At 48.3% G+C, this 62041-nt stretch overlaps 1 protein-coding gene across 1 annotated transcript; it reads right to left on the reverse strand.

The window, feature by feature from the left end:
* Window positions 1–17825: 17825 nt before the first annotated feature.
* On the reverse strand, window positions 17826–45927 carry LOC309572621 (sodium- and chloride-dependent betaine transporter-like; the record flags this gene model as incomplete). The annotated part of the gene is made up of 14 exons (XM_082280995.1): window positions 17826–17969; window positions 21070–21240; window positions 22318–22418; window positions 28602–28704; window positions 29997–30134; window positions 30871–30983; window positions 31244–31368; window positions 32808–32911; window positions 34396–34530; window positions 37365–37497; window positions 39027–39114; window positions 40525–40665; window positions 41993–42127; window positions 45735–45927. 14 exons carry the CDS (start codon window positions 45925–45927, stop codon window positions 17826–17828), a joined length of 1824 nt encoding a protein of 607 aa, XP_082137121.1.
* Between the last annotated feature and the right edge of the window lie 16114 nt (window positions 45928–62041).

Here is a 62041-nt window from a genome sequence, read left to right on the forward strand (position 1 = left end):
CCACATGGAGCCCACTCAGGGCTGGAGCATTGCTGTCCTGTCCAGCTGGCTCACAGCCCTTGCTGTGTGCTGCCCAAGAGGTGCCCCTGCAGTCACCCAACCTTTCATCTCCCTTCCCCTGAAGACAGGTGATTGCTTGGTTGGAGAAGTCAGCACTCACAAAGGGTGTAAAAGAAAAGTAAATCAGTTCTCCTGGGTGATGGAACTGCTGGGTGGCCTGCAGCTCCACCCCCTTTTCCTCCCTCTTGCATAAGATCTGGGTTGCTGACACCCAGCTCTGACCTGCAGCTGCCTCAAATGTGCTTCATCCTCCAGCAGCCCATGTCACTCTTAATAATGTGGCAGGTGAGGTTGGCACGATGCCACAACCTTATCCAGATGAGAAAGGGCAATCGGGGCATGAGCCACATTTCATAAACCATCAAATAAATGGGACTTTCACATGAGGCCAGGACACATCTTGCAGCCCCCAGCCATGATCACAGGAGGGCTATGGCAGTACCTCACAGCCCAAAAAAGTTTTTGGAGCTGCCGAGACTGGCTGCATCCTGCCATGCAATCGCTTTGCCAAGGGGCACCTTCATTTTTGTGTTATACATGCAGGAGGAATGGGGCCAGCTATGGCAACAACCTCCCCATCTCCAGGTGCCCATTTGAATTTCCTCTGGCTCCTCACCCCATGGGGGAAAGCAGGATCAGATCCTGCTCCTGGCCGCAGGCTGTGCTTCACCCACCACTGCTGCTGTCCCCTTGGTGTCTGTGGCCACCTTACACTGTCCCTAAGGAGAGCAGGGGGTTGTGCCTTTTTTGGAAGATGCAAATGATGCAGCATCTGAATCATTTTAATGTTATCACTTAAAACTCATCCTGGTCCCTGAGAAGCTTCCCCAGGAAGCAGAGAGAGGGCAGGACTCTTTTTGGGCCCCAAGAGACTGTCCTGACCCAGTCTGAGCCACCACAGCAGCATGAGGATCAAGGCCAGGCCATATCCCACTCCCTCATGGCCTCGTCTGAGCAGACTGCACGTTCCCAGATTGGGAAAGACAGACAAGTTGCTTAAAGGCATCCCTGTCTGCATCCTCCTCAGTGAAAGTACCGCGTTAAAAAGATTAAAGGCCGATTTCTGCTTATTTTAAATGTGCTGATTAAATTTAACAGCCTTTTCCTTTTCTTATATAGTGCAACCTGTCACGCTGGGATGCCAGTTTCATGATGTTGGTAGTTTATGTGGTTTTGCTGTGTTATTCTTTTGCCCTGCCTGAAGCAACATGGACATTTTTAGCCCAGCTTTATTCTGCAAAGACCCATCTGTCTGATCCCAACCCCAGTTACTTTTTGAGTTAACTGGCAAGTTTGACCCATGCTTGAAAAAAGAGCACAGCTCTCAAAGAAGTTCCTCGAGAAGCAGAGAATGGAGGGAGAGAAGAGCTTCAGGTTAGTGCTTCTCCAGAAGAGGGGTGGTGGGGTGACCTGCTTGTCCAGGGAGGCTAATGGAAAAACCTTCCCAGTGCCTTCAATGAGAACATCAGTGTGGCAGAAGTGCCTAGAATGAGCACAGAGAGGGCAGTTTCAGATGGAATTTCTCACTTGCTTCATAGCTCCTGTGCCTGTTCGTGACAGCCCAGTGTGATGTCCAGGCACTGCCACCAGGATGTGGACAGCCATCCACACTGGCCCCTTCTCTCTTTTCCCCAGACAGGCTGCACTGTCACAGCTCAGTCAGTGCAGCCTGAATTGCTGCTCACTGGCCACTACCTCACCGAAACTATGCCTCTGAACCAAGATTTTAGCTTAAATCCTGATGTGAAGCAACATCCTGGGGGAGACTTTGGCCTTCCCAGGGGTAAACTGCCCTGTCTTGCCAGGACTCACCAGTGCTGTGCAAAAGCCATGGCTGTGCAGTGCATGAGGGCGAAGAAATCATAACTTCATACACATAAAGCCGGATTTGATGCAGCTCCAGAGATGTTGCTAGTGATGTCAGTGGTTATTTGCTGTATTTGTCTTGGTATGCTTTGGTGGGTTTTTTTTTTGGTTTTGTTGGGTTGTTTTGTTTTGTTTTAGTTTTTGCTCCTTTTTTTTTTTTTTTTTTAAATGAAGTCATTGAACTGAGCACATTGGGCAAAATTTGTGTTACAAAGGAAAGTGATGACATGCACTTGAGAAAGTCACCTTGGACTTTGTTCCTATAATTTAAAAATGATAAAAATGAATAAGGAATAAAAACTGTGAAGGAAAGAGCAGAAACAAGCATGGGAATGATCTAGCATCTGCTCTGAGCTGTCCAGCATTGCCAGGGAGCAATTTCTGCTCACCTTGTGTAGCAGAGGAGCAAAGGACTGGCTGTCTCCTGAGGCTGGGAAGCTCAGATTAGGAAATGACCCATCCACAGGGCACAGACAAGTTCAGCCTGCTCCACACCAGCCAGCACCTGCTGCCCTTGGAGTAAGATGAGCAGGTAAAAACCCTACACTGCCTCAACAAATCTCTGCTGCTGCATTCAGATGAAAGCACAAAGAGGAAGGTAGATGGGAGAAGGATGAGAGAATCACAGACTTTCCCCCTGCTCCTTCTGCGCAGGGTCACAGCAGCTACCCAGCACCTCATTCAGAACACAGCGCCTCTGAATGTTCCTGTCACCATTCTGGCACACGTATCCAGCTCCAAAAAAAGACTAGAGCCTCACCAAGCACAGCACAACATTGTTTTCCTGCTGCAGCACGGCCAAGCTGAAGAGAAAATCTGTGTTCGTTCTCAGATGCCAAACTCTTTGTTCTTCTTCTCCACGAACCCAGAGAGATAATCATGTTCCAGAGCCCTCAGGCTGCCACACAGCTCCCTTTGTTAATATGCTTTTTTTGGGGTGGAAAATAGAGAACAGCAGAGCCAGCTGCCTCTGCAGGAATCTTGCAAGAGCATTGGTAGCCTCCAGCCCCTTGGCTGAGGTTTTCCTCAAAAGAGCTTGGAAAGCGTGCTCATTACCCAGAGCACCATTCCCTGCTGTCCAGGATCAACCCGCAACTAGCTGGGCATTATTATCTCCTATCCTCACTTCTTGTGCTAAGCTCGATAGAGCAGTGCAGAAGGAGCAGCTCTTCCCCCAGGACTTGTGATCAGGAGATAAGGCAGAAGAAGGAAAGGTTGTTGTCCCTGTTGCCTTGGCTGAAGACTCGAGTCACATCCCACACAGCCCATACCAAGGTGCAGGCCCTGGCCCTCTGGCACCAGGAACAGCCTTTACCACATGAGCATCTCCACAGGGGCCAGACAGAACACCCCCTTGCTCTATCCCCAGCAAACACGACTCAGTGTCATGGGCATGTCCACCCACAGTATAATGACATTAGTTGCTTGTTCCTTCAGAGGAAAATGCATTTCCAGCTGCGTGTCTTCAGCCTGATTTTTGTTCTCCACACAACAAAATCCTGAACTGTTGCAGAGCTTTTCTTGGAAATGTGCTGGAGGTCTCTACCAGGTGCTGGCAGAATCACAGCAAGGTTGCCAGCAAATTGAGGAGCTTTGGTATCCAGACTGCAGCTCCAAGAAGCACTCATGGGAGATAGAGAGCAGGGAGATGGTAGGAGGGGAGGGAGGAAGGGGATGGGTGAGTTTGTCCAGGTCTCCAGTGCTGGGGAGACAGAGAAGGGATGGGGAGGGCTTCACCAAAGGAGAGAGTCACCTCCTTTAGGGTCTGAGTCTCTTGCAGATAGATAGGAAGGAAGGGCACAGACACAGACCCCAGAAACATCCCCGCAGCTGTACAGGTGAGGAAGCTGAGTTCACTGCCACAGACCACCAGAGCTTGCAAGACCTTTGTGAAGGGGCACCAAGAACCTGGAACACTGTGTGTCAAGTTGATCCTTGGGGCTGAAACATATAGGGCTGGGGAGGGCTATCCCAGCCCCAGGGAGGGGCAGCTGAGCCTATGCCTCTTCTGTGGGTATCACCTAACCCACTCCCTGAGCCCTACTCACTGCAGACCCTCCCCAGGGAAGCTTGCCCCAGGTTTTCACATAAGTGCTGAGACAGCCTCTTTACTGAGCCATCATTTGCACTCACTACACTTTTCCCCAGCTCATAGGCACTGTGAGAAGCTTTCCAGTATTTGGGACCCCAGTACCATTTGCGGGTCTGCTCTGGGACAGTCATCTCCCCTCTTGCTCTGCCTGGTAGTGCCAGCTCCCTGGATGGAAGCAGGAGGTTGCTCACGCAGCAGGGCAGGGAGCAGTGCCTGCAGATCCTTCCCAGCCACCCCCACTGCAGCATGGGGGAGAGATGGTTCATGCCCCTCTTTTCCACCCTCTCCAGCCCAGGATTTGCTCAGTGAGCAAGTTTTGGAAGCTGGTTGCTGTACCTGCCTGTTAACATCAAGGGGAATCCAGTTAGCTCTGCATGGGAGTGATAGAGGGAAAGTTGCTGCTGTCCCAGCAACTGGTGTCTTTCTTGACCAAGAGGACATTGCCATGGCAATGGCAACCAACAGAAGACATTTAGGCATTGCGGTGGTGCAGCTGTGGGTAAAGCTGTGCTAAACCTGCTCTGCTTCACACTGCTCCAACTGAGCACCAGGCAGGGCTGTCCTTGTTTGCTCAGCTCTCCATCACCTTTTGGAAGACAAAAACAATCCTGCATCCTGCCTTGTCCTCAGGGTGCTGCGCCACTCAGCCCTACATCCAACCCAGCATGGATGAGGAGAGCTCAGCACCTGCACTGCTCTTGCCCAGGGATGCTCGTGCAGGCAGGTGGCTCTTTGCCACCACTGCTTCGACATTCCCTTCTCTGCCCCCAGTGCTCACACCCCAGACCACACACTGCAGTCCCAGTGGACTCACCTGCCTCACAGTGCCAGCCGGTGGCGGGTCCTTGGGGCGCACAGAGCTGCTCACGGACACACCAGCCCAGGGATGTACATACAGACCTGCTCCCACAGGCAGAGGGGAGCTGTGAGCCCCTCCTGCCACAGGGCCCTTCTCTCCCTGCCTCACCCCACACTGCTTCTCATTGCAGTATCGACAAGTCCTTAATGAGCTTTGAGCTCATGTCCAGTCAAATCAACACCCTGCATGTCGTGGGTGTGGGGCGGGGGGGTCCCACAGCCCCTGGAAAATCACGTTTGCTGGGAGAGAAGAGGCTCCAAGGGCATGGGCACGAGGGAGGACAAAGTGAAAGGGCCTGATGCCAAAGAAGGGGGAGACAAAGGCAAGTGGGCTGTGAGGGGTTGGTTGAACCCATATTGCTGCAGCAGTTCCTGCAAGGATTTGTTAGTTCCTGCAAGGATCAAGTGCATTACTGGCTCTGGGTCAGACTTATGGGGTGGAGGGGGCAGCCACAGGAAAGTGCATACTTCTTGTTTGAAGCGGCAGGTACCAACCATCAGCCAAGGAAAGGAGCCACATGTGAATAAGCAGTTGCTTAGTGTGTAAATCTTGTCATTGACTCTAAAACAGTTTGTGCGTAACCTTTATTTCTCTTTCCTTTTCCTTTCTGGGGCCCAAGATAATTTCAATCCACTGGGATTAGAGAGAAGTCACTCTCAAAAGCAGCATGGGGGAGCTGCCGATGCCGTGAGCATCACCTCGTTAGAGGCAGCATTGACAGAGAGGCAGGGGAAGGAGCCCAAGTGAGTTAAAACAAAGTTCTCCCCAGAGATGACACCTTAGCACTTCACCAGCTCCTCTCTTTGTGTTAAAGCAGAGCTAGGGGTGCTCAAAATAGTGACAAAAGTACATTTAGTGGCTTTCACTGCTGAGGAGACAACACAGTGCCCTGACTCCCCTCCTGCCCCCACACACAAGCAAGGGCTGGCTTCACCCCATTCATGACATTGCAGCAGCTGCGTGGAGGCTCAGGTGCGCTGAGGGTACCAAGGTAACACCACATTTTTATTCCTTGCTATCAAAACTCACCTTCTTTAAAGGTTCCCCTGTGCCTTAGAGCAGGCAATCACACTGTAACCCACCACAGCTAACCCTGACACAGCTCATGAGCCAAAGCCCTTGCCCCATACAGATGGGAGGGAAAACAGCCTCAGAGCTTTGTTGAGGTTGCTGCTTGTGGTGCCACCTACATCTGTGCTATTATCCTGCCAACAGGCTGTGTTTAAAGATCACATTTCAGACTAAGTAGTCACTAGAGGAGATTGGAGGAGGCAGTAAGACCTCCATCAGGCTTTTTTGGCCATTAAAGGAGAAAGACAGTTGTGCCAGAGAGGCTGGAAAGAAGGAAAATGGAGAAAGAACATTATTTCTACTGGGTAAACCCAGGGGGCTTTGAGAGCTGAGTGGCTCTCCAGCACACAGGCTGGAGGCATCCTGACAAAAAGGCATCCTCTCCAAGCTGAAGCAAATGCAGTGAGTGGCAATCCCTTCTAGAAGAAAGCTATGGGTCTGACAGAGCACCCTCATCCCTCTCAGGGAGTCTGTGTCCTCCACACCACTCTGGGAGTTTGAGTACCTCGTATTTAGCAGTTAATGAAGTTAAAAGAGAAGTAAACTACATCTGTCTCAGGAATCTTTCCTTTAGGCTCTTAGCTGGGATAAAAAATCAGCCAGTGAAAATGTGCTGCCTTTGCTCCCTAGGAAACCCATCCTGTACCTCTGCAATTGAGCACAGCCTGCACTGCCCAGGCCTGCAAGCACAGGGAGCATGCAGTGCACAGCAGGGAAATCATTATCACCCACCACGCCATGCAGCACTGCTGGAATTGCTGCCAGCTGAGTCCTGCAGGAGCAAGATCAAATCCCTGCCTGATGAACTAAGGCTCACAGTGTCTTGCAGAGCTTTTCTTGTAGCAGTAGGGTTGGAGCTAGAAGATCTTTAAGGTCCTTTCCAGCCCAAACCATTCTATGATCCTGTGATGCAAGTCTTGGTGAAAGCAGAGCTGGCAGAGGCACGCTTCCCTGTCTCCTGGGAATTGTGCAGACACTGCCCTGGATGTGCTGGAGCCTGTAGGAGGATCAGCTCTCCCTTGTCTGCCGAGCTTGCTTTGCAGTTGCCACGGAGCCCAAGCCAGGTGAGGGCTTTTTGAAGGTAATGTTGTGTTACTGGGTCAGATTTGCTTTGGCCAAACCAACCAAATTAAAGGAGGTACCTGCAGGTAGTTTCAGAGGGGAGCCAGCAGCAAAGCCTCTGGCCTCCTTTTGTCAAAAAGAGTGGAACTTCAGCTATCAAGATATCGTAGCTCACCCTTTTCTGAGTCTGGCGTTGGCCCATCCATCACTGTTCTCTCTCAGTCTTCAATCTCTCCTCAAGCCCAGTTGCTGATGTGACACCTCCTAAAATAAAAAGACAGAGAGAGACATTAGCAATTTGCTTGCAGGGCAGGTGGAGATCTCAGGCCTGAGGGAAGCAGCCTGTTAAATGTGTTTTCACAGCTCTCCACAGAGTCCTGGCTGAGGAACACCTGAGAACTGCAGTGGGTCCGCTGGAAACACCAGGTGCCATAGGCAGACTCCTTTCACTAGAAGCACAGCAAACCATCTCCCCACCTTATGCACTTCTGGTCTGGAAAGAAAACAGGCCAGAAAGTGACCATTTCCACTGAAAGGATAAAAACTGAATTTGAAAGCCACAAGTGTTTTCGTATCACATTTGTTGTGGTAGTTAGAGGCAGAAGCAGGCTGTGAGTATCAAAGGTGCTGGAGAGAAAGGTCTCTTACCATCAGTCTGAGCAATGCCTGCTTTTCCAGAAAAAAGGGAAGTAGGACGAAGAAAAGGAGAGAGTACATAGATATTTCATACTTGGCAAGAACTAGACATGGACTGGTAAGCCCAAATGAATTTGGGAACATGCCTTAGAAGAGAAGCAGAATTCATTTGAAAAGATCGGATTTGGAGCTGCTCTCTTGGTTGTTTTCCATGGACGTTCATGAGACTAAATTTTGATTCACCAGTGTGTTCTCAGAAAATGAGAGCTTGGCTGATAGACAAATACTCGCTGGCTTCAGTATTTGCATTCAAAGCATTTGGGCTGCCACCTCCAAAGCTTTTGGTGGCTTGGGAAATATCCAGCAAAAGAGCCCAACCCCACCATATAATCTGTGTGAGTAAACACAAGTGCAAAGAGTGTTTTCTGAATAACAGCTACTGGATGTGATGACAGTGGTGAAAGCAGCCAAATAATCAGGCTAGACATCTCTTAGTTTAAAATCCATTTGCAGAAATCATTAACACAATCATTGCAAAATAAGCAGAAGTATAATCACTCAGGGATAATTTGCAAAGAGGAATAGGGCTGCACTCACTGAAAAGAGCTGTTACGAGGTATGAGGCTGCCTGGCTCTGACTAACCCACCACGTCCACCACCTCCAAAGAGAAGCAAAGCTGGCCAGCACAGCAGGGCTGGCAGGCACTGCTTTTTTGAGCCCAGTCTAAGGCATGGCCTCCTCCTCTGCAACCTCAGCAATCCTGCCAACCTGCAGTGGGGGCCAAGCTGGCTGGCCTCTTTCCTCTCTGAGCAGGCTCAGAGCTCAGGTCTGGTCTGACTCCTGACACCCAGGCCATCCTATCCTAAAGGGTGGCCGGTAGGGAATAGACAGGGAAAATGTGTGAGAGCAGGGTAGGTAAGGTAGGACAATTCCTGTGCTCATTCCTCCCAGCGTTCACTCACAGGTGCTGTATGTGACTCCCAGCCCAGGTGGCCTGTTGAAAACCCCCCTTGTGGTGTCCAGAGTTTCTTTGTCACCAGTGGCTGGACTGTTAATACCATAATCACCTGCCAGCCTCACTGACCTCTTCTCCCCAGGAAAACTGCCAGAATCTCTGCTACTCCTCATCTTGGGCATTCCTGGTCAAGTTGGGATGAGCCAGTCCTATGGCATGGGGAAAGGTCTTGCCCCCCACACTTACAGCTCTCCACAGGCTGCCAGCCATGTTTCCAGGGCACACAGCTTCTTTGAAATATCCTTTCCCTGGAAACCCATCAAATACTTTTCACAGATAGTACTTTTATTTACAATTACCTTCAGCCACTGGTATTAAATCTGCATTTATGCCACTTGTCCCTGCAGCTGCTAGGAGCCCTTAGGAACAATTTCATCTGGAGATGACTTGTTTCAAAGACTGGGCGTTTTTAAATCTCTCCTGCTGTCAACAGCACAAACAAAACAGAACATGGTGAAGGAATAAAAATGTAAAAGAAATATGGCAAGAACAAAACTGAAAATAAAAACAAGAAAAGAAAAGGAATTTCCACCACTGGAGGAGATGAAAAGTGACCTGCCAAAGAAAAACAGATTGGGTTGGAGTGCTTTTGTTCAGTGCATGCCTATTCATTTTCCTTCCCCTGGAATACTCTGGAGACAGGGAGAACTAGTGAGATAATGTCACTGGATATTCTGGCAGTAAGACTTCGTCAGCTGTGAAACAGCCAAGTTCTGTTAAGCTCAGTGGTTTTTGTGTTGTTTGTCCTGTGCACCTTACCATAATTCATGTGGTTGAGAAACACCTGGGAGAAAAACTTCCTCTGCTAAAGATTTGTCAGCACTGAGATTTCGGTCAGCAGAAAAGACCTGAAGGACCAAGAGTTGCCCAGCACAAAATGAAGAAGATCAATCTGACAAGTCCTGAGAAGTCTTATGGGAGGAGGGGGATATTAGGTAGCAGAGAAAGAAAAGGCCACTAAAATAAAATCCATGCATTTAAAGATGCCTCCATGTAATTTTCCATATTCTTTCTTTTGATGAAGAGCCTTCACCTCCAGTTTGTGCGGGTAAAGTATTTCCAGGTGTGTGACCATTTTTTCCATTTGGCTGAAATAAATAAGGCTGTATACACGGATGTTTCTGAGAGAAGAGAAGCACACTGCCCCACACATTATCGTGTCTGTGGCTTTTGCCAACAGCTAAAGCCCAGTGAAAGCTCAGCCCTCTGCACCGTCACATCTCCTTCTCCAGGCACAGCACAGCTGGAGGTGGTGCTCGAGGTGGTTCCTGTGGGTAGCCCAGCCCACTCTTCCGGTAGGGCTGACACCTGCAGCATCTCACTGCGATGCAGCTTCAGTTTCCCGCTGGGCAAAGCCAGACCTGAGTTGCCCATCCAAAGCATGAGGTTTAATCACCAGTACCCACCTCCCAGCAGCTGCCAGCAAGCTCCCAAGCTGATTGCTGGCGAGTCTCTAAGTACTGGTGACAGTAAGACACCTGCTTTCAGCTTTCTCCAGACATGTTCCAAAGGCTGGAGTCCCCAGAGTACGAGCATGCCATAGGTCCAGGTGACACAGGGACATGGAGGTTCCTGGGTGGCCCCAGGGGCCATGTACCACCGGTGTCCCTGGTGTGATTTGGGAGCAGATTTTAAGTGTGGCAGTCTCCCCTCACCCCCTTCTCCCCAGCTATCTTCCCTGCCACAGGGGTGTTTGAGTGACACTGGGTGTACTCTGTCCCTGTGACATGCCCAGCAAGCATCAAGGAGCACAAGGCCCTGGGAACCAGAAAGTGAGAGCTATCATGGACACCAGCCATGGGATTTCTGCAGGGAGGATTCCTGGCAGGACCTGTGTAACAGCCGTACCTACCCACTGCAGGGTGTTCTCTTAGGTCGTGTCTACCCAACCAGTGTTGCCCATCTAAATCAAAACAAATTAGGCTAAATTAAACCAGAGCAGCCCACTTTGAAGCATGATTATTCCAGCTTAAAGTCCATTTGGGTAATAAGTGGACATAGTCACACTGATGAAAGTGTGCCTGTGCCTGCAGGCTGTTTTGATAAATGTAGTTAAAACAACCTGATCATCTTTCTGTCAGTGAAACTGCAAGAGACTCACAAGGGACTGGAAAGATTTAGCTCTATTGCTTCTAATCCATCAAAAACAGTGTGAACAGTAATGCCATGTTCAGCTTAGCTCAAACTTGATCCTGATGGACTTAATATAAATTAAAATTAGTGTGAATGGAACATAAATAGAAGTGTCTTCACATACTTTGGAAGATTTAACTGAAATCACATACTCTGTGAAACCAACCTAACTTTAAAGTAAATGTGTCCCTAGGTCTAGTAACATCATTGGTGTAGCTGTTATGATTTTTTTTCCCTCTTTATTAAGAGGTTTATGCTAATAAAAACTCTGAGGTAGATGCTTTAAATCAGCATAAATACAGTTATACTGATGGAGCTTATGCCACTTCCCAATAGAACAGTATGGCCATGCTTTCCTACAGGGAGAAGCCTTATTGCACAGCTGTGTTTGACCTCAAAAGCTCAGGGGTGTGGGAAAAGTGTGATAGATGTGGAGGAAAAAGAGGACAGTATGAGATGGAAATGAGGGTTACTGACAGAGGCAGTATAACCACTGTCTACCACAGGTGTTCTATCATGATAAGGACACAGGCCTTGGAGATAAGGAAGAGCAAAGGCCTGGCTCCTCTGTGAAGTGCCACACAGGGGCAACCTCATTTATTACTGCATCGGAAGGGACGGAGCCTCCACTGTGAGGGGAAATATCTCCAGCCTGCAGCCTTGCTGCTGCTTGGCTGTGTGGTGCACACACCCAGAACCAGCCCCTGTCTGCAGCAATCAAGTTTCACACACCCCCACCCTCCAGGGAAATTGCATCTATCGATAGGATTGGGTGGTGGGAAATTGCTTTGCCATCGCTCGATGTGTCCTACATCGGCCTGCCCGAGGGACTTTGGCCAGAACAACCAGAAGGTGCAGCTGACACCTCTGCCCACGGTCACTAAAACACCCTTCTCTTCCTTCCAGAGAGGGAAGAAATTTTGGAAAGCTTTACCAAGATTACAGATTACCTCTACTTGTAAGTCCAGAGCCTCACAAACTCAAGATGCTGACAGCAACACACTTACCACCAGCCTCTGCCACAATGTCACAGTAGTGATGTCATTAAGACAAAACCTACCAAAGCACAATTCTGCCCCAGATGCCCTAACACACACACGCCCATGTGGAGACACTGATCTGAGATGTTCTGTACCTCTAACTTCCAAAAGGGATCAGCCCCCTTTCACCTTTCTCCTCTTCACATGAAACCTCACAGGTACCCCAAGGCCAAACAGCAAAGGCTTTGCTGCTCCCTCCCTTGACCACAGAAACAGGAAAGTGAGCCTGAGCTCAAAAACTCCCAAATACAAGGGAAATGCCACCCCCTGTCTTGTACTGCAAAAGAAGCTGGAGTGGGGGTCATAGTAAAAAAAATTTCAGGCACCAAATAACTTTTGAAATCTAATTGCAGCAGGTAACCCACAAAAAGAAAAAAAATCAATTCCTGTTATTTTCTCAGCTTAAATACTGTAAAGTGAATATGTTCTGAATGTGTTCAAATATCCTTCGCCCACAGGCTCTGAAAAAACTAACTGTGCCTGACCACACTGCTTGCCTATGTGGAGACACAGACTCCCATGCTTGGGCTCCTGGACAAGGGGGTTTATGGGACGGGACAACTGGAGGCTGCTCCTTAGCTTCTGTTTTACTTGGCTGGTAATTTATGCTTTGACTAAGGTGTAAAACAGGTGTAAAGCTGAGCCCCGAAAAAGCATTTTGAGGTGGGAGAGCCTGGTGTTGGTGACGAGAGATAGACATACCCAGGAAGAACTGGACAGGGCACAAAGAGAGAACCCCACCACCATCTCCCTGTTCCTTGACTGATGTATGCATCACACCAGTGCCAAGGGGAGCCACAGTCACCTAGCCTGGCTGGGGAATTCACACCTCATCCAAAAGCACTGCACAAGAAACTAACACTGCCTGGGCATGATTTCCGCAAAGTTCTGAACCAGGCCAGTTCCCATTGCCAGGCTGCCTCCCACCATCCCAGCTAACCCAGGGCTATGGATTTACACTGCTGTGCCTTGCCACTGGAGGGATTTCTCTTCAGCAGCTCCTGGACCCACTTGCATGCTGCTTGGAGCACTCCAGCATAAAGACCCCTGCTTCTGGAGAGCCTGATGAAGAAACACCAGCTCCAGCTCTCAAGTCATCCTCACTTCAAAGCTAGAATGTGGGGAGGAAGCTCCTGTTACAGCGATGGCCCTTCTCCAGGATATGTGAAAGTGACAGGTTGCTTTTATGCTTGAGGGAAGTTTTATTTCTCTGTGAGAAAAAGATTATTTCATGTCCTGTTGAAATACGAGGTCCAGAAAGGCACCAGATGGCCTGTAATATCTCATCCTCCTCCAGAGACCACTGTCTACACCATGGTACAACAAAAGCTGCACACTTGATAAAGCATGTTTTGGAAAAGTTTAGTGGCCACTGGCAGATAACGATTGAGTGTAAGCATGCCTCTGGTCCAAACCAGCCATCCTAGTCCAGAGCTCCCATCCTGGCTGTCACCCAGGCTGGGCAGGAAACTATTCTACAGCCTGTAAAAAAAACCAAAATGAAACAGGAGAAAAAAATCAAAAAGCCATTTCACAGAATGGTCTTGGCATGTCACCAAAACCAAGACAGGATGGAATTGCCCACAACTGGCTTTGCACAGACATTGAAAGCATTTCTCCCTGGGAATCCCTTTCCTTTCCACATAGCTTTCCAAGCTCAGGCTTGACAAACCAGAACAGGCAGCTCTGAAAATACACGTCCTCCTTTGCAGCTGTGGGTCAGGGATGCAAACCAGAGCCAGGATCATGCTCCAAAAGCAGCTGAGGGGGCAGGGCTTATTGTGGGCCTTAAAAACAGCACAAAGCAAAACACCCTCCACACTGTCCATCCATGCACTGTTAAGACACATTGCTTCTCTTCCCCTGGCAGGTTCAGGAGTAAAGTCCTTCACTTTAATGTCCCAGCCCTTCCCTGCAGCCTTGCACAGGGAACTGGATAGCAGCACACGCACATCTCTTCAGCCTCTCGAGTCTTAAATTTTAATTTTTGAAGAAGTTATTTTATCTTCTCCTTTGATGAACATTACTCCCCTCTTACCCCATTCAACCACAATTTAGCTAATTATTAGAAGCTTACCATATGTAAGCACATGTAACCTGATAAAGCAAAGGACTTCAAGAAGACCTGATGACTGCTATATGCCCTCATGACTGCTGACTGTCTCTTTCCCAGCCCTCATTTGCTGTGCAACCAAGCCACTTGGCTCACGTCTCTTATTTCCACCTGTGCAAGGCCCACCTCTCCTCAAGATGGGGGAAGCATCTCAGCAAACCCCTCCTGCCACACACCAGGGAAGCAAAATCTCAGGGAAGTCTCCAGGTTCCAGCACAAACCACACAACCACTGCAGAATACCCATAACTCACACAAAACAAACACAGCCTAAGATCTGAGAAACCCCTATTCTTCTAAGAGTTTTCATTTCCTCCGGTTCAGTCCTTACTGCCCTTTTTCTTCTTCCGACCCTTGGCAAGCTGTGTACCTGCACAGGGGAAATCAAGAGCTTTGCTCAGGATGGAGCAGTGGTTCCAGTCCTTGGCAGCTAGCCCCTGCACCAGGGCTGTGGTGGGCACGGCTTCTCTCCAGCCCAAAAGCTAAGGCGAGGGCTGGAGGGAGGGCATGGCTGCACCTCCAGCTTGTTGGAAGCTACAGCAGGTCACTGTCCTTCGCCGTGATCACCTGGGACAGGAGAACGTTTGAGAGCCAAGGAGAAATCCCACTGCAATTCCCCTCCCTCCAAAAAACAATGTTGAGGGTTGAAGTCACAAAACTTGAAGAGATCCTGGTGATTGATATTTGACGGTTTAATCTTTCTTTCTTCAAATTTTGTCCAGTACAAGTTTCAATGACTGTTTCCTTCTTTTTTTACCATTTGTCACTGTCAAAGGAAGACGGGAGAGAAGGCCGAAGTGGGAAGGAACAGGAATAACAGGATGGAAAAGGATAATACAAGACCTTTTGGCTTGATTTCTTTTTTAACAAACTATGTTCCTGTCTTTCCTTCTGGAGAGAGGGGTGAAAATGACCTTTTTATGAAGAAAAAAAACCCCATCAAAACCAGAACAATAAATGAACTGGAAACCCAGAAATGGTAGTTAGGTGTTTACAGGTGTCTGTCCTTTCTTCTGTATACAGTGTTTTAATTCCAGCTGGGAGGAGCAGCACAGTATGGCCACCTTGTACCTTTTCTTGGACTCCAAATGCATCGTGTCTTGGCACGTTATCAACAATTATGGGGGGAAAAAAAAAAATCTCTCCCTCCTCTCCATACCAGCCATTCAGTAGTGTATTCCTGGTGTGTGCAGGACAGGAGCAGTTTCCCATCAGACTCAGAGGTGCCCGATTCCAGGGGTTGATGGAGACCTGTCAGACCTGTCACATGCATGCAGCAATGCCTGAGATATTTGTGTAAATTTAACAAACCACTACTTGGTCTCTAATTGTGCTGGGGGTCTCACAGCAAAAGACAGCCACTGGTGGCATTTTCCCCTGTTCCCTCAGCTGGGTGTATGTGGGTGTTTTTAGTTTTTAAAGGAAAGGGAATTAAATGACACTGGGTCACTGAGCTTTGACTTAAAATTCCTGAAACTTTGTCAATTCCATCCAAAGAAACTGGATTAATTTCCTGATCCTGGGAATTTTATGATTGCTTTCAATGGACACAGCAACCTCTGTGTCTGTTGAAAAAAATCCTCTGGCTTTATTAAAATAAGTTGCTTCCTGGCAGAGGTGGGACGCTATTGTCAGAATATACATAAGGAACAGAGGAACAAGTTCATGTAGTGTTTATTTTCAATAACACGGCCCCACATTTGTGTTCCAAACCGAAAAGTTGCTTCTGTCTAGGACTTTTGCAGTGTTACTCAACTGCCTCAGAAAAAGAAGTGAACACATCTCCACAACTTCTCTGACAGCACCACACTACCTTACATCTCAAAGGCATGGCAGCAGGAGCAAAAGGGCTAAATGTCTTACCAAGGATTGTGCAAGAACCAAGACTGGGAGGGAGCTGCTTGTCCCACCAAATCATGAGCAACACTGGTGGGAGGGAGAGGAAAAATCATCAAACTACTTACCATGAGGCCTGACTGCAAGCCTCTGGGTGCTAAGCTCTTCCCACAGTATTTGCAGCATGACATCCAGCTCTTTAAAAAAATGAAAATACAATAAATGGTGTCCTACGTGGTGCTGCAGTCCTTTGCAGGGAATGTGAATGAGGTTTGCCAGCTTTCTCCACCTTCCACAGTAAAACATTTCCAATCAACTGATAATGTCCCAGAGAGGTACAAATTCTGGTACTTGACTTTCAGCGTTCATTTCACCAGCAGTTTGCAGTTTTTCGTTTTTAAAGGAAAGGAAATTAAACGGGGAAAAGATTGCCCTATGCTAATTCTCCAGTTAAACTCAGAGGAAGCTGCAGCAGATAAGGTTCCCATAGCAATTGGAATAGGTACCGAGCCACGCAGATGAGGCTCGATTTCCCCCCTTGCTTTCAGTGCCGGTCGTTTATCTCCACACAGCACGGGGAAAAGCAATTACTTGGAACAAGGAACAAGGGAAAGGAACCTGTGGCATCTGTGATTCATTTTGATGGCCATTCTCTGGCGTGGTTGGATGCACCAATATTGCAGCACAGCCGTGCACCAGCACGTGTACCCTTGACCACAGCAGAGCTCCCGGGGTGCATGCTGCCACTGGCTTTTCTGGTGGGTTTAGCTGTGAAATTTTGACAGGCATTGAAGCAGGATTTGGCAGGGAGCTTTATAGCCCCAGCCTCCACAGGACAGAGTCATCTGGCATTGCACCAAACCCCGCATCCAAACACAATTCCTCCCACCCATCACATCACATTTTTGACTACCCTGGCAACAACCAACCTTAATTTGACAAAATCTGCTTCCAATGAACCCATCTTACCTATTACTTTTGCTTTATCTTGCCTGAGCTGATGATTATTGCGCCTGATTATGTCTTCCTTGTCCCCTGAGCAGTCATCTGCAGCAAAGCCATCATTCTCCCACCCTCTTCCCAAAGCTACTCTGCAGCACAGGATCAGGCCTATCAACTCCTTCATTAATTCCTCTACAAAATGCCCCAGCAGTGCAGTTAAATCTGTGGGCGTGCAGTCCTCAGGGTCTCATTTTCCCAGCTGTGCTGCAGCTCTTTTTTTTTTTTTTACCAACTGCTCTGGGACTTTTCTTGCACTCCATGAATTTTCTGAAAGAATTGTCAAATATTCATCGCTTTCACTCTTGGATGCGTTTTCACTGGGCCGTGTAGTTTTGACCAACATCTAGTCCCCTAGATAGTTATTCCTTACCCCCTTTTCCAGACTGAGACTGCCTTGAGATCCATCATCATCAATTACGATGGCGTTGAGCACTCTGTCACTCCTTTCTCTTCCAGTGACAGCTGAAGCTGTAACTACTGACACTGCAGCCTCCTTTTATCATTGGCTATGATATGTTCCTGGCTCTCTCTCCCTTGCACATAGGTCACCTAGCAATGCACTTTCCTTTGTCATCCTCCAGCTTCTTATGAACTACTGAGCCAACTTATTTCCTGTGCCAATGCCCCATCATTTTGTGCTTTTGCACCCCTAACTTGGTTCCTTCACACCTTTAATCTCTGCTCTCCTTCACCACTCTCACCACTGTGGTTTCTTTTCCTCCTCCCAACAAGAACACACTTTTTTTTCCCTTTTTTCTTTTTTTGCTACAGTGTTGTTTTTCTCTTCCCAACCTGTGCCAGTACTGAAGGGCACTTCTGACAAAAGTGTGCTGCACTCTCCGCAGCTGCTGACGAGAAGAGTTGTCCCCAAGGTGTAAAAGAAATGCTGTTCCCAGTGGATGTAACCAGCTGTCTGGAAGGAGAGAGTGTCCCAGATGCTTCTGTCACAGATGTGAAGGAATGAAGGGAAGAGAAAAGAAACCACTTTGGGAAGCAGAGAGCAAATCAGTCTGGGTTATGGAGGAAACATCCCAGATGCCTTAGAAGTGGGTTTCTCTCTCTGTGATGATCACCTCCTGGACTGGAGGAGACCATCCCTCGCGCCTCAGCTCTGACGGCCCCGCCACGTGCCGCTTCTTCGGCTGCGGCAGGTCCTCCGCCGGGGAAATCAGCTGCTTCAGTCGCTGCGGAGAGGAAGGCGCTGTTAATTAAGCTGATGAGCAAAGTGACAGCCAATAGTGATCCACAACCATTGCCGGGGGCAAAGGCATCTAGAGAGCCAATGCTCCCAGCTCCCTGTTCCTCTCCTGCTGAACGGCCGTGAAACAGAGAAGGAGAGCAGCTTTGCTTCGCCTGCTCTCTGACAATTATTCTGCCTCTGAGCTCAAATCTGGGCTGTGGACTGATAATCCGATGTACAGTGCTCCTCACAGACCTGCTGCTGTGAGGGAGGATGCCAGCAATTAGCACCACAGACATTGTCTGTGGCAATGGGAAAAACACCATAAAGCATTGCTTTTCCTATACCAAGTAACTTTCCCTTGATTTTGGTGGGAGCTGTGAAGCCTTCCAAACGGACTGATCATCAGATGCTGGGCATCTCCTGCTATGATCCAAAGCAGGGTGGTAGGCGATACCTACCTCAGTGGCATTTCCCAGGTAAAGCAGTCCCTCTGCAGACTGGCTCCTGCCCCAGACCATCCTCAGCTCCCCTCTTCCAGTCAGCCAGACTGTGCTGGTGAATGCAGGGCTTGTGGGCTTGTGAGGCAGCTGCCTGCCCTTAGTTCCCTCTGTCCTGTGCAATGCGGAATGCTACAGGCTGTTCCACACACATGTATGCAGTGTTGTGACAACTTTGGGGAGTTTATTCTTAAAAAATGAAAATATCTTTGACCTCTTCAGCAAAAAATGTTGGTTCTCAGCGACAGCTGCAGTGAATTTCTGCTCTTCTTCATCCCATTTTTTAAATCTGGTGCCACACAACTTCCTGAGCTCCTGGTTTCCTCCCAAAGCCCAGTAACGATGTCCTGCAGCTACCTGCCAGCTCCATGGGACAGCCTATCATTTCCCAGCTGAAACCTGACTTTCACAGTTACTAACTTTTTCCATCACAAGCTGTTCAGGACAGTGCATGCTCCTCCCATGCAGAGTGCATCACAAGCAGAGCATCCATGACTCCTTGGATTCATTTTAGTGCTCCCACTCCTTGTGAAGTGTCTGTCAGAATCACAGATTTTGTTCATTTATTCAAAACTATTTGCCCCGTGATTTCCAAAATTGACCTTGGTCTGCAGCTGTTCTGTGGGCACTTCATGGTGAGTTTTTAGTCTTTGGAGCTCGAGCTGTCTTAATCAGGCACATTAGGAACCAGCATTTGCATTTCTTGGTCAGTCAAGTGTAACAAGAGGAATCAGTTTGTTGCAGTGACTGATCATAATTACAATTACAAACTTGCTTTCAGTGAATGGTCTGCAATATTCAAAGACTCTGTTCCTAGAAACATCTGTGTCAGGAAATTAATTCACTACAATTCTGGAGTGTGACTGGAAAAAGACAACAGGTACATCTTGAGAAAATTTGTTTTAAAAACAGTTACAGCTATCCCAGAAGGTATTTTGTGGCTGGCTTTGATTCTCCCCTGAATCAACCCAGGTTTAGCAGCCAATACCTTCCCACACACCTGAACCGCATCCTTGGAAATTTCTTCATCCTAATGTAGCTGAGGAGTCCCCGGAAATTTCAATTAATAGAATGTAAACGAGGACAAACTGAAAACCCCTTGATCAAAACAGGCCAAATCAATTCCTCAGGTGTGCTCTACAATGAGCATTAACACTATTCACAGCAGCATTTTGGTCCAAGGGCTTGAAGCACTTTGCCCCTGGTGAGAGACAGTGCTTGTTTAGCAGGCAGGACATGTGGGCAATTACTTCTCTGACAGCTCCAAGGCCTCATTTAGACATAAAAAGCTTCTGAGCTGTGGGGAGTCAGACATGTCAGCCACCCCGTCAAATTCTTCAAACCAGCCATGCATCATCACTAAATGGCCCAGAGCACAGGAAAATGCTGTAGGAGGTGGAACTCGAGGTGTGAACTTGGAGCAAATCATACCACAGCACCCTGGATTCCCCTGCTGTTCCTCATGTTGGGAAGTGTACACCTTCCAGCTCCCTTCCAGACTCATAATCTCTTCATGTCTGCCAACAGCAACCAGGAGGCCAAAGGGTCAAAGGCAGCTAAACAGGAACTATTTTAGTGCAAAATACTTCTTCTCTGGCCTTCTGCCTGCATGGCTTATGCCTCTGTCAGTGTTCCATTGAAGACTTCAGTCGCTACCAGTCCCATCTGGACCTTGCTCTGTATCTTTTCCTGAGCCTGAGAACAGCATTAGCCCCCTCTGCCACAACTCCTGCCTCTCCCTATTAAGATACTTATTTCCAGTCAGTAAACAGGAGCCACTGTGAGCACAGATTCACCTTCCCTGAGACAATGGAACAAATGAAGACTACCTGTACCCAGCCCACCCCTGGATGTGTTGGCAATGCAGGGCCCTCCTCTCCATGAGCCCACCATGTGACTGTCACACCTACACCACAGCCACAGGGATGCTCTCATCCCCTGTTCACCTGCTCCCTCTGCCCACCCCACCCTCCAACCAGCTGCAGTGAGAATGGGGAAGGACCAGAAGAGAAATTGTGTAGAAATTTAGATGTACTGTACATCACTCAGGTGTTTCTTCATGGGTCAGGTGAGGTGTCATCTCCATGGTACCATCTCCCTAGATACAGTTCTTCCTAGGACAAGGACAAAGATGTCTACAGTGAAAGAGGACAGGCTCGGGCATGGCACAGGGTAGAGCCTTACAGCTCTGTGAGCACATCCTCTTTAGTAACTATGGGTAATTTCTTTTTTGAAAATAACATGGTCCTGACCCAGGGCTACAAGAGACAAGAAGTAAAGGCAAAACAGATCCTGGTTTTGCACTTGGTTTGCATTGGTATCTACTGCATATATACTACATATATGTCCATATATTGCACTGAGCATGATGGTGCAACACCACACAGAAGACTGCACATTTGATGATCAGCCTGGGAGCTGTGCTGAGACCCTGCCAGCTCTCCCAGCTGCCAACGAGAGCTACAGAGCATTCTGGGGAGGGGCCACTCTCACCAGCCCTTGCCTTCTCAGAGGAGAAATGTGCCAGGTATATCCTCCCTGGGGCTCATCCTGAACCATCTGTGGGAGCAACAGCAACACGCCCAGTGACCACAATCTCAGTACCTGTTTCAGGGGTCCTTTGGTTTTCAGAAGGATGAAGATGGCATAGAGAGGAATACAGACCATGGAAGAGAGTGCCATCAGCCAGCCTACCACGTAGCCCCAGGGTGGGTACTCGTAGGAATTGTTGTATTTCAAGGGTGTGTACTTGATCAGGGAAAACAGGAAGACGCCCTGGGGAGCAGAAAACACAAACATAAGGAGAGCCAAGGGTCAGCGAGGCCCGGCAGCCTGGCCACCCTGCAAGGACTGGCTGCCCTGCAAGGGTGGCAAGGGTGTTCTGCCTTGCATGAGCCAGCAGGGACCTTGCTGGCTGCAGAGAGCAGAGCCTGGTGCATGCTGGCTGCACGAGGAGTTCTCAGAGCCAGGGCCAGGCATCTCTGCAGTGTAAAGCCTTCAGGCTTCTGCAGAGTTCAAATAAGCGAAGTTGGAAGCAGCATTGAGGGTCCAGCAACATTGAGATAGCAATTTATTCATATCAAAGACAAGAATTTTTGTTCTTCCTGGCAGAAAGACTTCAGAAGAACCACACAGGCACAGATTTACCCCTCCTGGGGCTCTCTAGCTACAGAGCTCTCAGACAATTTGGGCTGGTTTAAAAATTTCCCAAATCTTCAAGTCCTGCTGAAGCCTGGGGACAAACAACTAGGAATCTTTTGTAAGTTATAGTTATAGATCCCATCTGTGTTCCCACTGAGGTCAAAGAAAACAACTCTCAACATCAGATACAAAACCAGAATTTGGCTCAGAAAGCATGTAAAAGTCAGTGGAGCAAGACTGGACACAAATTCAAAACAGGCAAGAACTTGCCTGAATTTGGGTGCATTTTCTTTAAACACAGTCACAGAAGTTTTGGAAGAGATTTAATAACATAGAAAACCAATGGCTATAGAAAGATATTTCTGAACCATGGGCAGTCCCAGGAACACAGGCTGAAGCAAGTTTTTCAGAACAGGGTAATTCTCACTGGTCTTCTATTCATAGGTAATTTGACCAAACCTCTCCAGGCTTTGAGGATACATTTCCTTTTGCCTTCACAATACACAATTGGCTTCTCAGGCTCAGTTAATTTTCCAGGCAAAACATAAGGCTTTACAAAGGAAATAAATGGCTACCTCAGCTATGGACAAGCTTCTGCTTCTCCACAGCAGTTTAAAAACTTTACAGCAGCACCTTGGAGATAAGTCAGCCTTTTCTTCTGAGAATTTGGGGACCCAGAGTGCCACATCATGATGTCATAATTGCACTTACCAAGCACAGACCCGGGGTGAACACCAGCCAGCAAATCTTGATCAAGGGCCACGGCCGGAAACCAATCATGTCCTCAATGTTGTCGTAGAAGCGGTTGGCACCTTGGCCACCAACCAGCACAAAGTCAGAGGTCAGATTGGTTTTGTTTCCTTCAACCACTATTCACATCAGATCCCAAACTTTCTTTATTCTTGGTGTTTACTCCTGGTGAAAACATGGCTATCCTAATAATAGAGCAGCAGGTGATGGGGTTTTCTGGGATTGAAAAGGCCCATCTGTGGCTAAATAGAGATGGAGGGGCTTACTTTCATCCATAAGTGTCAGAAAGATCGACACTGAAGAAAAGCACAGTTCCTCAGACAGCAGCAGCTCTTAGTGAGAGGATGCACTGGTAAGGACTGCAAAAGGAAAAGAGGAGTTCCTGGTTTACAGAGAAGCAATGGAAAGCTCATGCAGGTTGAGCACATGGGATTGTACGAGTCCAGAGTGCTAAAAGGAACAAAGAGAGTGGGGAATGCCTAACAAAACCCTCTCTTTGTAAATAAACGTGCTGGTATACCAGGGAAGTCATGTCAAGAATCACGACTGAGGTGGGCAGGACCCCTGTCATCAAGACCCTGTCTTCCACAGAATATTTTATTATTGGCATAAACTCTGAAAACCTGGCAATTAAAACGCCTCTGAAAACCAAATCTTCCATCTGCAAGTGCTGCTGTACTGTCTGGTGAGAGCTGTCTGATGGGTGTCTGATCTCCTTTTCACTGGTTTCACTTACTGGGTTACTTTGTTCACAGCGTGTGGGATCCACCTAAATCTCATGGTGCCCTGGAATGGGATACAGTTCAGAAAAGCACCTAGAAGTCCTGCCACCAGCCAGACTCTAACCATTGACTCTTCCCAACCCAAAGCACAGAGGGCAAACATATGCAATGGCATAGAGGAGACAACAAACTGCAGATGGATTTCAGCAGACCTTGCAATAGGCTCTAGGATGTCTCCAAGTATCAGGAGCCTAATGTCGGCCAGAAAGAGACGTAAAATGAAGAAAAATCAAAAAGTCATTTATAAGGTGCCCTAGCACCTTTCTAACCACAACTAACCAGATATACCAGACTGCCTCAGGCAAAGTAAGATGACAATATTGGACAAAAAAAATTGAGCTAGTCTGTCCAGAAAGCTACCAGTTAAGCACCTCTGGGATGAAATAATACCGTATTTGTCTCGTTAAAGTTTTATCTTGGTGCTTAGCTGATAAAGAAGGATTCTGCTTTTGGGGATGTTCATCTGTGAACTCATGGTCAGGCCAGAGTTCCCAGTTGCAAACGTCGTAAGATCTTGCTTGTTTATATCTCAACACCAGAGGGCTGGACTGGGCAAAATATGTGCCTGTAGAACTGGCCACACTTGTGAATGTTTGGAGTTTGGTGAGTTGTATTGTGGTTTGTGTTTTTTTTGTCTCAGAATTACATTCTCATATTATGTTTCCTTTAAATATAGTAAATCTACAAAAGCACATTATGTGTGCTTTTTTTTTTTTTTTGTAATTCTTTGCATTATTTTCTATATCCCATGACTAATGCTTGCAGAAAATCTCTTTTAAACCCAGCTATTTGGTGGAGGGGGGAAGCAGGAGGATAGTTCTTTGAACACCTCTTGGTTTTGAGCTGGCAAGTTAAAAACCCGCCTCAAGCAAAGACAACAAGCTGTGGTATATCAAGGGACATGCAGCCTTGTGTGGGAGCCCAGCCTACACCAGAGAACTTCCAAGCTGTAAATACCATGAGGCTTCAGATAGAATTTCTGAAAATATATTGGGGATGAAAGGAGATGAGGTATATAAAATTAATTTTGCCAAAAAGCCGAAATCTTCCATAGGGTGGGGAAAAAAAAGATATAGATCATGTGAATGGCAGTTTAGAATATAAGCACAGCACAGTGTCTTCCACAGAAACACACTGCCATGTCAGACATATGACAGATAAATTAATTCATAATACAGCTTCATGGCAGATAAAGTTTCCCTGCCAATTTGGATCTAGGATCTAGTCAAAGAGACATATCAATTAAAGAAATATGAAAATGCTAAACAAAAAGAACACACACACATCCATCCCCCAACAAGAAAAAAAATCCCACAACTTATGTTGTTAATTATGATGTGCCTCCACCTGTCCTTGTCCCTTTTCTCTGTAGGACAACCACCAGGTCGTAAATTTTCATGGCCTCTATGGCAGTCAGAGGGTGATGTGATGAAACACAATGGGGACTGACATGAATGTCCTCAGAGAGTATATGAACAGGAAGTTTTACATAGTCTACACTTCACAGGCAGATGAAAAAGTAATCAAGCTTAAGAAGTCATCAGTTCAACCACTCAACACTGGCTTGTTGAGCAAATTAGAAGCTGGAGGACACATACCGGAGCAATGTGCCTTTCCTTCCCAGCACATTAGAAAGCTTAGATAAAGTTCCTGCAGAAAAAACCATAAAAACTTCCCCAAAGAGATTTTTGTTGAAGTGCACAAAGATGTTTGCTTCTATCTCCAATATTCCAAGACAAGGAGGAATGGGATGCAGTCACTGGACAGCTAACCATGAATGCTAGTACCACTTCCCTTGTGCAGATCAACCCCATATACCTTCAAAGTGGTTGTGTACTCTTCTGACAAATCATTTTGCCACGTAAATGCACAGGAATAAATTTCACAGGAACCTAACTAGAGATTTGCTAACATCCTTAGCTCTTGTCCTTATGGAGCCCTTCTCATTTTACGCAGCTTATAAAAACAGCAAATGAGGCCCAAATTAAGAGGGACAAAGATTGAATTTTACTTTTAGCATATTCAAAAAACAGTGAGTTTCACAGTTATGCTAGTTTGGAATCTATAAAAACTCTCTCCCCGTTTTATCTCCCAAGTTACATTTATTTGCATTCATCTATATCGAATTTCACCCACAACATTCCAAAAGGTGATGACCGTGGCTCCACGCCACAGTACCAAGCGTGTATCTGCTCCCTCTCTGTCTCAAACCTGCAGCATCAACACCTGCACCAGGTCTGTGCAAAGAGCCAGCAACAGAGGCATCCTGGCACCACAGCTGCACATCCCAGCACCACGGCCGCGCATCCTCTGCGTACCAGGCGCACAGAGCAGACCCGTTATGGCCCACAAGGAAGGTTGCTCATAGCCAGTGCATCTGAGAGCATTCAGCACACAGAGCCAGAGCAGGCCCAACAGGCAGGATCCAGGCAGGAGGAGGCTGCCATGCCACGCCACGCTGGGAGCCACGCTGCATGTGAGCAATGGAACCAGAGAAAGATTTATCATAGCACAACATGGGTTTAACCCCAGGGTCACCCACAGGTACCCTCTGGCATCAGTTTGCTTTAGCTGTGTAAACAGCCCTAGTGATTTCAGCCCCGGCCCTCCTATAGTAATGGAGGCCCTTGCTTTCTCCCAGAACAGCTAATCTTAATGTGCATGCTGTGACTGCCTGGAGAATCTCCTCTGCAGCACATTTTGGTGGCATTATGTTGTGAATCTCAAACCCCAAGCCTGCTTATAGAAGGGCTGTCTGTCCCAAAGTGGGAGGGAGAGAGGAGAAGAAGCAGGGGGACACCAGAATCCCTGCAGCACTCTCCTCTAGGGAACATGATCAGCAGGTCCAATGCTGTACAATCCTTCCACAGGCAGGGAGCAGCACAGGGGAAATCCTCAGGTCTTTGGGAGAGCAGCTGCCTGGCAGCAGGGGGAAGCTGCCAAGTGGTGGGTGGTTGGCGTATGTGCTGGGAGAGGGGAAACTCAGAACGCATATTTGTGTTAGCAGAAATGTTGTAATTCTTCACAGTGTAAGCAAGAGGCTCAGCCCTGCCAGTTCTGAGGCTGGGGAAAAAAACCCTTTAATCAGTGCTAGTCACTTTTTTTCCCCACTATAATGCCTCACCTCAGCCCTCTGACTACATTTTTGACCAGAATTACCCCAGGGGATGCAAAGCAGAATGTCAAGAGGGTAAAATCCCACTATGTGGAGTGTGGCACAAATGAACCCATGGTTGTGAGGAAAAGGGTCACTTCTCTGTCCCCAACTACTCCATCTCCCTTTAAGGCTGCTGGGGCAGCATCACCTCTCCTGTTACTCATTGTCTGCCATTGCTCCTCTCCATGGGTCATCAGAAAGGGCATGTGGCCTGTGTGACTGTAAAAGTGGCGTTAAACACCAAAGCATAATTCAGTTCAATCAATTAACCTAGCATGGAGATCCCCATCCTGTCACAGATGGATGGGGATCTCCATGCCCCTTTAATCCCAGAAGGACTGGGCAGAAGCTGACTCAAATCTGGCCAGGGTCTGCTACTGCAAGCTGTGAGGTGAGCTTCCCTTGAAGGAAATCTTTCTAAAATAAATCTCTCTTAGGGATCTCTTGCATTCCCTAGAGCTCGAGATGAAGCAGCTGGACCAGTCACCCTTTCAGTAAGAGAGGAGTTTATCCAAACCAGCAATGGGCTCCTGCTCTACATGAAGCATTTGGAGAAACTGGTAAGCCCTTCACCAGCAACTGCACTGCAGCCAGTGCAACCTCTATAAAACTGTAAGCACCAAAAGGAGCACACAGGGACTGACTGCCCATAACAAAGCAAAGGTGGCACCAAATGGAATTGGCAAGTGGCAGATTTAGAATGAGGAAATGAAAGTGACTCCTCACACAACACCTGAGAAAGCCATAGAACTCCTTGCTGCAGCATTTTGTGGATGATAAATGCTTAGCCAAGTCAACTGGAAAAAAATAACAGAAGAGAAATAAATAGATTTCACTTCTGGCACTGGAAATTCCTGGGCAACAAAATGAGTATTGCATCTGGTTTTAGGACACCCAGCTCAAGAAAGATGTGTAGCTGTCAGAGTGGGTCCAGAGAAGGACCATGAAAACTAAGAGAGGACTGAAACACTTGTCCTGTGAAGACACACTGAGAGAGTTTGGGCTGTCCAGCCTGGAAAAAAGAAAGCTCCAGGGAGACCTTGTTGCAGCCTTTCAATATATAAAGGGGGCTTGTAGAGACATGACAAGGGCTAACAGTTTTAAATTGAAAGAGGAGAGGTTTAGAGTGGATACAAGGAAGAAATTTTTGACTCTGAAGATGCTGAGACACTCGAACCGGTTGCCCAGAGAGGCTGTGGATACACCACCATTGCAAATGTCCAAGGCCCAGCTGGACAGGGCTCTGAGCAACCTGGTCAAGTGGAAAGTGGCCAAGAGGGTGGACTAGATGACCTTTAAAGGTCCCTTCCAAAGCAAACCGTTCTATGGTTCTATAATAAGTTGTGAAAAGCTGAAGAACATTCACAGAGAGTATCACTCCTAATTTTTCTTCTATTGTATTCCTTCATGAGCTCCTGACCACTGAGACCCAATGTGATGCTGTGTTTGCAATCTTTCCCTGAGGCTATGATGGCAATGCTGCTTGAAGTAGTTGGAACCAGCAGATGTGTGACCATGGGATGTTGAGGTCTGGTCTAAGCTGGCATCTACTGCAGCTGTGCACAATCCTTACAGCTATGAGGCTCCTGTAGTTCCATGAAGCAAAGAGAGGGAGCAGCTGCTCTGCATCACACACAAGACTCTACCCAAAAACCATCAGCCTTGAACAAGCTTCAGGGAGAAAAATCAAAGCCTTTGTGCTCAGAAAGAGATCTCCCCATGGGATATCAGAGAAGACTCTTCTTACTGCACAGACTAACAAGCAGTTGGTTTCCTCCTGATAGTTCATGAAGCTCAGTTTTATCCTGTTCCTGACTGAGTAGTTAAGTTACAGACTTCACTGAGAGCTAAAGCAGTCCCTCCTGTTCCTTTTCTGAGTGCCATCACAGCCAGGATAAACAGGAAGCAGGAATCATCACAGAAGTAGCACATAGCAGGTTTTCATCCCAGCATTTTCTGTTAGATTAACTGGCAGGACTAAACTAAATGCACAGTGTAAGTAGACAGGGACAGACACCAAAGAACAGCAGTCACTCCTCTATAGCTGATTATCTAATTCAAAGGGCAGATGGGAAGAACAGCAAAGTAGTTCAATATGAGGCACCTATGGAGAAGGAAAAGACATTCCTAGTCTAAATGTGGAGCAATTAAGAAATGTTGCAAGGAAACACAGTGAAAACTAGACAAGAAAGAAGATAATTACAGCACTTCTTTGCCCCCTGAGGATCTTCTCTATCCACTCCCACTTCTCAACCCCCCATTCTTGCCTTGATAAAGAGCAAGACAGACTTTCGTCCTCCACTTACCGTACACCCATCCTACACAGATGACTTCAAAAACAGCCAGGAAGAGCAGGCATGTGCCACTGGCAGCATAGTAGTCAAAGAGCTGGAAGATGTACATGCCACCCTGTTGAAGAGGTAGAGAAAACAGAGCCATGGCAAGACCATTCCACGTCAGGGAAAAATGTGTGGGCCAAGCAGAAGAATAGCAGCAGAAACACTGAACCTAGAGCAGGCAGGAGAAGAGCCTTCTCTTGGGGCTGCCCTCACTCTGTTCCAAAAACACCATCAGGCCTGGTGGCAGGAGAGTTTTCATGCCTATTCTATGATACTTCTGGGCTAGGCAGGCTTCTTTGTGCATAAGAGCAGGAGCTGGTTTGTTTGGCTGTTTTTAAACAGTTAGGAAGTTTCCAGAATAATTTTTGACATACCATGTAGCAGTGCAGAACTTGGCACCCAGAAAATTGTGATCTTGAGCACCAGGATATTCAGATACCTCATTTTCCTTCATCCAACTTTACATACTACTCGTGGCCCAAGCTCTGCAATGGCAGAGGCTCATGGCTTTCCTGCTGCTTCTGACTTCAAGCTGAGCCCTGCAGAGTTGTCATCAGCTACCTGTACAGGCCCATGGATGATTTTCATGTGATTTCTCCAAGAGAAAGCCCCTCCAGGTCAAGCAGATGCTTTCAAATAATGCTGAAAGGCTCTAGACACACAGTGTCACTCAAATCGATTACCACAGGAGTTGCCTTCAGCCAGGATCCTGCTGGAGGATCATTTTTCTGTGTCTAAGGGGTTTAACAGGAATTAGCTGTCACTACAGAGCCCACGGAGGCAGCACAGGAGCTCTAAGACCCTCACCAGGCTTGTGGTACACACAGAGCACAGCACAGCACCATGCAGGAAGAGGTGCAGCGTTTAGCTGCAGAGCAGTGCAAACACTGTGTGTGCCTGGCACCGCACCAGCACAGCTCTGCTCCTTCTGGTCCCCAGGATCACAGGCTTCCCACGGGCTCCAGCAGGGTTATGGCACAGCCATTACCCCCAGGCTCCTCTCCTGCTGCTCTGCTTTGTGTGGAAAGCAGCCAGCAAATGATCACTGCCCTTAGAAGAGCTTGTTTTCAAACAGCTCAGCTTGTTTTAGCCCACAGGTCTGGTATTTGCATGAAGCCGTCTGTCAGGCAGCCTCTCTGGGCTGTGGGACCAGGGTCTCTGGAAGGCTCAGTGATGCAGTGAGTGCACCAGTGTCACACGGGGTCAAAGCAGCACTGGCTGTGAGAGACACCAGCTAATGCATTAGAAATGAGAGACAATTAACAGCATCAAAGACAAGCTTGCAGTCTCTGCCCAGACCTCCAGAGCGGTGTAGCACGGGGTTTGGTGATCAGCTGTACAACCCAGCTACTCCTTGCTTACCTCAGTGACCAGCAACAAGCCCAGCAGGTAGCATATGACTGCAATGGCCAGGATCAGCAGCTCCCGACGCCCCTTCTTCCGAAACACACCGGGGAACATGTCGATAATAGCTGTCACCATGCTTTCCACACAGACGAACTGCAGAACAAAACAGGTCAGAGAAATCAGTGTCTCTCCTTCCCCAAGCACGTACTGCTCCTCACTGTCCTTTTTGTCCTCCCACCACCCAAATCCTTATTTTTTAAATTTTTCTTTTCATCTGTCTTGTTTCCACCAAGGGCCAGCAGAAACAGAGGAAAAAGACCTGGTTATCTGAGTACAAGGGCTGAGGTATTGCAGAGCAGAGCCTGAGCAAAACACCTGCCTGATGGACATGCGGGACACCCTCTGCTCCCCTCGTGCCCACAGCAGGGCTGCACACTGCACTCTACGGGGTTTGCTCTTGGCATAACAGGGGTATGGGATTGTAGGAGGTGGGCACACCAGTGAAAAGAGGACACATGGATTGCTCTGGTGGGATGCAGCAGGGAGAAAACATCCCCATTCCCCATCCCAGACTGCACTGCTCGGTGCTGGGCCTCACTCTGTAGTGTCCACAGTTTTGGAGCTGGCACAGAGAGGGGGGATGTAGCTGGGACACCCTCACACACACAGGGAGGAGAAGCCAGCAGAGATGCCAGCACATAAAACCACTGTCCTGCCATTGGCCCTGGCTCCAAGTTCCCACAGTGTGAAAGTGCTGCACACAATGTAGAGAACCTATTTAAGGTACCAGCAAAGCACATACCCACCTTACCCTTTCCAATGGCCATGGGGAGTGCTCAGGGTGGGGACAGGCACCTGCATGTTAGGTGAGGAGGAGAGTTTGCTGTACCTGGCTGTCCAGTCCCAAGAAGATCAGCATGAGGAAGAAGAGGCAGGACCAGAGCTGAGACACAGGCATCATTGTTACTGCTGTTGGATATGCTATGAAAGCCAGGCCAGGACCTGCCAACAGACCACAGGATGACCACTGCCCTGTAGTACAGAGTAAGCTCACATACTTCTTTCAAAGCTCCTATTGCCACAGCTGCTGGCCCACCCACGGCTGAAAGCTGTGTTGAGGAGTACTGGTCATGCAGACCTCTCTGCAGACACCCATAGTCATAGAGGATGTAGAGAACATCTTGGATTTCACCTCAGAAGAGTGCCCTCCCCTTCAGGCTGTTTGTTTTCCCTTGGCTCTGAAGTCTCCCAGAAAAACTTACCTGATTCGGCCACTTCTGAGATAGGTACACCCTGCTCTCGAGCCATGAAGCCCAGCACAGAGAAAATGGCAAAGCCAGCAACAAAGCTGGTGGCACTGTTCAGGAAGCAGAGCGTGATGCAGTCCCTGCAGGAAGGAGGCCAGAGAGAAATGGGTGTTTCCTGCTGCAGAATTGATCCACTTAGGATCATGTCTGTACTCAGCTTCCCTGGTTGGACAGCACTAACCAAGAAACAGCAATGCTGTTCTTGAACTCACTCAGAAGTAAAAAGCTCAGAGCAGAGCCAAGAGCTCAAGAGTTATAGGACTATACATGGCATAGTGGCTGAACACAACCACACAACACATAGCAATAAAAAAACTGACAAGAGTCCAGAGAATAGTAAAAACAACAGAGAAAATGAGGAAAACAGAAAATTAGAAAAGAGGTTGCAAAAGTAAACATAGTCAAGAAAGAGGAGTATCTGAAAGCATGAACACATACAGGTTCATCAGGTCTATTAAAACAAGGGTAATAGGATAATAAAAATCCTCACCTGACAAGGGCTGTGTCTACACTGTCTTTATTAATTATGCTCAGGTGGAGGCTGGCATGTGCTATGCTACTTGTCCTGAAACTTATGTGCACTTGCTCCTTGTGAAAATTGGGCACTACTCTGAGCTGGCTGGGCTGGAAGCCCCACACCCCTGGATCCTGCCTGGGCGGCTGCTAGAACTGACCCACAGCATCAGCTGCTGTGGGGCACTGTGGGCACCCGGAGCTAAGCTGCCAGAACAAGGCACCTAAGGAATTAGAGGAAGGTGTCAGCATACTGTTTTATTGGTGACAGAAACATTTTGGAAGAGCCAGGGGAAAGTATTAACTGCCCAACCAACAGCCATGGCAGCACCTTTTGGAGAACAGGACAGATGATTGATGTCTCCCAAGCACAATTCCATTTCACCATCTGTGCTGGAGAAATATGTGAAAGAATAACAAAGTCCCTGCTTCTTGGGGCTCTGTAGAAGGTGTCAAAAATGGTCCTGATAGCTCCACTGAGCTCCATGTCAGGCCATGGATAAAATAGATCTGTAATCCAAGGGCAAGGAGAAGGCCAGACAGACTTGATTAATCTCCTTGATAGGATCAAAAGGCCACTGGCAATACATTACTCTGATGGTAGTAAAGCACTGGAGACAGGGGGCCCGGCCATCATCTTTGTACCACCTCCCCTGTGTCGCAGATGTAATGGCAGAGCTGGCCATGTCACCCCTGTCCATTCACTCTGTCAAAATAGACTGTGCTGTCTACACAGTGGCTGGAGACACTCTCCATTTTCATTCCTCCCTCTCCTCCAGTCTCTCGTTTCCACGCTGACTCGTGCAGGAAGCACTATTTAAGCCATTTTCTGTACTCCTCTTTTCCCTCAGCCATTCTCCATCCCTGTGCTGAGTCCTCTGCAGCTTCTGCACCCTGAGCAGCTCATTAGTCACAGCAGCATGACCCAAGGTCTCCTCCTCTGATGCAGCTCTGTGCCCTCTGAGAAAATTTCCAGAAGGAAATGAGGAGTGCAGGCTCTTCCTACCTGTAACAGTTGTTGGTGTATTTGTTGTAGCTGCCCAGAGCTGTCAGGCACCCCTGGCAGATGGCGTAAGAGAAGAGGATCTGAGTACCTGCATCCAGCCAGACCTGGAACAGAGATCATCAGTGGTCTTCAGATCTGGCAACAAAATAAACAAATGGCTGTGCCCTGTCAAAAATAACTCCTCCAGTCATGGAGAACAAACGCTGTGAGACAGAAAGGGGATCTGCAGCGAATGGAGAAACTCAGATACCTATCTGGAAAAACTGAGCTATAGGACTGGAAGTCCTTCAGGAGAAGTCTCTTGAGGAGACCGTATTTTCACATCCCACTCAAGGTGACACCATTTCTCCATCCCACACTTTTGCATTCAGGGTAGAGATGGCATCCCTGATAGCATGGCTCTGTCTGAAGCTGTCACTGCAGATGTCTGTGGTCCCTACATGACCCAGATGATTAATCTCCTTGCAGAGCCACTGGTGAGTCACCCCAAATGGGAGTGTGAGCAACAATCCGTGTACTCCCTTCCTTGCTCCCAGATCTAGTTTCCCACATCTCTGAGGCCACAGTGCAGGGTGAAGAGCAGAAAATTGCCCAGCTGAGAGACTGCAGGCCAGTCACCCACCCAGGCTCCCCTTTGCTCTGGCATTTCATGGGAAAAGCTGAGTGGGGTTTCTCACCACTGCTTCAGCCCTCTCCTCCATGGGAGAGCTGAACTGTGGGCTGAGCTGCAGCTCTGCTCTCACACAGTCCCAGGGAAAGCCCTGAGCTGGGAGTTTCAGGCAGGCAGGGAAACAGCCCACCTTTCCGATGGTCTCCAGGTTCCCCACTCATTCTCTTTTTCCTCTAAGCAGCCCCCAGCTGCAAACATCCCAGCAGCTGGAATTTGGTAGCCTTCAACGAATCCCAGCCCAGGCACTGCTGCCTAAGTTCACACTGATTTCTCATAGATAGGTGGGTAGGCAGGAGCCCTTCAGGCATGGACACACATCCCACTTGAACCAAAGCCCTACCTTCTGCCTAAACTCAGTAGCAGGATCTCACTGAGGGTTTCCATGAGCTCCAACAACTGGTGGCAGGGATTGACCCTTTGGGCAGCCCCTGCCCCAGGCAGGTGGGACCAGCCCCCAGAACAGGTGAAGGGAACCCAGCTGGTCACAGCCCATGTTACATGCACGCCTTTGGTCTCTGCAAGCACAGGGACCCCACATGTCCTGGGAGGGCCTTGATGGAGCCAAAGTGCTAACCAGGTCAGAAAAAAATTAAAAGTGATAGATTATATACTCCCTTCCTTAATTATCTGCATTTAAAAGCCAGGAAAAGTATCTGTTACATGCTAAATATTTGATACACTCTTCTGGTTTTGCTGAGACCATGAGTGGAAATGACCTAATATACCCACATGCTGCAGACCACGAGCAAAAAGGATATGCTGTTCAGGGGGACTAGACCCCTCTCAGAAGTTTTAAGGATCCTGGTTCATTGGTCTCCTTTCAGAGATGACAGCTAGATGCTCAGCTAGCAGCAGATCCAAAGGCCAGAGCATTGAGAACATTCTCATGGCCAGCATTTGCCTGACACCATCCCTCACCTGTGGGTCTGCCAGCCTGGAGATGTCTGGCTTCAGGTAGAAGATGATGCCCTCAGCAGCCCCTGGCAGCATCACCCCTCGAACCAGCAGGATAAGGAGCATCACATACGGGAAGGTGGCAGTGAAGTAAACGACCTGCAGGGGCAGGGAAACAAGGGGAGAGAGGGTCAGCAGGAACGGGGGCAGGCATCACCTCACCCCACCCCAGCAAACGTCCCTGACTGCTTTTGGCTGTAGCTGCTGCTGCTAACATAGAAGAGGGGTGGGAAAGAAATTAACCAAGCTTACATCTCACTGGTGGTTTAGTCAATTGACATTTTGTTCTTCATTCAAGACTCTGCCACTGGTTGCTCTGCTTTGTTTTCTCTTTCCAGTCAGTATGATTTCCCTGCTCTCCAGCTGTTCCCTTCATCTTTCTAAAGCTGCAGAAGAAACCCAGATATCTTCCTGTCACTGAGTTTTAACAAGGAGTTATTAAAATGGTCCTATGCCCAGCAAGAGTTTTCCAAATTAAACACCAACTTTTGCTGTCCAACTTGAGACACCTATGAGGGGTCTCATTTCCAGGAGTGCTCATGCATCACTCTCATCCCTTCAATGCCTCTGAGCTCACAGGTAAAAAATAGGGGCAACTCAAAGCCTTTAAAGAAAATGTAGACTTTTATTTTCGTAATACCTATTTTTACTTCTTTTTGTGTGTGATGTAAATAGATATTACAGTAGAATTAATCATCTCTAAACCATTGCTCAATATAACCTATTCTTTTCATCTATTTGCAAAATATTTGTCAGCAAGTTGCAACTTCCTAATATTTATTCATTACTAAAATTCATCCAAGTAATGTGGAGGCTTGTTTACTCCATGGATTCATAGTGATGGGCCTAAAATGACTTTTTTTGTGCTTAGTAATAATTGGTCAAATAAGTCACAGTAAATGGTACTTTTGCTGTTCCCTGATTGAATGAGAATGGCAGTACTTTGGGCACAAGTATTAAAATCTACCTTCAGAAATCACTTTTAAGGAACATTTATGCACAACAGCTGAATGCATAAGGAAGAGAAACACAGGGCAAAATGAATAAAAGATAAAGGCTTTTAAAAGAAAATGAGTCTTTATGGAGTTATTTGAAATTATTGTCCTGAGGTCACTATGGTTGCTTTAAGTTTGGATTCCTTAAATCACAGAAACAGAAATGTAAGGATCTGGCAGGGTTATCTCATTAGAGCAGCCTCTCAGGCAAGCACAACCTCCTGTTTAATCTGGAGCTGTTGAACAAAGTTATGCACCTACTCAGAATTCTTGGGTCTTTCCCACTGCTTATCTTAGTACATTCTCAGCAAAGAAAAAGAGGGGAGCAGTTGAATTTTTTGACAGTGTCCCTGTAATATTCAAAATTACTGCCTGCAGAGAAGACAACTGGCCTGTTTGACCTGTAGTATATCTGGGGACAGAAACCCCTCCCTTAGTGTTGCACCACATCGTAACACCTGGCTGGTAAATAGCCAATAGCCATGTATCCTAAAAAATTTGATGGAAAAGTCTTCTGTAGTCTCAGGAAGACCATTCCATTTACTACATGTAGTCACTGCTTCCTCTCACTTTCTGGTCTGGTTTTGCCAAACCAAATCAGCTAAACCAGCCTGACTGAGCTACTTAAGCTTTCGCCTTGTGCAGATAAGTTTTGCACACTGGGGCAGCACCAGGCAAAGGAGAAACTCAGTGGACAAGTCTGAGAGCTAAAGAGAACCTCGGGTGACTTAATTATTTTTCCACGCAGATCACAGCCTCTTGGACCCAATCCCTTGTGAAGATGGCACTGTGGTATTCAAATTAGGGGGCATCAGAGATTCAAGGTTTAAAATGCAGACCATCTATCACCTCTCCCTATAAATGTGGAGTCTGGCTCTCCTTCCTTGAGAAATGGTGGACAACAAGTCAGGACTAGCAAGAACCAGTAACCAGCAAAAACTGGGAAAAATCTAGTCAGGGGAGCAAGTTATCTCATTCTGTTGAAATGGGTGTCCAGTGCAGTTTTAAGGTAGCAGATGGGATTTGACACTGAAACACAGGCGACAAGTACGAAACGGAACACTTGTCAAGAGTAGTGATTTGAAGGAAGAAATCTGTTGCAGAAATTAGTTCCCTTCCTTTGCTATTGGGACATCTCCTGGACACCCACAAGACTAATCATCAATCATCATTAATGATCCACCATCTCATTGCAACTCCAGGAAAGAAAGAGGTCCTGAGCAAGTCAAGGCCATGACAGTGTCCCTAATACCCAGCCCAAGGCATCAAACACTCACTCACTCCAAAAGGAGAATCAGTCCATCTGCTCTACAGGATGAACATCAGGCTCATCCCAATTGGCTCCAGCCCTACTAGCAAAATGCAGAAAGTGACCAACTGACCCAAAACCCGCAGATCCAGAGGGAACACAAAAGAGAGAACAAGGACACTTTTCCCACCCCAAGTGCTTTGCAGGACAAAGAAGCAGGAGAGATTCATTATCTATTCACTGAGCTGGTTACAGGCAGCAGCTTGTATGTTTTGCTCAAGTGTTTAATTATTGCCAGGGATGGGAAGTCTGCCACTGCAGAGGATCTTGTTAAAAACACCCTCAAGCCACAGCAGGACAACACAGTGGTGAGTGCATGATTCCCAAGGGCACTTGGGGAGTATCCATCAACCACTGTGGGTATCTGCAAGGGAAAATGTGACTCAAAACTCCCCTCAGTTTGCAATTCTTTCCCGATTCTCCCCTCCCTGATGGACCTACTCATTTATTCTTCCTCTTAGGGTTCAGACACAACTAGTGTGTATCAGCATGGCCCCAACAGGTTTTAGGTTTCACTTTGGTGCTGTGTCTCCCGCCTCTACTTCATGTAGAAGGGAAAGAGATTGGGGAAGAAATATAAGATGGGTACAAGGAGGCTTATGGACTGGGAGGATAATCTCCATTCCTACTTTGCCTGTTGACTTGACCCCTTTCCAGATGCAGAAGTAGCAGATGGTCCACGCCAGCAGAAGACACAGAGCCAGCTCCCAGCGCACAGTGCCCAGTTTGTGAATACCATCCGTGAGCCCCAGGACTCGCTTCCTGCCGGTGTCCAGGGACAGGGAGAGAAGCATTAACACTCCACACCACTCACCCATACAGACCCTTCCCATTTACCCCATCCAAAGACTTAACAGCCTATCTACAACACATCTGCCCGCGGCTCCCAGCCATGCAAATCATGCCAGCTCTGCTTAAGGCTCCCCTCTCTAGTCATCTCTGCTCCACCATGTCCTGTAGCTGACCCAAACCCTCCCACTCTCCAAACCCATGGTGCCATGCCTGTCAGACCCACACCACACAAAATCAACACCTGCTCCCCATCGCTCCCTGAGCCTGGCAGCTCCCCAGCAGAGACAACTCAATCCAAAGCAGGCCACCAAAGCCACTATCAGCCCATGGCCGCCATTCTTTCTCCCCATATGCTATAGACACCCTATATATAAGCATAAATTATGATTCCCATGCCCTTCCCTCAGCCTCCTTGCTTGACGATTCACCATCATAGGTAGGCCACACGAGAGCTCAGCACTGCAGCTCATGCAGTTCCCACAAGCCCAACCCCACATTTACAACTCCTCTGCACATCCTGCTCCAAACTAGTCCGCTCAGTGTCCCCTTGCGCTCTCCACAGAAAACCTGAACAACTGTTTCAGAGGGGTCTCAGCTCTCACTAAATAGTATGTGCAAGGAACAGGGCAGGAGAGGGGACCCAGCACTGTGCAGACTTTCTGCAACCATGGGAATTTATCATCTCTATGTGCCCTGTGGTGGCTGCAACAAACAAAGGACAGTCAACCCTTTCAAAGGTACTTTAGGAGCCAGAAATGGGGAAAACACCCAAACCCAACTGCTGAAGCTGAGTCCCTGAGAGCCCTCTTCTTTATAAGACTTTCCTCAGTAGCATATGGGGTGGTAGGGTGGCTTCACCCATGACCACCTTATCTGGGACACTGTCTGGCCTGCTGCAAGACCCCTCATTCAGACTGTGTTTTAGTGCCTCCAGCCCCAAGTTCCTCAAAATTCTCCTCCTTCCTCAAATTCCTCTCTGGCATCTCATGCATCCATCTCAGATCCCTGCCCTCCAGGGACGATCCTGAACAGCCTGATAGACCACTTCCCTTAGACAGCAAGCAGGACTAGGTCAAAAGAAGGGAAAAGGCAGTTTTTCCACTTTGTGTTTCACTGTGGAGGACTGTTCAGTCTGCTCTGGCCTCTCACGTTTGCCTACCACGTGTACCTCTGCTTGCAGCAAGTCCTTGCCTGCTTTTGGTGCCTCTCCCAGTGGCCACACTCACCCAGGCAGCTCAGTGCCAGAAAGCAAACACACCCTCAAGGTGCACATGAGCACCCCTGGGCAGGCATGCAGTGAGCTGCTTTTGAGGTGTACCCAGCCCTCACGCCCTGGGCTCTGTGCCCATCCCCTTGGCAGCTCGTTGTGCTCCCCATGTTCAGATCTGACACGTGGCACCTCGCTTGCTCCTACAGACACACAGCCCCCTGCCCAGGCACTGCTGCCGCTGGAGCCTTTGGATGAGAGAGAGCCTGAACAGGGGAAAACAATCACATACTCCCAAAACTCAATCATTGAGGAGGTGGCGTTCGCTGGCAAGGTCCTGTTGTCCAGGCTGGATCTATTCAGAATGTCCACACAGAGATCTACCAAAAGAAAAGGAAGCTGATGAGGTGAGAAATTCTCTAGGGCTCCTCCACTGAAGGATGCTCCTTGCCCTCTAGATCCTAACCCTCACTCTGGCAGAACACAGACTCTTCACCCTGTGCTATAGAGCATCTCATTAAACATCACATTAAACTCTGCCTCTCCCCAGCTATGAATCCCAATCCAGCAGTAGCCAAAGGCTTCAGGAAGGGAAGAGGGGAAGGAGAGAACAATTCCCTGCCAAATTGAAAACAGATGGCTGCAAAATATACATTATCAAGGGATAGTGACTATGAGTAGCCAGGATAGAAAATCCCATTCTCTTTCCACATCATGCACCATTCCCTGTCCACACATGCATGCATATGTTCACACACACCACAAAGGCCTTCCTGTTCTGCTTTGCCATCCCCAACCCTGTTACAGAGCGTGAAATAACTAAAAACAGAGGAGATGGCACACATCCAATGCACCTCATCTTGCATTTTGCCAGCCAAAGACAAGCCACTGGAAAACCAAGGAAACCCAGCTGTTGTTGGGAAGCTTCTCTCTATTAAGAGAACATACGTGGCTTTCCTTACAAACAAACCCGTGCTGGGGAAGCTGAAGGAATTGGATCAGCTCTTCTAAAGGCTGGTTACTTCTGCTGGGATGGAAGGGCAGAGAGACCTGTTAGTGAAAGGCCCACAGGATCGAGAAATTTAACTAATTGCAGAAATTAACTGATGCAAGAGGAGAAGGGAGGGAACCAAGCTGCTGCCAAGCAAAACAACCTGTTCAACATGCTAAAAAAGTCCTGATAAGGACATTCACGAGGATTACCTCACATCTACCCCATCTTCCCAAGCTCAGCCCAAGCACCTTGAGTAAAGCCAAAGCCGGGTCTTCTCTGTTGGGCAGAGTTAAGTGAATTGTGAGCACAAAGAGATGAGACCCCTGGTGAATGTAACGGTATGGAGGCTGTGTGGATGTGATTAACCAGGAAAACAGTGCCCTTAGAGTTTTGTGTTACTGGCTCTTTCATTGGGAGACATGAACTGGCAAAATCCTCCAGTGCAGGCTTGGCCTGATCTATCCCAAAGCTGAGTGCACCGAGGAAACTGTTCAAGCACTGGCAGCAACCGTCCCAGTAACTCCAAACAAATGGGTAGAGTAAGGGAACTGTAAGATAAACTGTTGTACCATAATAGCTAATAAAAAGCTCCTGCCACATGAGGAGGGCTCTAGATTGGCTTGAAAACTCTACCACTCACCTCTCCTGCTTGCCAGAAAATGCCTATTTTTTGGTGACATCACACTGCAGCTCATGAGAGCTTCTTATCCAAACAAAAAAAAAAATATTTTCAACAAAACACAAATAATTTCTGGGAATTGGAGAGAAGCTAGAAGCTGACCAAGGGAAGGTGTACCTGAGTTCCAGGGGTTATTGCAGGTGGCCCATGGTAGCACTGAAGTGAAGGAGCTGAACAGGTAGAAGAGTGCCCAGGACAGGATGATGATGTAGTAGACATTCAGATACCCCTCAATGACTTGGGAGGCATATCCAATTCCTATGAAGAAAAGCAAAGGAGGTGAGGATGGGACTGGCAACCAGCTCCAAACACATCAGACTTAACCCCGAACAAAGACACAGGTCATGCTGTGGCAAGAAGGATGCAACACCAACAACATGGCCCTCCAGAGGATAGTGCAAGATCTACCTAAGGGAAAGAGGAAGGATTTTGTGACTGTGCACGCAGACAGGAAACATTGTTGGTAACTCTAGACAGGTCTGTGGTGAAACAGCCAGAAAACCTTACGCTGCTTTGAAAAATAAATTTCTGATGGCTACCATGCCACTGCATTAGAGTGTCTCTTCTTTAGAAAAATACAGCTCTTGCCTCTGAAGAAAAGAAATGCAGCTGAGTCTCTTACTTCTGAAAAGACTCAGGCAAAAAACATCCTCACAGCTGATACACACCATGCTCGGCTTTGGTCTTGAGTCCTGCTTGTGCCCATTGCTGATCAAGACCTCAGAAGAGTAATCAGGCCAGAAAGGCCCAGTTTATTTATTTAAAACTGGTTGTCAGTGACCTTTGAGATGCCACTGCTGTCCAGCTCCAGGCCTGTGCCAGAGCACAAGGGTCTCCAGTGCAGGAGGTCCCAGACCCCCAGGGAGTTTCAAATAGCACTGCATGCCCATGCTCGAGCAAACTAACCAAGCTCCACTCTGCCTGAGCACAGGTTTCTCCAACTGCAGAACATGGTTAATAAGCTCTCCCCCAGACAAGAGAATTGAGGAAATTATATTCATGAATACATTAATCCCATTAAATAACCTTCCCTGGGGCCCCAGAAGTCCTGGTTCTTATCCCCGTGGCTTAACCTCAACCCCATCCCATCTCTGGGCTGTCAGACCAGTGCACACAGTCTGATTCCCCCAGTTTGCAGGATGTCAGCCTGCAAATGCTGCCACAGCAGCCCTGGGCACGGGAGTGGCAGGGAAAGCACTAGAAAACAGCTTTCCTCATCCTCTTCTCACTATTTGTTCTGGACTACACACAGGTGTTTGTATATTGACACTTCCATCCTTCCTCCTTCAAGCTGGCCATCCTGCTTCTCCTCTCTCCCAGGCTCTGAGCTCCTCAAAGCAGAGGTCGTGGTTCAGCTGGACCAGCACAGCCCCCAGCCAGCACCACACACCCTCACTCACACACAGAGGGGTCAGGGAACTGCCCCTGCACACAGCAGGCACCAGGAGGAGTAACACGGCTGTGAGAGAGAGGATGGGAGGGAGAATAAAGGAGAAAGAAAAGCCAAATAATAATATTTTTTAAAAAGGATCTGAGCCACTAATTGTTAGGAAGTGTTGCCAGTAAATACTGTAACTGGACTCACCTTCAAAGATGGGACATATCTTTCTCCACGCCGTCACCCCTCCCTGGCTGGTGTACTGCCCCAGCGCTGTCTCCAGGAAGAACAGGGGGATCCCACAGGTGAAGAGGAAGATGAGATAAGGGATGAGGAAGGCTCCTGCAGAGAGGGTAAAATGCTGCCTCAGAAACCTCCTCAAAAACCTTGTCCTCACAACCTCTTGCCAGGTAGCTGGGACCACAGCTGGAATCAGCTACATAAACATAAATGTTTCTCAGAGCTAACCTTGCAACCTCTGCTAAAGAAACAAGGCCTGCACTGCCATCATTTCTCAGAAAAAAATACAAGGGTGGTCTGTCTTGTGCTACTGCAGTGCTTCTGCATTTGGCATGGGTGAAAACCTAGAGGTAAGGAGTAGCCAGGCAAGGAGCTAAAAAAGTATAGTGCTGAAGAAATTCTCCCTGCTTCATGCTCCTGACCTCATTCCAGATTTCAGCAGGAATGGGGTGAACAAAATAACTCCTTGTTTCACATAACCACATTTGTTCTGCCTTTCATGAGAGTCACAGCAAAACTCCCACTTGCCCAGAGGATACAAACCTGGAGGCTGGTGACATTTCTTGGTAAGTAATAAATTTGCCAGGATATAAATTTACTTGAGACATATTTCACGTCAAATTTTGAAAGCAGATTGCACCAGAAGAATGGAAATAGGGGAAGAGTATCTTTCCAGCATTTTCAAAATGAAGAAGTTTAACTTCTATCTTCAAAATCCTTTTTTTTTGCTAAAAGGTAGAGAAATGTCTGAAGAGAAATCAGCCTGAAATAGCCCCCAGACTAACCCTTGTCAAAATGGAAGAGGAAGGAGAGAAAGAACATGGCTTTTTTCCAGACACAATAACCAACATAAACAAAGCATAAGAAAAAAACCAAAAATAACAACAACTAAAAAGTTTAATGCCCTGAAAAAATGGTTTAATGCTCTGTTCAGCTGTCTGAAACTTTTCTGCCTTTTCAGTTATGCTGCCAAACCAAAACACCAAATATATTCACTGCCCTGCTCAAAACCACTCCTGAGATCTCATTTTCACAGCTGACCTTCCTTCCGTCATTTCACTTTTTCCACATCCTTAGTGTAGATTTTCACACTTCCTCTCCCCTCCAAACAAGATAAGGTGACTGCTTTCCTCACTGAAACAACTGTGGCAGTCTTGCCACTTCATACAATAAACTTTTGGTAGTGAACACCTCTCTTGCCAGTGCCTGAAGAGCATCTCAGCTGCTTGCAACCAAGATGAGGGTGCCTTTCTCAGCCACTGTCCCCCCAGGCCCTCTCCTTCTGTGCCAGCACAGGCATCCACACTGGCATTCCTTCCTGTGACAATTAGCAACTAGGAACACTTGCCCTTGTTTTTAAGCCAACAGTGTTGCAATAACAAAGAACCTCCAAATTTCCCCTAAACACAGCTGTGTGTAGCTGCAGGAGACCTGGGGCATGAGGGAAGGAGGCTGGTTCTTGGGGTCAGTCCGGTTTGCAGAGTAGGGAATGGGAACTGCAGGCCCTGAACTAGAGGCAGCAGCTGCTTTCGGTGCTGCAAGATATCTATGCCAAATCTGCAAGACAGCTTTATTATCCTGCACACAGATGACCCTTTCAGCAGATTCCAGACCCTCTCTTCTGATACAATCTGTCGCAGAGATTGACCCATTTTGGTCTCTGAGCAACAATGGTTTTCTTACATCTCTGTTGTCTTGTGTCTCTTAACTGTCCCACAGCAGTTACGAGCTGAAACTCCTCTTGTGATCCTCTCCTCAATTTGCTGCTCCACCGGAGGAGACTCAGCCTTGAGTGGGGCCCCCAGAAACAGATGCTCTTTCCTTATGCATCAATAACAAGTTCAGGATGCTGAACAATCAGATCAAATTTGACAGTGCAGCAATAGATAAGGTTACAGCTGGTCACTTTACAGAAAATTAGCACTATTGTTTCTATAGCATCTGTCTTTATAGCTGTATAACCATCTCAGTACATCCAAAGGTGGAGAAAGGTGACAGGACAGCAGTCTCCAGTTTGGGGGGTGAGGGTGGGACAGGGATGCAGCATTTGTAGGTGGAAAATACCTTTTTTGCAATTTCAATAACTTTTCCAATAGTGAGAATATCCTTGAGTGTCGTGGGAAAGACACTGCCTTGTCCTGTACCAGAGTTCTGGTTCCCTAGAGCCCCAGAGAGAGAAAAGTACCTTCTACAGCAGTACCATACTTTTGGCAAAGGGAATGTGTGAGCTGTGAGGGAAGGACTCTCCCATCCTAACCTTTCCCAAGCCTAGCCTCGTTGCCCTCTGAATCACAACCTTAGATCTTCCAGAGTAGTTTAATTAGAAAGAAAAATGTTATTCAATAGATATTTAAAGTGAACAAAAGTAGCCTTTTCACTTATGCTAATTAGCATACAAATTGCAAGGACTACTGAACTGGGTACCACAGGCATAAACTATGCAAAGATATCATCTGAGCTCAGGGAGAAATTTTCCATGCAAACCCCATGACTCCTCTCTCAAAGCATCACTGCAGAACAGGCTCTTCAATCAGATGCAACCTCCAGTGTTTCCTAACCCCTGCCCATCTGACTTGTTCTTGGTGCCTCCCATCAAAATATTGGAGGATCTGCTAAAAATCATCCCAGGTTCAAGAAAAACTCAATTCCATTTTCTTTAACCATTTCTTACCATGCCCCTCTCTGATTTGGAGGACATATTTTATTGTCTCTTGTTTAATTTGGATAAACTCCAGCAACAGCACAGAGGACAGGAATTTGGAAGGCCTCGGAAAAATTACAGAGGAGCCACTCAGCTATTGGTGAAAGCTCATGGCACCTTGGAAAAGAAAGGCCTTTGGGGCATGGTCTGCAGAGAAAGGAAGCTCAAAGAGAGGAGGGAGGAAAGCAAGTCCCAGAGCATTATTTCAAGGTGTCTCTAGAGAACAAGAACAAAAGAGAAGTTATTGCTGTATTTGACATGTAATTTGTTATTCCTCCTTTTCTTTTATAAAGTTAGATTTTGATTCACCAAGAAAAGTTAGTGACAGTCAATTATTCCCTTAAGTTTCATTTTATTGTTATAAGAAATTTTAACTTTTAACCATATAATGATCTTATTGAAGTGTTACTGCAAGAGAAAAGGAGAGCCATGAAAAGAAACAAAAGGGAAGGTGAATGAACCTTTTTTTGGGATGGATTTCCCTAGCAGTGGTTTGATCACTGTACAAATTGCTCCTGGGGAAGAGGCAGAAATCTCCTCCTAGGGTCCATCAGGCCTTGGCAAGGATACCAGCAAAGGATACCAGCACTATCTAAGCCTTTCCTCCTCTGTAACAAGGGCCTGAAAAGATGGAGTTGACACCAGGAGTAGGAAAAGGGAAATATGTAGGAAGAGGTCACTGTTGGCTTTCTGACGACTCACAGCATTTGGTATTTTCCAAAGACCAATAATTCCTTGAGATGCCCAAGAGCCTTAAGTTGTTACTAGAGTTCAATTTTTTAAGAGTCTAGATTTGAGATTGCTGTTTTAAGAAAGAGTACCCGCTGGGGAGCTGGATTCACCCCTGAGTTTTTATTCCTCCTAGTTTTGGCAGGATCTAACTTGTTGAAGGAGAGAATAAGAGAGTGCCTGAGGGCACATGGGGCATAGGAGAAATGGGTTCAGGCATGCACGTGTCTCTTGTCATACCTACAGATCTGGAACAATTCATGTGTGCTGTGAACTCACCACCACCATTCTTGTAGCAGAGGTATGGGAACCTCCACACATTACCCAGGCCAATGATCTCCCCAGCCACAGACAGCACAAACTCCATTTTGTTCTGCCACTGGCCTCTCTCTTCCATTTCCTCCACTTTTATCTCTTCAGCAGATGTAGTGGCCCCATTGGGTTCGCCTTCCTTGGATATAGCTCTTGTCATGGCTCTGTGGGACAGAAGAGAAGGAGAGCATGGGATGTAGGGAGCTGCTGCAGGACCCACTTGTGGGAAGAGGAGTGAGGGGACCAGACACCACAATAGATGTGTTCCCAGTATCAGCATGAGGTTCCCTCATCCTCTGGAAGATGGCTTCTTTAGTATCAGCACAAAGTATTCTCCACAAGTTACATCTGAGCTGAAGGGACAGAGGAAAGGTTGCTGTTCAGGTGAGAAGAACCCACCTGCACTAGCCCTTCATGGGACTCATCCCAGAATTCACCCTTCCCTCCCCACAGCCCCATTCCTCATCCTTCCCAAACCACCAGTGTAGTGTACCTCCATCTGCCCCGACTAAGTGCTCTGCACCTCCATCATTGCTGGAAGCTTGCCTGGGACTTTGGAACCAGCAGTTCAGACTAAGAGAAAAGGAGCTGGAGCTGAAGCAGGGAATGGAGGCAGGAGGAGTTTCTCCTCCCTGTGTGCTTTATACAACAACTCTTTCTAGAGTGGTTTCAGACAGCAGGATAGAAATATGAATAGGATAAATAGTCTGAACAAGAATGGACAACCTACCATCTTACTTTAAGGTATTGCTAGAAGTGTTTTCTTCAACCCCCAGGACACCATGTTTCACTACCACACATCCTGCCACCTCAGCAAAACACACACACACTTTTTTGGCCTAGGCTCTCCTCAATAAAGAGGTACCAGCACCAGTCCTCCACCTTTGCCCAACCTTGCAAAGAATACAGGGCAAGGAAGCAAAGGCCATCGGGTGAGCAAAAGGGCCTCAGCTTGTGAGGTGTTTCAGGTCTGAGCAAGGGAGTACTGAGATTAGGCAAGCTCAAGTACTGCAGTGAAAATAGTAGGGGCAAAACACCCAGCCATGGAAACACAGAGCAAAGTCACTGTTGAAACAGGCACACTGAATATGGCTGCGCCTCTAGGGAGGCACATGAAAGACATTTTCCAGTCTACACTAAATCCTGAATCGCATGTAGCATTTTCTTAATTAAGCAAAGTTAGTGGCTGCTTGTTACAAAATATATTTTTCTATCATTCACAGTCTTTTTATCGGCTATTAATTTAAATCCAGTCAAAATTAACACAGATGCTTAACACTGAATCTTCTTTCCGACATTTTTGCATTATTACAGACATTTGATTATGAGAAGAAACTGAAAGGTGAAGAGAGAAAGCTCCCATTGACTTAGCTAAAAAATTTCTCCTCAAGATCTCATTCTAATGAGTTACCTGAGATAGGGATGCACATGTGAGTCCAGACAAAAAACACAGACCTAACACAGAGCAGGGGAGCTGGTGAGCTGTGCCAAGGAAGTCCTAAATCTAGGTACATCTAATTGGAGGTATTACTGAGCAGAAGCTGGCCTTCACTTTCTAGAAGTGACTGGCTTTAGCCAGACATACACTTTCCTTTGTTCAGATTAGGAAACTACACTGAAAACAAGTCTCTCCAAAGCAGCAGCATCTCTGCTTCCATTCCCATCAGCTGGGACTGCAAAGAAATCAGGGCTTTGTTCCTTTGCAGCAACTTGCAAACTCGTTTTGCTGGTGGTTCAATAAGTTTTTTAATAGCACATCTCTCATTCCTTCTGTACCACCTAAAGGAACATCCCCATCTTCAGGGAGCAACAGAGACAGCAATCTGCATCACCCACAACACTCAACATTTCCACTGCCCCTGGATCTGCTCTGGACTATTTAAACTTGCTCTCTCCCAGGCAAAGACCAAGCCTGGCTCTGGAGGCAGGTCAGGCCAAGGACCTCTCCCAGTCAGCACCTCAGTGGTGAGCAGGACCTCATCACCTTGGATGTCCTTTACCTTATAGGACCACCAAATCATCTGCTGACCCTTTGCACCAGGATGGCACACCAGGACCATGATGGCAAACGATTCCCTCCCTCCTTGTGCCTGATGTCTCTCCAGCCATGTCCCTCTGGACAAGCACCAGGTATGAGCCGTCTCATGGTGAGTAGGGACTACCAGGGAACCTGACCTAACTGGAAAGAGCAAGTGTAGACCCTAATACCTAACTGTCCTGGCAGCCAAGGAATACTGTGGCATTTGTTGTGGTGTAGTTTTCAAGGAGGCAAACAGGAACAGGAGCTGGTGGGCCATGCTTGCACTTATCCACACAAGACAGCATCATTACCAAAGTGTCTCATTTACTTCTGTAAGTGAAATTATTTCCTAAACGCTAACCCTCTGGATATATCAGGCCCTGGGGCAAAGAAAGCTGCTTGTGTATGAAAAGACAACTTCTAATGAATGTTCACAGCAAAACAAGTAGTTCTTTGACACAGGCATGTTTCCTGCCTGTTATTCAAGTAAAGAAAGGAAATCAGATCTCACAGTGTAATACACCAATTGCTCTCTAAATGCCCTAGGCAACAGGCTTTGTTCCCCCATCTGCTTTCCTGAAGGGCTCATCTTATTTGCTTTGCTGTCAGCAGCAGATTTCCATGGACTCTGAATGGAGGATCGAGTCTCATGCAAGACATCAACCAGTGTAAGAGAGGCTACAACAAGAACAGGGGGATATAAACCATAGAGGAGAGCAGTCAGGGGCCAGTGAAGACCATCCTCCAGGCTAATGTAATTTCCTCTTCGAAAGCATGGCAGAAAGATCCTGGTTCCTGTTAAATTTGAGAGGTTTTTAGAGCTACTGCCAGTAAGAGCTTAAATATGGGCAGTACTGCAGTGGGTACAACCAGTTTCGGTGTCAAATGCAGATGAATGAGGGCACTGAGGAAGCAACCTCTGTTTTATCCCCCGCCCTTGCCCTTTATGGTCCATATGCTGGAAAGCACCTATTTACTGGTATGGCTTGCACTGATCCAAACCACCAAGGGCGACAACACCTGTGGATCTGCATGCCAGCGTGAAGGTGAATCAGCCCTCTAACAGGCTCCTACAAACCTCTAACCACACACTTAAGGAAGGTGGTGAAACCCAGGAATCAAGGTACACACCCTAAATGCTGGCTTGCAGCAGCAGCTCTGCAGCTCACCAGCAGCTCAGTGGCACAGAGGTCCTTCCAGTCCCAGCTTTGCCCCCTTCACTTAGCCCTACTGCTGGGTTGGATCGGGAGATGGAATCATCAGGTCCTCCTGCCAGCCATTTCTCAGCTTCTGAAGCCCAGGCAAAGCCTTTCTCCCCACTGCCTGCCTGCAGCAAGGCCTGCCAGCTGGCTAATCAGTTTATTCCGATGCTGCAGCACAGCCTCCTCATCTCTGAGAGGAGCAGAGCTCCACGCACTGTCAAATGTGAGAGATAAAGTAACACGTACTTAATGAAACGTGTTTGATCTGTCACAGTCCTTGGCACAGTCTAATTTGCTGCAGTCCAGGGCACGTTATCAACTACAATGATGTTTAAGTCTGGGTTTATTGAGAATGTCCCAAGAAGCTGGCAGGAGAAGACTAGCTAATTCTTTGGTTTTATTCTTTTAATGTAAGGTGGATCCAAGAGCCAGCCTATTTCTACTAATATTTGTGGTTTATTTTATTTTTGCTAGACCTGTTTCACACATGGGTGCAGAGGAGGATCACAATCAGAGAATCACCTCCTCTCACCTAGCCCTGGGAAGGGAATGCATGAGTGCCAGCCCACAGCCCCAACCCTGTCACCAGCCTCCACCTCAGGGACACCTGGACCAGGACTTGGACTCTGTATCTGTCCTCTGACTCCTGAATAAGCCAACATGAAGGATAGAAGTTGGGATGCTGCAATGAGGAACACAGCTGGGACAAACACAGAACAGCAGAGGAGACACAGCACTTCTGCCTTGATTTTCCTGTTTTAAAAAGGGGGAAAGCTATGGCTATGATATCAAACCTTTTCAAGTGGGAACAGATGGTGGATTAAACTGGTGCCCAAAGTTTTGGCCCTTCATGGCATGAACTACAACTTCTCCTTTCCCAAACAAAGCCATGCACGTTACACATCCCCACTACTTCCCTCTCTGCTTTGCCTGCTGTTTCTATGAGAAAACCTATTCATACACCTCCTGGCTCTTTTCCTGAACATTTAATCCTCCTGTGCCCCTGCTCTATATGTTCTCAGGCCAGATGGGGACTCAAATAACTTCTTGTTTCCAGCTAGGAACAATTTGGTTCTCCCACAGCAGTCACAGCCACCTACTGTGTTACATGCTCCCCAACAGGCAAACATTTTCCTTTCCCTTTGGTTGCCCTCTCCTTAATACATGAGTTTGGAGTAAAGACTGTGCCCCTCACTGTTCGCCTGCACTTTTTCTGCTGTTCCTTCACCAATGTTTGGAAAAAAATCCTATGACTACTTCATTCCCAGCCTCTTTTTCCCTTTGCCATGAAGTTTTCCCAACTGCTAAAATGCCATCTGATGCAATCCACAGTCTACCCCTCTCCTGGACGCTCTCAGCCACCACCACCACCCTCCCTCCTCAGCTCCCTCTGACCCCACCGGTCCCTTCTAGAGGTGCTCTGCTGTATTTTCAGCCCTCAGCACTTGGAGGAGATGGGTTTTTTTGCCCTTCACAGAAATGACCTGTAGTCTGTCATCTTCCCACAGAGGGTAGTGGGCTCCCTCTATGCAGCTCCATAGGAAATGGTACAGGATTTGGTGCTGGGCTTGCTGCATGGAGTTAGCCATATTTTTGTCCCAAAATATTTATTGCTGGGAATATAAGAATACACCTGGGTTCATGTAGGACCTGGAAAGAGAGCAGGCAGCATGCAGGCAGCCATAGACACAGAGCAACAAGTTCCATTCTTGAACATTTGAATGGGGCAACACAGTCTCCCCTTGGTCACAAATTTTGGACTGTGTTTGCCCCACACCTACCACCATGGGATCCTTCAAGAGTGGTCACAAAGGGCAAGGCAAACCAAGGGCACCTCTGAAGCACTGTGGTCACGTAGCAGTTGCCTATGATGTGCTGAACAAACAATGCAGATATGCAGAACAGCATTTTTTGGCTTTGTTTGGAAACAAGATGCCACTGAAGGTGGGAGGTAGAAATAAAAAGAGGAGAAAGAAAGTATCATTTGAACCAAAACATAGTGCTATCCTCAGCCTCTCTCAGGGTAAAAAAGGGCTTTTTTAAAGTTACTCAGGTGAGGCAAGGAAAAAGAGAGAGCCAAGAGAGAGAAGCCACCTGGAGTTTTGGCACCAGAGGAAGAAGCCAATAGCAATTCTCCTAAAGCTTTTCTTCCTGCAAGCTTACTGCCTGTTCCTGACTTTTGTCAGACAGGAGTTCATACTGCTGGGAAGTTCACATCCTCCACTTGACCTCTTCTGCTGTTCTAGCATAAGGCAAATGAGAGGAGGACAATCTCCAGAGGGAATAGTGAAACAGAGAGAACAGCAGACAGAAATGTCTCTAAAAAGCAGCTGATAACATTTATGAGAGGAAGCACAGTGTTAAAGCTCCCTTGGACACTTGGCGCTGCCTGAACTGCAGAATGAGGAATCACAGGTGACAACGCAGACAGCTGCACTGCATTTATATTTCTTGGTTTCATGTTGAAACAAGCAGCAAGCAAGCACGTAAGCTGCAATTTAAGATGGAGAGGGAAGAATCAAGAAGCAAGAAGACTGGGCTGTGTTACAAAAGGAGGAGCAGGACAACACAGAAAATTCTCTGGTTGCACAATCAGAGCCAGCAGTTAGTCGGCAGCTGAAACCCTGCGCTGCATTTTGATGGCAGGCGGTGGGGGCGACTGTGGGAGCAGAGACAGGAAATCAGGGCTCAGCGAGGAAGAGCAGAGCCAAGGTACAGCTTAAGAAACAACACGGTTGAATTAGTGCATGGGGGCTGCTACTGCAATAGGTCATCTCTGCAAGATGGACAAGAAAACACTAGCAGTGGAAGCACGTGCTTTCCGGCCAATCTAAGAGCAGCTACGTGAGCAGGGACAGCTGCTTCCAAACGGGAATGCTGCTGGAGAACGGCTCACTCCAGCTGCATATCAGAGAAAGACAAGGAAAGATGTAGAAAAACTGATCAACTCCAGGACAGCAGATGAAATTAAAATGCCTTTCATTTCAAGCAATTGAAAGTTAGTTGGCTTCTTTTCACTTTCTAATTAACTTCCAGGTTCTGTGGGCTGCAGGGTATTCTGAAAGCATCTGTTCAGCAAGGTTCGTGAGGCACAGGAGGCAGATACAAGAATCAGATCCTACCTATGTTTCTCCAATGTGAAATAAGAGCACTGCTTTTGCAGTCAGTGAGTTTGCTACTTACTGAGACCAGAAAGAGTGAGCTAAGGAGCAACTGTGAGTTTACTAAAGACACAAACATCTGCAATACAAGCTGCAAGAATTATAGAACCTCACCCTTCAGAGCACACACCCCAGTGCAGGAGGGTGCCAAATGGCTCCTGCCCTGTCTTCTGCTGCTGGACAGGAGAGCCTCCAAAGCCCCTAACAGTGGCTGCACTTTCCTGAGGATCAGTGGCAAATCTCTTGCTAAAAGCAATGTAGGCTGCTGTTCCCAGGGCCAGATCAGTCTCTGTTGGTGTCCATGGCTCACCAGCCCTGCTGTGGGCTACAGAGACGCATAGGTTGTTTCTTTCTCTAGCCTAGAAAAAAAACCAGGACTAACTGATGAAGTCCATAAATGGTATCTGAATATGACCAGAAACCAGCCTTTGCATCAAACCATATACTCTCAAGACCTCCATTATGCCCATAGTCTGGCTGTATCCAGTGCAGCACAGCAGGAAGGCCAGCCACAGCAGGATCCATCCTTCTTACAGAGCACCAGTGATAGGTCTGGTACAGACACAGATCCAGGCCCCAGTGGAGTCCCTAGAGCCACCTACCTCATGGCTGGAGGTGTCTGGCTGAAGTCCTGGGGCTGCATCAGGCTGGCTCAGAGGTCCTTGTGTGCAGCCAAAGCATGTGGCCAGCGCAGCTCCTGTCACTGGCTGGAGGAGCAGAGCAGGTGAATGGCACAGCGGGTGAAAAGTCATGCTGGCTCCTGCAAACAGGCCCGTGCACAGCAGGGCAGTGACCTGTGGTGCAGCCCAGAGGTGCTGCACAGGGACAGGACAGAGTCTGCAGGATGCCTACAGGGCTGCCACCTCTCTGGGGCAGCAATTTCACAGAGCAAGACACCAGCCAGCAGCCCTGGGCAGGTGAGATGAAGAGATGGAGGCTGCCAGCCCCCAGCCCTGCAGCTTGGCCACCTGCTGCCATTCCAGCACAGCCTGAGGCTGGGGGTGAGGGCCAGGGAAGAGTGGGAAGCAAAGCCGCTGGAGAAGGAGAGCAGAGGAGCCAGCACTGCAGCCAGTGGTTCAGAGGTGGGAGAGCAGCACAGGGAATTTGGCATCACAGTACTCGGCACTTGTATCTAAACTCCTCCAGGGAGGCACACCTTGCCTGACCTCCCAAAAGTGCAGCCTGAGGGCACTTGCTGTCAGTGATGGGAAAGAAACAGGGAGCACAGGGGAAGAGCACTCAAGCGAGACTCTTCCAAAAAGCAGGCAAGGTTGAGGCATGACACATTGCCTTATGCTTCCCAGCAGGGAGGATGAGGGGAGCGAGCAACGTGTGTGGCAGAGCCCGGTCCCTCAGCACAGACACGTGTGCAGCCAGTGAGGAGGAGGGTGACAGGGGCTCCCTGCCATGACTGTCCCCTCGCTGTGCTCCCTGCTCAGCCCTGCAGAAGGATCCCAGCACCCTGTGTCACATCCTGGGCAGGCTCAGCCATCTTCAGGCGCTGCTCAGGATGAGTCATGAGGTGAAATCAGCACAGGCAGAGGCGCATGGACACCATGACTCCAGCAGTGCCGTGAGCGTTTTCCAGCAGTTCCTGCCGTAATGCCACACTGTAATGTGGTGGGACTGCATCCCACCGGCACCCTCCGAGGGGCCAGGCACCTGCTCTCCAGGCTCGGGCACCGAAACTTTCCTGTAGCCCTGCCCATGAGCACGGTCAGGTAGAGATATGGGACAAGGCTCTTTAGCCTGCCCTCTGCAGGGACCACATCTGCAGCCATGAATCCAGCAAAGTTGGGCTGTTGCAGAGCTGCAAAGGTCAGGTCCAAGGTTCAGGCTCTCATATCAGCTGCTGTCAAAGAGGAAAAACTAGGGCAATGGCATTTCCACTGGCATGAGATGAAAGCCCTGATTAGTAGTGATTACTTTAAAAGCACTGTTGATTTAAGAAGACACAGATCAGGTGTTATGAAACCCTCATGTATTCTGCTTGCATTTGTTCACAAATATGCCCACAGATCCCAAGAGTTTAGCACATGCAGAAACTGTCTCCCTGCCTCACCCCTACAGGAACAAATTTGATGAAACCTCAGGGGCAAGAAGAACAAGAAGCGCACTCCCAGGCACATCTTTTAAAACTGCAGCCCCCAAGTCAATGCACTAGGGTCAGCACCTCTGCAGGGCAGCACAGGAGGAGAGGACTCATGCTGGCAGTAGCTGGAATGCCTACAGCCTACTCCACTCCTAGCACCTTGGCTCCTGTACCTATTATCAACCAGTTATCTCTGCCCTTCATCCCTGTCCCTGTCTCACTCACTCTCATCTCTCTTCTCAATCTTTCTGCTGTCTGAGTACTTATCTATCACTCTTTCCCTTTCTCTCTGATGCCACAACCTTCAGTACCAATTACCCATCCTTCAGGCATGTCTTTGCTCTCAGCTTCCTGGCACCCCCTGAGCAGCACCTCAGCCTGTCCTTTCCTTTTCCAAAGGAACCATTGAAAGATAAACCTCTTCCCTGGGTTGATCCAAGCTGATTATTTGCTCCTTATTTTCCATCTCGCTTTTCCTTTGCCTAACGTTGGGAAGATTTTGCCCTTGCAGATTTGCTGGCCCGCTCTCCAGAGCACGGCGAGCAGCTGGCGTGCAGCAGCTGGCTGCGGGAGCACTGCAGGCACCGGCACTCCCAGGGTGATCTGCTCAACAAGCAAACGCCCAACTCACCTGAACCCAGCGCAGGTCTTCCCCAGGCAAGCCCCTCCCGTCCTATCCTGTCCTTTCCCGTCCCACTGGAGTCCAGGCAGGGAATCCACTGAGTGCCAAAGAGATACAGCAAGAGTTAAGGCAGAGACTACCCTCTCTCCTCCTCCTGTCCCACCCCTTCCACCAGCTCCCCCCACCAAATTATCACCCAGCTCATGTGTGGGTGGTGGGACTTAGGGAGGGGAGGTGCATCAGCACAGAACTTTCTCCCCTATTCCCTTACCACATGCACCTCTCCAGACCTTGAACTGTGGCCCTGACAAGAAAGCAAGATGAGAAAACAGCCACAGGCGGGCAGGGTAAATGCCCAGAGTTTGTAAATATCAACTACAGCAGTCAGGGAGTAACTCCACGTCCTCTTGTCCTCGGCAGGGTGGGAACTCTTCCCTTGCAGACCCCACAGCATGGCCCAGGCTGGCTGCCACATATTCTCACTGTTCTAGGGCTCCACCACTTCAGTGGGATAGGGGCATCCCTCAATGTCATCCTACAAACATGCAGAATGAATCTCCATGAAGCACTACATTAAACTTTCTTCTGTGGCCAAGCTCAAGACTCACCAACACCATCCAGCAGGTGGAGCAAAAGGCAGAGGGTGGGTGAAGGGGGAACGCTTGCTCTGGGGTCACACAGCCCCCTCAGTGCCTGTGCCATATGCTGGGAGTACAAACACAGCTCATGGGACAGAGCTCTGTCAGCAAGGAGAGGCATTGCTGGAGTCTTTACAGTGTCTGGGTGCTCACTAGAAGTGAGCAATCCCTCTGTGCCTTTGCCCTGGCAGCTTTCTTTGTATCCATCTCAGCCTTGATGTGCTTTTCCAGAGCTTTTCATGAGCAACACCAGTAGCAGGCATTCCAGTTGCACAGATTTTCTCAAGATACTTCAGCTCAGCTTCTCTCTTTTTCTTTTTAATGGTTGTGTTTAATGCTATCACTGTTTTGTCTTTTGCTTTGTCTGTTAATGTGCCTGCCAAACTCCTACTGACCTTTTCATGCACCCATGTGGTCAAACCAGAGCAGCGTGCGGGAGGGAACATGGGACATACCCAACACGTGCTCGGCTGTGTCTGGACTCACCAGAGGAGCATTTCTCAGCCCCTCAGTGGGAAACACAGGAGCTGACAAAAGGCTTCAATGCCACAGTGTGGGGAAGAAGTAGGTTTACCTGCCTGCACACTCTGTAGAGATAGTTTGTAATGCTGTCTCTAGAAAATCCTCCATGGGTGCTAGAAGCCAGTGAATCAGATCCCATTAGAGCATGCTGGACTGCCCTGGGAACAAACGATGCTGCAGAGATGCGTAAGGGGAATCAACCCTGGGCTGGCTGGGATCCTCAGGACAAACCACTGAGCTAGTGCTGGGGGCAGTAGGAGAAAACGTCTCCATTTACCTGGGGCTGTTTCTGGGATTAAACACTCCAAGCATGCCATTTTCAAAGCTCTGGCTTTCACCTACCCCATGGGCTGGTTGAGAGGATTGGTCTCATACCCAAAGAAATACAGGCTGATTCTTCCTTTGTGAGATCTGGCATCAACATCAGAGGGGACAGGCTACATCTTCTGCCTCTTAGGGGCTGTCTCCAAAGTCCTGAAAGATGGCAAGGTGAAGAGCATGTGCTGGCTCTGCATTGCCTCTGACCCTGCTCATGGAGGACAGTGCCACTGCCTGTTCTGTCACAGAGGACTGGCATGACCCAGCACAACTGAGAAAAAGGTGCAATAGAGGTTATCCAGATATGAAAAGGGGATTGAGAGAAGCATAGGTAAGCAGAGCTGACCTAAAAACTTGATTTATCCATACTGAAGGGTTGCACAGGAACATCGCGGGGTTTTTGCAAAGCTGTAGATGGGAAATGACCTGTGACATTAAGGTAAAACAAGAAGAAAGTCAACCTAAATGAAAACTTTATCCAGCAATGTGTGAAAATCATTCTCCAGGAGGGGAAAAAAAGGCTATTTCTGTTTTCCAGCCCAGAAGGTACCAGAAGTTACACTTAGGTTTCAGAGTTTCCCACCAGGCAATAATTCACAGGGGTTTTAAATCCTGCTATGGGCACAGGGCATATTTTCACCACACCAGCTTCTATGAGAGGGATTTCACTAGTGTGATGACCCAGACTGAAAACCAAAAACCACCTTCTGAGCAGCTCAACTGATGGGGTACAGACTGTGCTGAGTCCCATCCCAGGAGAGAGACAGGAAAGGGCTCTCCCTGACCACCAATTGCCACCTTCACTGGCACAGTCAGCCCTGAGCAGGGACTCTGGGCTGAGCAGCTGTGTAGGTAGGACAGGGCTGCTAAAGGATGTGACAATCTGACTGCAGGTCACCCCATAATGTGTGCTCCTCCTCCGTAAGTGTGGGTGAGGTTGCTCTTAAACACTCATCCCCAAAAGGGAAGCACTGCTTGCAATAAATCCTGGAAATGTCCAAAGCATCCCCCATCCCAGGCAGCATGAACCCCTCCCAGACCTGGGACCCCCTTGTTGTGAGCTACTCACACACCAGCAGCACTCAGATCTCCATACCTCTCCTACGGCACATCCTGAGGAAGCCCCATTCCTGCACCCAAGGGTGCACAGGGGAACTGGGGCAGCACTGCTGTCCGACCACACAGAGGTACCCACTCTCTCTGCAGTTGCTAGCTCAGAGCCAGCTGCACGGGTTTCCTTCTCCTCTCATGAGCAGAGTAAGAAAACTCTCTTTGAAAGGACCAGATTCCCTCAACCTGGCAGGCCCAGAGCTGCTGAAGACCAGGACTCAGGCTGCTGCGCCAACCTTTGGCCCAAAGGATGGCTAACCCCTACCTCAGATCTGTCCTGCACCTCCTCAAAGCTGTCCTCTTCCCCACCCTGCTCACTGCCTGCCAGCTGGCAGTGCCCTCTTGCCTCTCCTTTTACCATTTCTTTTCTTGGAACACATGCTGGCTTTTCCTATCATCTGGGTGTCCCCACCCTTTCAAGCCAGCTCTGACATGCCTGCTGAAGAGCCAGCCCAGATCAGCAGGCTGCCAACCTCAGGGCCATGCTCCCTGGCAGCAGCAAGGCCTGGAACCCCCGAGCCAGTGAGATACAAGGCTTCAAGGCAAAACAACTCAAATCTCCTCTTAGCCCAGATTTTGGGAGAGGTTTGTCAGCATGAGACCCTGTGGGTGAATCCAAGCTGTGCTTTACAAGCATTAGAGGCTGCAGAGGCAGTTGCTGGGGCAGTTGCTGGAGTCAGCAGAGCCTGCAGCCCTGGCTGCCCCCCTCGCTGAGCCACCTGCGGGGAGAAGCCACGGCTGCCCATGTTTGCCCAGAATAATCCCGCCTTGTAACACTTTTGCTAACAAAATAGGAGAAATTCTGGTTCCCCCATGGGCACAACACTGCTGCTTCTTATGCTGAGAACATGCCTTGCTGACTGAACAGTATGTTTGCAGGGAATTTTCCCCTAGGCATTAGTATAATTTATTTTTTATGTTTATGGCTAATTTCTGCTTGAGTAAGCCTGTGACTTCTGACAACAGTTTCACTGTAACTAATCACAAATGAACATAACCAAAGCAACAAGAGCTAATGAGGCCCCACAGAACCCCGACGGGCTCCAGCAGCCACAGCACTGCTCTCCTGCTGGGCTCCAAGGGAGGAGGAGGCTGCCAGGAGCCTTTATCTTTGGAAGTACAGGCAGGGTAAGACATCCCGTTTCACAGCATTCCTGGTACGGGAGAGGATAAGGCAAGGGCAAATGGCTTAGGAGCCCAGAGTCAGCAATAAAGGTGGTCAGCAGGGAGGACTGGCAATGCTGGGGAGACATCTGTACAGCGTCTCTGAGCCCCACAGCAACGCTCACTCTTGATCAGAGACCAAGAGGATCACAGAATAAAGGCAGGCAGAGGACACGAGGGTATATGCCTGTTTGCTCCTGCTTTCTCTCCCTGCTTCCTCAGGGCAGCTGAGCCTGGTGTTGTGGGACATGTGACAGCAAACACCTCTGATGCACAGGGCACAAGGATGTGAAGGACAAGGTCAGATGGAGACACAGAGAGGCACCCGTTGCTGCTGCCCAAGGTGTTGCAACTCTGGGCAGGTCAGGTGGAGAAGGGGGTAACCAAACCACTGATAACTTCTTGGAAGTAACAGCTTCCCAAATGTGCCTTTGTGCTCCCCCACACATGCTTCCCTTATCTTTGCCATGCAGATCCCCCTCCTGCAGGCTGCTAATGATGTTAGCACACAAGGGCTCAGCCAAATGCCTGCTCTGTGAGATATGCTCATTTGCACCTGCCTGTAGGACACACTTAACAGATTATTTGGGGATCACTGCTTTACAGGATAAGGTATCCCTTGAGTTAACATGTTCATCTTACTCTCTTCTCTCCATTTATGCACCATGGCATCCAACACATCCACTCTTCTTGTCATCAAAATGTGCAACATGACTCACAATACATGGTTCTACAACAGCCATGAAAAATTGCCTTGTAGACATCACTAAAGGTGAAAGGAAAAAGACTTCTCAAGCATCTGTTCAAACATCCCAGGATTTGGGATGCTCTCCATGACAGTAGATGCATCCTCATCCACAGGTCTGTCCCTCAGATCTGAAGTCTTTTCCCTGCCCTATGTGAGCATCTCCATCCATGGACAAGTAGGCCTGAGTTTTCTCCCCAGGCACCAGTGACCCAGAAAGGGAAAAGCAGAGGCTGGTGTTCATGGACAGATGGATGGACAGGTCATTCCAATCACCAATGACCTGGGGCAGAATCTCAGGGACTTCTTTATTTGTAGGTGAACTTCTCATTTGAAAAAAAAGGAAAAAAAAACCCCAAAACCAAAACCAAACAAAAACCAAACCAACAAAACCCCCACAAAACAAACCAAACAAAAACAAAAATCACAACCACTACCACCACCAAACGATCCATGAAAAAAAAGGCTCTTTAATCTCATGCCTGTTATCCAGTAAGTAATGGGTTGAATTCTCAGACTAAGTTGTAGATTTTGTATTCTGAAGGTAGGAAATACCCAGTGACCACACACCTCTTGTCTAAAGAGAGATCAGCATCTCCCAGCTGGTGAAAGTATGGTGCAAATTCCACAGACTGCAAGGCTGATCTTGGATGCAATGAAAATCCCTTTCACCATATTCCAAATCATAAACAGTCACTGTATGCTGAAATCACCATATTCCAAATTTCAACATTTTTTTTTTTAAGCCTGGGGTCTTAAAAGCGCTGGGAAAAAAATTTCATGTCTGGAAATTTCAAATAAATTAATTTCAAATTTACCATCAACCTTTTCAATGACCAAGATAGAATATACTTGGTTCATATGTCAAGCCAGGTGTCATCAGATCTAATACTTTCCTTAAAGTCCTGTCAGAAACGAGACACTAATTTAAGAGTATTCAGCAAAACATTTGGTTCTCTCGCTTATCTGACCTACCTAGCTCATCCAATGTTTTACAGCAATTGGGTCATGTAAGAACACAGGCTTGGGAGATTTCCTGGCTTGTATATAACCAGATCAATAAGCCACATGCCCAATTCACTGGACACCAGTCTATTTTGAAACAAAGAAAGTCACAAGCCTTTCAGCAAACTCACACTTTGCGTCCATGCAGCCAAGTAGACTTTCTGTATCAGCCAGATTTTAGAGATAGCTGCAGACAATCACAGTTTTCTATTATGGTTAAAATATCTTCCCAGTGGGACAAACCTATTATAGATAGTACTGGAAAATGAAAGTATAATTCTATTTAAGGTTAAAATTGCATGAATAAAAAATCTGTTACTGGAACTTCTGTATTGAACTCAGTTCTCTCATTTCTAGCAGTAATTTTTACCAGCTAGTTCCGTATCCATGTGGCAGGGCAGCTGGTTGGCTCTGTCTTCCTTCCGTTGTGAGTCTCCTCCAAAAGGGGCTTTCCCTGGATTTCTGGATTCTTTACTACCCTTAGCTCACGCATGAGCACCTTGAAGCGCAGTGGTAGCAGGAGAATCTGGAGCTCTGAGGCTTTTAGGCTGCCCATGAAAACTGTGGCAGCCAGCTGAGCTCCCGACCTCCCAGTGTTCTCCAGAGGCAGGGAGCGAGACATGCAGGAACTTGAGATTTTGATGTGGGAGGTGCAGACCTACCAAGGGGGCAACCCATGGTTGCACATGCAGCCTAGTAAAAGGAACCCACCCACCTCACAGGTCCTGTGGAAAATAGGCTGGGAAAAGGGAAAACAGGCTGGTAGTGAGGTTTCCACAGCCATGCTGGAAGGAGCCAGAGCCTCCCGGCAGCAGATCCCCTCCGTGCTCATCGCACTTTCACAGCCTCCAGAACCAAAGGTCCGCAAACTCCTTTCCGTCACAGACCTGTCTCCCATCTCAGGTTCCTAGGCTCCAAGAACACTAAACTAGGGAAAACTAAGCCCAGGAAAACCAAACTCAGGAACATGTCATTGCCTAGAGGACTAAACCCGTTCGTGCCACAGCTGGGAGCAGAGTTCTGAGATCACCGTTCCCTGCGGGAGGCAGATGTCTGCAGAGAAAAGCTCCACAGGGAAACGAGAAGGAAGGGGGAGGAGGATGGCCGTGTCACCGAGGCGCCGCTGCCCCTCACGGCCGGCTCCCCCTGGCCCCTCACAGCCGGGCGCCGCTGCCCCTCACAGCCGGCTCCCCCTGGCCCCTCACGGCCGGCTCCCCCTGGCCCCTCACGGCCGGGCGCCGCTGCCCCTCACAGCCGGCTCCCCCTGGCCCCTCACGGCCGGCTCCCCCTGGCCCCTCACAGCCGGGCGCCGCTGCCCCTCACAGCCGGCTCCCCCTGGCCCCTCACGGCCGGCTCCCCCTGGCCCCTCACGGCCGGCTCCCCCTGGCCCCTCACAGCCGGCTCCCCCTGGCCCCTCACAGCCGGCTCCCCCTGGCCCCTCACGGCCGGGCGCCGCTGCCCCTCACGGCCGGCTCCCCCTGGCCCCTCACGGCCGGCTCCCCCTGGCCCCTCACGGCCGGGCGCCGCGGCCCCCATCCCACGCAAAGGCCGTGGCTGGGGGCCTGGGGCCACCTTGTGGCTAATGGCGCGGATTGCTCTAATTCGCTTTAATTTGCTTTAATTCGCGGCTTCCTGTGCCCGCGGCAGCAGAAGCCTTGGCCGTAGCGTGGTGCCC

This window comes from Coloeus monedula (assembly GCF_965178545.1).
Source record: "Coloeus monedula genome assembly, chromosome: 4".
Lineage (NCBI taxonomy): Eukaryota > Metazoa > Chordata > Aves > Passeriformes > Corvidae > Coloeus > Coloeus monedula.